At 35.8% G+C, this 72,089-nt stretch overlaps 2 protein-coding genes across 3 annotated transcripts; one reads left to right on the top strand and one right to left on the bottom strand.

The window, feature by feature from the left end:
- The first annotated feature begins 47,081 nt into the window (after window positions 1–47,081).
- Window positions 47,082–53,527, top strand: LOC141707361 (protein disulfide isomerase-like 1-4). Its single transcript, XM_074510486.1, has 12 exons — window positions 47,082–47,786; window positions 48,532–48,661; window positions 49,750–49,915; window positions 50,000–50,118; window positions 50,226–50,306; window positions 51,621–51,707; window positions 51,830–51,904; window positions 52,028–52,096; window positions 52,183–52,263; window positions 52,371–52,505; window positions 53,003–53,059; window positions 53,158–53,527. The coding sequence occupies exons 1-12, from the start codon at window positions 47,224–47,226 to the stop codon at window positions 53,335–53,337; spliced, it is 1,743 nt and encodes a 580-aa protein (XP_074366587.1). The 5' UTR covers window positions 47,082–47,223; the 3' UTR covers window positions 53,338–53,527.
- Window positions 53,528–63,424: 9,897 nt separating this feature from the next.
- On the bottom strand, window positions 63,425–68,985 carry LOC141707360 (uncharacterized). Of its 2 annotated transcripts, none has more exons than XM_074510485.1 (9): window positions 68,788–68,985; window positions 68,577–68,688; window positions 66,305–66,955; window positions 65,718–65,877; window positions 64,786–65,083; window positions 64,555–64,639; window positions 64,380–64,476; window positions 64,113–64,192; window positions 63,425–63,989 (listed from the first exon to the last, which is right to left on the bottom strand). In XM_074510485.1, the coding sequence occupies exons 2-9, from the start codon at window positions 68,661–68,663 to the stop codon at window positions 63,861–63,863; spliced, it is 1,587 nt and encodes a 528-aa protein (XP_074366586.1). In that variant the 5' UTR covers window positions 68,664–68,688; window positions 68,788–68,985; the 3' UTR covers window positions 63,425–63,860. The 2 variants fall into 2 exon arrangements, with proteins under 2 accessions (XP_074366586.1, XP_074366585.1); XM_074510484.1 differs by having other exon boundaries at window positions 68,577–68,685.
- Between the last annotated feature and the right edge of the window lie 3,104 nt (window positions 68,986–72,089).

The following is a 72,089-nucleotide window of genomic DNA, read 5'->3' as shown; positions in this document are numbered from 1 at the left end:
GTGATAAGTGCATTATTGTTATTAGCAAATCTTGCGATATATTGGAGCATGTTGATATGATATATATGCATGCCTATTTCCTAATCTTGATATCTAATTGTTGATTCAATTGCTTATAAGTTGCATAATACATATGCTAGAGATAAGCAGTAATTGTGTATACCCTTAGTATAGGGGACCCGAAGGTGAACATTTTTCTAAACCGGGAGTCGGTGTTCCCGAGTATAATATATGTATATTTTATATATATATAAATAGTTTTCAAAACTATTAATCGAATAAGGTTTATTCGATAACTTTATTTATTTAATAAATATTATCTTGAATATTCATTCGAGGACTTATGACTCCGCTTATTTATTTAATGAATATTATCTTGAATATGCATTCGAGGACTTATGACTCCGCTTATTTTATTTAATGAATATTATTTTAAATATTCATTTGAGGACTTATGACTCCGCTTATTTATTAAATAATATTCTTTATTTTGATTAAAGAATAAGGTTTTGATATTTCAAACTTATTTTCGATTATTCAAATAAAGATCGTACTTTCGTATATAAGTATATCTTTGGTTATTTATTATTCAATTCAAATATGAGCTTTTAAAACTTTCACATCATTTATTTTTATAAAGATCATCCTTTATGGGAATATTATTTAAATAATAATATTCAGATATTCTCCAACATATCGGGACTGATTTATTTTATTAAATCAGCATCACTCCAAACATTCTAAAAAATGTTTTCGAGTCTTCAAAATGATTTTAAAAGTTAGAGCGGATCCCAAAACTCATTTTCAAATTTAAGATCTTCCTTCGAAGGGGACTTGAATACTCGCTCAAAAATCTGAGGGATCCGGCTCTATGATGTATTTTATATTCGCAACAAGGTTGCTGTTTTGATAAAAGAGTTTTTGATTACTTACTCAACACTCGAGAAGTAAAATTCTTGGAACAAGTTAATCCATTAACAGGCATCGCCTGGGAAATATCGGTGAGTTTTCCTTTCCAACTAGATACGACTTCTTGGTGGAGCCGTATCAACAAGTTTCTACTTAGGGAAAGTGGGGATGAGCTTTACGTTTCAGAGTCATGGATTTCATTTGAACTAGGAGTGGCATAAGTGGTCGAGTGGCGCCAGCCCAGCCTTATTATATTGGCCCAAATGGCCTGAACGTTCCGCTAAGACGGTCCATTCCTTAGGAGTCCAGTGTTCGGTTGACAAGTAAATCCGACAGGTTCTCCTCTACATGTAGAAAATAGTGGGGTTGCACTACTGCGACTGATCATCGTAAGTGGTCTTCCTGGCGCGGCAAACTCCCGTAATGAGTTCATCATCCAATTGGATATTTCTGCAACACTACCCAGAGCACTTCGATAGAAAGGCTACGGCTGGGCGATTTTTAAGTGTTGGCAGGGTCGAGTTTTCAAAATGATGTTTTCATCAAATGAAGTATCTCGTAACTTCATTTCATTTTGATGATATTTCAAAGATTAATTCTATACAAGTTTTGTCGTGTAGCTTCATCTATGGGATGAACTAATTATAACTTGAATGGTGGTAGTTCAAGTAGTATTCAGAAAAGATATAAGTATATTGAAGTATCTTGTAACTTCATCTTTTCAACTTATATCTGGTTAATGATTATCTTATGCATGACAAAGATTTTCACAAAAACATTGAGGCAAGGTTAGATATATGAGATCACCTTGCAACGATATTTTTATACAGTTATAAACTGGAACTCTGTGTATATTATACATGGAAGAGGATTTAAAAATTCTGAAAAGTATATATATATACTAAATATTTTGCGACTTGGTCGCATTAAGAGATCAAACTTGGTTCATTTCTTCTTGACCAAGACTTTCATGAGTACTATGAGGATGCTCATATATTGTTAATTATTATACATATTATTTCGGTGGGCTTGTTGCTCACCCTTACTTTCTTCTTTCATCACACAACATCAGATAGACAAGATGAACAGGACCAAGCTCCCAATTCGCGAGCGGATAGGAAACGTTCTGCAGTTTCCTATAGGCGTTGATGTCGCTGTAGCTGAGGTAGGAACTACCAATAGGCTAGGCTTTCAACTGTTGATGTACCAGACTTATGTATCTTTAAGAATTGTAATAATGGCAAAGAAATGTAAATTTATTCAGAAACCCTTTTAAGGTGTAATGGCATATAATTGTGGAATAAAATGACTCGTGTTATTTTTGGATATTCATCTTTGAGACTATAACTTGTGGTGTGTGTGTTTATTGTGGGGTAACAGTACGGAATAGTTGATTATTTATTAAGATTGGGTGTTATTAAGGGAAATGGAACTCGTGACAACCCGGATCCCCGACCCCGGATTTGGGGGTGTTACAGAAATGGTATTAGAGCTAAGCGTTATAAACCTCAGAGATGATATGATGTTAAAATAATAAGTTCACTAAGATAATAAGAACTCTTGCCAAGTTCATAGTCGGACTACCTAACGTAGTACTGACAGTTAAAACCCTTATGGGAACCCTTATAAATATCATGATAGAAGCGTAGTTCGTTATCGTATATGGTAGCAGGACTCTGAACCCTGAGGTTGAGGAACAACAACGCGATGATGTTTTATTACATATTGGGGATCGGATTGTGGATCCGATAGAGCGTCCTAACGAAGGACCGGATGATGTTCATATTGAGGATGTAGCGGTTGAGGATGTTGTCCTAGAAGGGATTGTTGCTGAGGAGGATCCCGTGGGGGATCCTGACAAGAATGAATATGGGACCACTGAGGAATTGATAACCATGGTTAGAAAAACTACCAGAGGTAGGATTGGTCGGTCACTATCGGAGGTTCGTTCGAGTTCGTAAAGATAGTAGCCCCTTTAACGCGGCTTACTCGTAAGACTGAGAAGTTCAAATGGACAGAGAAATGCGAGAACAGCTTTTAAGAACTCAAGTAAAGATTGGTGACGACCCCTATGATGGCATTTCCGGATGAAAAAGGAGATTTTGTGATGTGTAGTGACGCTTCGCATAAGGAATTAGGGTGCTTCTTATACAGCACAACAAGGTAATCGCGTACGCGTCAAGACAATTAAGGGAATATAAAATTCGATATCCCCACCCATGAGCTTGGGCTCGTGGCAATAGTTTTTCCCTAAAGATTGGAGGCACTACTTGTATGGAGAGAAGTTCAAGATTTACACAAACCATAGGAGCTCTAGTACATTTTTACGTAGAAAGAGCTCAACATACGCCAGAGGAGGCGGTTAGAGCTAATCAAGAATTATGATTGGGAGATTCTTTATCATTCGGGAAAAGCCAATGTGGTGGCTGATGCCCTTAGTAAAAAGGAGAGACTCAAGACGATAATGTCTTTGGGAGAATTGATAAGAGACTTTGAGAAAATGGAAATAGAAGTGAAGGTAACCGGAGCTGGTACTGAAAAGTTGGTTGAGATTGTAATGCAGCCCAAATTATTGAAAAAGATCATATTGTGCCAAGAAGAAGTGATAAATGAAGGTAGAGAGCCAATGAATAGAGAAGAGATTAATACCGATAAAGATGATAAGGGACTAATGAGGTATTCCTACAGAATTTGGGCTTCAAATGTTCAAGAGCTTAAGGACGAGATCTTAGATGAAAGCCATAGTTCGAGGAATAAAATTTAGGGCAAACCCTGAATGTGATAGTCAGGGAGGTCGCCATCAAGAAAGAAAGAACCCATAATATAATGAAATGAAAAACAAGGATTTTAACGTATAAGATAACCCTGATTATGGGAGAAGGATGAAACATTTCATACTGAGAAAACAGAAGTCGAGCAAGATAAGGAGACCTGAGACGGTACTCCTATACGGAAATTCATAGACCTGTCTAAACAGAACTTATACTTTTATTCCCAACCACCACCTTAAGGAAATAATGCGGTAGGAAATCCTTTCATGACCTTTAAGTCGCTAAGCTCTCAGAGTTCCAAGGAACAGGTTGACCCAGTCGAGGCAAGAGCTTGGCTAAATGAAATATAGGAATCATTTGAGATTCTAAATGATTTACGAATCACAAAAGACTGTTTTTGTCACTTACCCTCTTAAGAGAGAGTCCACCCGCTGGTGAAAGGCCAAGAAAGGCACGGAGCCAGAGGTTATGATAAACTGATTAAAGTTCAGTCAATTATTTTCGAGAAAGTAATTCCCAAGGCTATGGAGATAGTGTAAAAGCTTTAGAGCCAGAACAAAGGCGAACGAGTATGATAAATTATGAATCTAAGTTGTAAAAGTTGTCAAGATTCGTTCTGAGGACACGAATCCCAGAATGACGTGATGTTTAAAGTAAATGATTAGTGGGTTCATGAAATGATTGTAAGAGAAAGGAAAATAAAAAGAAACTGAAGTGGAAAGGAATATAAAGGCAATAGAGTTTGAGGAATGATAAGGGAGTTGGGTATGAGGAAACCCTAAAGACTCATAGTAATAGAAATAGAAAGGTATGTAATCATCAGGATGAGGGTGATTCACCATGAGTTAAAGTTGATGGTTGAAGGCATAAGAGATATATATATTGTACCCCCTTTAAGTTGGGAGGATTCGAGGAAACCTTGAGATAGTTCGAAGGATAAACCATTTGACACGGATAGATTGAGGAGACAAGAAAGTAAGAAATTAGGAAAATTAGATGAAGGAAGTGACCTTCAAAAATGTGAAGTGTAAGACCGGGGGCATGATACCCAGAAAGGGAGACGCCGGGTATGAAAGATATCCCAACATTGAAATGTCATCTCAATGTTAAGATAAACAACAAAAGTAAATAAGGATTTATTAAGAAGAAGTTCACGTTGAACACAACCAATATCTTCCAGAACATCCCTTTTGTCATTACCAAATTAGGAACGAAAAGCGGGTAACCATTGTTATCTTTTGAAGGCCATATGGGTTGACCTTAATTTGAATAAGGATACTATTGTGAAATTGGTATAGACTATCGAGGTGGTAATGATTGAATAAGATAATCTATCAAGGACCTATGACTTGATTTATCCATGGAAGGATGCAAGTACCTTTTTGAAGGTGGAATTAAGGATAGAACCTCAATAACTTGAGATGAATCCTAGGGGAATGCATAAAGGTTGGCATTTCGCCCTTAATAAGGATAGTATGAGTTTTGACAGTATGAATTGGAAAGTATTAAGGTAACAACAGCCTTTAAGGATCAGTGGAGAAATTTTTCAGAAGTATATAGACAATGGTTCTATTATTAGTAAATGGTATTTTGATATGCCCTGTATCTAGGGAATACAGGAGGAACGATTCGAGGATAACCTTAGAGGTTTTACAAGGAGAAAGGTAATATTCAAAGTTCTCAAGAATAGAAATTTTGATGAAGGAAAGATGACGTAATTATAATAATGCCAGGTGGGGCACGTGTTGAACCATAAGAAAGTATAGATCGACCCAATGAGGGTTGAGATTGGTGAAAATAAGAAGGACCCAAGATAAGAGACGTCCTAAGTATGATCGAGAGTCAGTCATGGCAATGTTCACATCTAAAGACTAAGGCAATGACTTATGGAAAAATGGTGATTTTTTTGTCTCACCAGGACTTAAGAAAAGCATTTTCACATAAGCAGTGATTGAAATGAGGTAGAAAATTTAGTTGGAGGTGGTTAAAATGACAATGATTGTAAGGAAATTTTACTATTAGGAAAGGCCAAAGAGGTGGCCGACACTCTAAGTGTAAGAGAGCAATTATAGGCGCTCGTGCCAGAGGAATACAATGATGATGGTTAAAGCCGTGAAGGTTGTATTATGGTGTAAAAGATTGACATCCCTTCTGATGATTATGCGATACTCAACCGTAATAGTAGTTTGGTAAAGATTTAATTCATATAATTGTCGTGAGCGGGCTATCTATCTTAGAAGGTCCTATCTTGAGAATAAGCCAGGACCATGTTTCAAAAAGGACTAAATAAACCTTTAAGTTAAGTCTTTTATTGAAGGCATATGATTAAGAATGGTATTAACCTGCTATCATTGCTTTGATTGAAACTCTTCTGCAATTTTATCTGCTTCATGTCATGAATGTATGTTAGGATCTGGAGTGTTCTTCATGAATCATGAATGGTGATTATGTTAACTCCTTAAAAGATTTTGATACGGCAGATATGGACTCTGTATCATTAGATATTAAGATTCCGAGGAAAACGAATGACTACAGTAGGTCAGCGATGGACCATAGTAATGCAGCAATGATTCTGCGAGTAATGAGCCGATTACAGCCATAAGAGTTGTATTAGAATGGATGTTGAGATTGAATACCACTAATCGGGTCGTGGTGATGTATAAGTTATCATTGATAGACTAATTAAGTCGATTATCTACCTATGATATATTTATTCCTTCTTATCGATAAAGAGTAGTATTACTATACGAAGAAGGTTACGGAATAGCAATGGATTCTAGTAACTATGATGTCTAGAATGAAATCCGAGATTCAATTTTTGCTGTCAAGAGAGTTTCAAAGGTGATTGAGTATAAGCTCGAGGAAGAGCATGGGTCCATAGAATGATGGACGGAATAGCAAAAATATTTAAGCATGTGAAATGCGATGCAATAATACTGGATATTAATATAGATATATATGTTTTGTTTTCTTATGACAAACCTCTATAGTTCAGAGGTAGATTCCAAGCCAGATCTTTTGTGGCAGTATTTTTTTTTATATATACAATTCTCTTCAATTCGTTCTTTTCTTTTCATTTTGTATAAGCTGAGAAGAACAACCCTTCCAGAAGGGGAGGTATTGCCGAATGACTATCTATCTGTGTGATAGAAGCCTAGTAGGATACCATCTATTGTTTAATTGTTTGTCAAGTACTAAAGGCTGGCCACCTTCTGTACTAACTATGCAATAGAACAAGTGTTCATGATCATAGTGATCTCTCAACAAATTCCTTTACTTCTATATGATTGATCAAACTTTGGAAAATAGAAACAGCTGAAAAAGGAGTAGTAAAGTTATGGTGGTATTCGGAATGGAAACACGTTCGTGATACAAAGGTTGACGTGGTTATTAAAAGGTTATAAAACTCTAGCGAATAAAGGTATATCTAGAATAATATTCTGTACGGAAGATAGTAACGCTTACGAACCAGAAAAGAAGGAGTATTGAGAAGCAAAAGCTATAATGCTAGAAGCTATGATGAGAGTATGTGCAATAGACTTGAAAGAATTTGGAATGATCACTTAACGCGGATTGAGTTTTCTTACGACAATAGATCATATGTCATTATCGAGATGTTGCCTTATGAGATCCTTGAGGGAAGACAATGTCGATCTCCCTTATGTTATGATGAAGTTGCAGAGCGTAAGATGCTCGGACCAGCAGTGGTCCAAAGGACCAGGGATATAATAGATCTAATCAGAAGACGGCTGGTAGTAGCCCAAGATGGACATGAGAAGTATGTTGAATTGACACGAAAGGACAAGGAATAGGAAGTAGGGGACCTAGTGCTGTTATAGGTATTCCCTTGGAAAAGATGGATGTGGTTCGGAAAGAAAGGAAAGCTAAGCCCATGAAGTGTTGGACCCTTGGAGATATTAAGACGTATTGGGAAGTTAGCATATGAGCTAGACCTACCCCCGAACCTGTAGCAAGTTCATAACGTGTTCCACGTATCAATGTTAAGGAAGTATAATTTGGATGCCAGAAAAATAGGGGCACATAAGCGCATAGGCATGTAACCAGACGTAACATATATGGAGCAACCAGAAAGGGTTATAGATCGAAAAGGAACAAGTGCTTAGGAGAAGGGTTATCAAACTAGGCAGAGTTTGGTGGTAGAACCACAATGTGGGAAAATTTACTTGAGACTTAGAAAGTGCAATGCTAAGAGAGCATCCCTATTCATTTTCTATCTAATTCCAGGACGGAATCCTTTTAAGGAGGGGAGACTGTAATAACCCCAATTTTTGGAAAATTTTGAAACACGGATGAATAGTAACTTTTGTTGATGATGATGATTAAGGAAAATTATCAGACCACACTATATAGGAGTACTGTTATGGAAATTCTAAGATCGTATTAGTACTCCATAAAGTAAATAAGTGTATGTAAAGATCGTCAGAATCCAAATCCGAACACTTTGATTTTTTCCCGAAAATCCACCAGATACCGAAAGAATTGAATATAAGGTGACAGGATAAAAAGGATTTAAATTCAAGGATTTTAAGAGGGGATCATAAAAAGTAATATAAAATATTGAGAAAGGTTTAGGGGAACCCAAGTAATAAGATCCCGGATATGATCCCTCAAACGACGAACGAGAACGAAAGTTAAGCGAACCGTAAAACAAATAAGCGACCAAGAGACAAGTTTGTACAAGAGGCCAAGGATTGTGATATCATCAAACCACAAGGAAGAGACATGTGGCAATTGGATGACATAAGAATGATGACCTAAGCATGACAAAAAGAAGTGTGTTATTGGTTGATTGTGAGCCATTCATTTTTTACCATGATAAATCCTCAAAATTAGCCAAGCCATAAAGAAAGAAACAAAACAAAAAAATCATAACACAAACTTGACTTTTCATTTTAAAGAAGCAAGCTCTCGGCCAAAATCAGAGCAGCAACTTCAAACTACCATATCTCCTTCAATACTCACTCAAATAGTATGTTCTATAGCTCTTTGGAAAGATATTGAGATTTTCTACAACTCTTGTTCACAAGTCTCGTCCAAATAAGCATGGTAAGACCCTCATTTTTACATTTCTTTAAATCGGACTTTTAGAAACTTCAAAACCTAACTTTGTGTTCTTGATTTCTTTGGAAAGATCAAGCTTGTAGCAGGTTAGATTAAGGCTCCCTAAGGCTTCCTAGCAACTTAACACCTACCAAGGAAGGTATCAACTTCAAACCCTAGCTTTGATTTTACGATTCCATTAAGTTTTATTGAAGCATTGTTAGTATTAAGGCTAAATCTTTGATTATAAGTAGTTTTGGTGGATTTGTATTGGTTTTGAATATTGGGTCTTTGATTGGTTGGATAAATTGGTAAAACTTGGAGTTGGGGACTGAGTTTATAGTATGATGGTTGAATATTGTTGTATTGGTGGTTGTGAGTGAATTGATGATAATTTAGAGTGTTAATTAAATTGGAAATCGCGTAAACATAAACGTCATAATGCCCGATTTTCCTTAACTGTTCTGTTCTTAACTTTAGGACCCGTGAACTCACTGAAAGATTCTAACCTTTGACATTTTAGATATTTCATGTTACGAGCTTCGTTTTGATATGTGATTCGCTTGAATCCGATGTACGGTTTAGAAGAAACGAATGTTTTAAGTAACGGTATTTCGCGAACGAACCATTACCCCTCGCCTTACTTTAAAACCTTGGTTAAGGCCCTTAAATGACTAATTGGAGTATGAAACAATTATGTAAATTGGGTTAGGAAGTTGGTAGGGGACTCGCGAAAGAATCGCCTTAAAACCCTTAATGGTTAATTTATTAAAAATGGTGGAGCCGAGGGTACTCGAGCGACTTAAGTGAATCGTTAAGCGCAAAAGCGAACATTAGGGTCTAATTGGTTAAAGTATAGATTCATAAGCGACTCTGGTTTAATTCCAACTTATATGTTGTTTATAGGTTACCAGACTCGTCACAAGCCTTTTATCACCCCCAGTCGCTCAGGCAAGTTTTCTACCCGTTATACTGTTGTTGTGATGTATATATGTATATGCATTATCTTGTGATAAGTGCATTATTTTTTTTGATTACTTACCCAACACTCGAAAAGTAAAATTCTTGGAAAAAGTTAATCCATTAACAGGCATCGCCTGGGAAATATCGGTGAGTTTTCCTTTCCAACTAGATACGACTTCTTGGTGGAGCCGTATCAACAAGTTTCTACTTGGGGAAAGTGGGGACGAGCTTTACGTTTCAGAGTCATGGATTTCATCTGAACTAGGAGTAGCGTAGTGGTCGAGTGGCGCCGGTCCAGCCTTATTATATTGGCCCAATGTCCTGGAAGTTCCGCTAAGACGGTCCATTCCTTAGGAGTCCAGTGTTCGGTTGACAAGTAAATCCGACAGGTTCTCCTCTACATGTAGAAAATGGTGGGGTTGCACTACTGCGACTGATCATCGTAAGTGGTCTTCCTGGCACGGCAAACTCCCGTAATGAGTTCATCATCCAATTGGATATTTCTGCAACACTACCTAGAGCACTTCGATAGAAAGGCTACGGCTGGGCGATTGTTAAGTGTTGGCAGGGTCGAATTTTCAAAATGATGTTTTCATCAAATGAAGTATCTCGTAACTTCATTTCATTTTGATGATATTTCAAAGATTAATTCTATACAAGTTTTGTCGTGTAGCTTCATCTATGGGATGAACTAATTATAACTTGAATGGTGGTAGTTCAAGTAGTATTCGGAAAAGATATAAGTATATTGGAGTATCTTGTAACTTCATCTTTTCAACTTATATCTGGTTAATGATTATCTTATGCATGACAAAGATTTTCACAAAAACGTTGAGACAAGGTTAGATATATGAGATCACCTTGCAACGATATTTTTATACAGTTATAAACTGGAACTCTGTGTATATTATACATGGAAGAGGATTTAAAAATTCTGAAAAGTATATATATATATATACTAAATATTTTACGACTTGGTCACATTAAGATATCAAACTTAGTTCATTTCTTCTTGACCAAGACTTTCATGAGTACTATGAGGATGCTCATATATTGTTAATTATTATACATATTATTTCGGTGGGCTTGTTGCTCACCCTTGCTTTCTTCTTTCATCACACAACATCAGATAGACAAGATGAACAGGACCAAGCCCCCAATTTTCGAGCGGATAGGAAACGTTCCGCAGTTTCCTATAGGTGTTGATGTCGCTGTAGTTGAGGTAGGAACTACCAATAGGCTAGGCTTTCAACTTTTTATGTACCAGACTAATGTATCTTTATGAATTGTAATAATGGCAAAGAAATGTAAATTTATTCAGAAACCCTTTTAAGGTGTAATGGCATATAATTGTGGAATAAAATGACTCATGTTATTTTTGGATATTCATCTCTGAGACTATAACTTGTGGTGTGTGTGTTTATTGTGGGGTCACAGTACGGAGTAGTTGATTGTTTATTAAGATTGGGTGTTATTAAGGGAAATGGAACTCGTGACAACCCGGATACCCGACCCCGGATTTGGGGGTGTTACATTAGTCCTCTTGGGCTTGGAAGATGAAGGCTTCATAGTAGGTCCTGAGGATGAAGGTTGGGCTGTCTGTGAAGTTGAGAGATATGATTTGAGATATGTTCTGACTGTAGGTTGAGTAGTATGAGTGGTATGTTCTGATGGTTGTTGTGGTGTTTGGGATGTGGTGGTAGGTTGGACATCAGAATAAACAGATCTATAGGTTTCAGGATCAACATTTACCAAGAGCTGTTTTACAGACTGAGGAATCTGTAAAGGTCTAACCACCCTTTTCTTAAGATCAGCATTTACCAAGTCATTAAAGGCTCGTTTTGCAATTTTAAAAGGTGGATTTAAGGTACTGGCAGGTTGGGGTTCATCAGCACAATAGAAACTATATATAAGCTGACAGAATCTAGCAAAGTAAACTACATTCCTATCCTCTGTCATCCTATCCCCAATAAAACCTATCACAGAAATTGCAAAATCGAAATGAGTTTGGTTAATGATAGCATACCCGATATGCTGACTCATTATAGGGATGGCATCAAAGTTGGAACACTTATTCCTAAAAGCTTTAGTGATGCAGTCGAAGAAGAAGCTCCATTCCTTTCTGATATGAGCCCGTTTCAACTGCCCAAGCTTAGCCAAACTCTGCTCATACCCCAAATTGGCCATTAACTCTTGAAGAGCTGATTCCTCCGGGGTTGAAAAAGTACATCCTTCTGGTAAATGTAGGGCCTTGCGAATTGTACCAGGAGTTACCACATGTGTAGAATCATCCACTTCGAAAACAATACTGGGAGTACCATGTGTACCACCATTATCAAAGTGCCCAGTCCGCCAAAATGTCAGAACTTGTTGGCTTGAAAAGGTTGAAGGTTGGGTCAATGCATACCCAATTTCACTGTGTGCAAGAAGATCTTGCATAAAATGCAACTCAGACGGAGCTTCAGCATGATCAAGAATTGCAGCATAGTTATTTGGAACAAATTTGGCCCCATCAATGATCAAATCCTTAGGTGCCATGAGAATAATTGAGATTTAAGAGTGCCTGTGAGGTGTTTGATAAAATGTCTGTATGAAAAACCAACGTCAGGAGATGAAAGAGAGTAAAAGCAAATAGAGAGATAAAGTGTAAAAGTGAATAAAAGATTAGAAAATCCTCTCTCTGTCTTACTTATACTTTGAAAAAAAAATATAATCGTTGGACACCTGTCAGACATGCAGTAATAATGAATAGTTAATGGGCACGGGAAAACAGTAATCATTTCTTACCCACTTGCAGTTTTTCAAGGAAAAACCGTTCCACTTACCCAATAATTCCATTAATCGAGGTAAATCAGTTTTAATTCAAAATTTAAACTGTTCCCACTTATTCAATTATTTTTCACTGCAACACCAATATTCTGGAAAAAAAATTCGAGTGAGAATGACCAAAATAAATCAAGTAAACAAGTACTGATATTGTAAGATCAGAACTTAATTTAAATCAAAATAGATACGGTCATCAGAATATGAATATTTCTCAGGATTTATCAATGCATTACAAAACATCTTAGAGACAATAACTTGCAAAAAAAAATATTTCATTAATATATTAAGAGAATACATTCATGAAATTTAAATTACATCAGAACTTTACAAGATTGTCCTAAGCTGTTAAACCTAACATCAACAGCCTTTGTCCTAGCTCAAGAAGCAGGGCAAGGCTGACGATGAAGAAAAACAGGAAGAAGAAAATAAATTATTTCTTCTTCCTACTCTCAACGAACAGAATAGCGAGTTTGATGATTCGCTCTTGCTGGCGGAGAGCTTCCAGCCTTTCCTCCTCCAATCGCTCCAGATGGCGATGGTAGTCCATATAGAAGAACAGGAGGTGGGTGAGTACCTCCTGGGGAACTGAGTCCCATATCTCATCAGGAATGGCAGTGACGTGCCATTCCTGCTGCCAGGCTTCACAGCTTAACTCCATGTTGAAGGTCTCATAGTTTAAAAACATATTGTAGTTAACCATGATGTTGTGTATATGAGGGAAAAGAGAGTAAGTGTTTGAGGAAAGAATTGATGTATAGGCTGATGTGAAGTGTTCATTTATATAGGCACGAGAATGTCAGGAGACACAGGGAAATTTAATGCTGACAGGTAGAATTAATTCTACCTCGTCTCCCTAGACTGGGAAGACGAAAAACAGTCATTGGAAGTGTAAGTCAGGGTTTAATGCACATAAGTAACAAGTAAAAAAAAACTGTGCATTACGTGTACCACTATCCCTAAGGATATTGACTGTTAATATTCTACCCAAACATATTCTGATTTAAAATGAGACTGTTTTTAGATTTTATCCACAAAGAAGTCAAGTAAAGGATCAGAGTTTAATATCAGAACTTAGACTTGTATCAGAACTTAACAGTTATCAGAACATGATTTCTTAACTCGAAAAATGAATGCCTATTTTTGTAATTCTTCACACAAATTCTGATGTAGATTTTTCAGAACTTAGTCATCAGAACATTCAACAGAACTTGTCCTCAGAATTTGTGCATTCTGACACATAAACTGTTCATCTAAAATAACATAGATCACCACAGTAATTTTCATCATTTATATGGAGTGTTTAGTGTGTGCATTAAGCTAAATATCAGACAAAGAGTAAAGTCTGATTCACTTCAGTACATCTTAGAAATAAGGCATAACTAAAACTTTACTAAAAACCTGTCATTATTCTGAGGCCCACTTTTGAATGAGTGCATGCTTGAGTCCACCTCAACTGTTTTTGTGCTAATTTTGTGCATCTTTTTAAATTCTATTTTACAGTGGCTTCTCAGTGTAAGTGAGTCACGACTGCTTATCAGAATTTATGCTATTATCAGAGTATTTCTCCAGTAATCATAGAGTGTGAAAAGTCACCAAGAAAATATTTTGCTTTTCTGATGCATATTTACTTAATACCAGCAATGCACTTGGGTCGTCCCTTCCACATTTTTACTCTAGATCTCAAAGGAGTGCCTGATTTTAATCCTTGATTCTTTTTCTTTTGATAAGTGAGATTTACCAGCACTTAGTACATTCAACAGATTTACTAGCATCAGAACTTAACAGATGAGAAGCATTATTATAGTTTGTGACTTAGTAGTAAGATAGACAAAGTAAACTCAACTAAGCTCAATATCAGAATTTGCTTGTGTTAATAGATTTCCACAGAAATAATTACTTATAACATGGGATCTTTAGTATATTAAAGATTACTAGGTCAGCATCTAGCACATGTATCCTCATAGGATTGAATAGTTACATAAACAGACATATCATTATCAGAGTTTAGAGAGTCACATCAGACAACAGTCAGTACTTAAGCAATTTTCATTTAAGCACAAAATACACAAGGAGAGTAATTTTTGTAAATACTGATCATAAAGTCTGATGCATCAGAACAAAACTAAGCAGATTTAGAGAAAGAACCTGAAACCATTCCAAGTTCATTTACCAATCTTGTAAAATTAGCTTCACACTGTGGTTTTGTGAAGATATCTTCTAGTTGTTGATCTGTTGGAACAAAGTGCAATTCCACTGTACCTTCATCCACATGTTCCCTTATGAAGTGGTACCTAATGCTGATGTGCTTTGTCATTGAGTGTTGAACTGGATTACCTGTCATAGCAATAGCACTTTGATTATCACAGAAAATAGGGATTTTGAAATATGTTAATCCATAATCCAGTAACTGATTCTTCATCCAAAGAATCTGTGCACAACAGCTTCCTGCAGCAATGTACTCTGCTTCTGCAGTTGATGTGGAAATTGACTTTTGTTTCTTGCTAAACCAAGAAACCAATCTGCCTCCAAGAAATTGGAAGCTTCCACTTGTGCTTTTCCTGTCAATTTTGTAACCTGCAAAATCTGCATCTGAGTAACCTATTAGTTTAAAATCTGATTCTCTGGGATACCACAATCCCAGATCATCTGTTCCTTTAAGATACTTGAATATTCTTTTCACAGCTGTTAAGTGAGGTTCTCTTGGATCTGCTTGAAATCTTGCACAAAGACAGGTATCATACATGATATCAGGTCTACTAGCTGTTAGCTAGAGTAGAGAGCCAATCATACCTCTATAATCAGTAATATCTACTGATTTACCAGTATCCTTGTCCAGTTTTGTTGCAGTGGCCATGGGAGTGGATGCACTTGACAATCTTGCATTCCAAATTTCTTCAGCAAGTTTCTGGTGTACTTAGTTTGACAAATAAAAGTGCCTTCTTCATTCTGCTTGACTTGAAGGACCAGAAAATAGCTAAGTTCCCCCATCATACTCATTTGATATCTTGACTGCATCAGTTTGGAAAACTTCTTGCAAAGTCTGTCATTTGTAGAACCAAAAATGATATCATCAACATAAATCTGGACCAGAAGTAAGTCCTTTCCATGGTTGAGGTAGAACAGTGTTTTGTCTATAGTTCCTCTATTAAATCCACTTTCCAGAAGAAACTGAGCTAAAGTCTCATACCATGCTCTTGGAGCTTGCTTAAGTCCTTAAAGTGCTTTATCAAGCCTGTAGACATAATCTGGATATTTGGAATCTACAAAGCTTGGAGGTTGTTCAACATTTACTTCTTCCTCCAATTCTCCATTGAGAAAAGCACTTTTCATATCCATTTGAAAGACAGTAAACTTTTTGTGAGCAGCATAAGCCAAAAATATCCTTATGGCTTCTAATCTAGCAACTGGTGCAAATGTTTCATCATAATCAATTCCCTCTTGTTGAGAATATCCTTTTGCAACCAGCCTTGCCTTATTCCTTGTAATTATGCCATCACTATCAGTTTTGTTTCTGAATACCCATTTTGTACCAACAACAGATCTGTTCTTTGGTCTTGGTACTAGGGTCCAGACTTTATTTCTTTCAAATTCATTTAACTCTTCCTGCATTGCTTGCACCCAATCGGCATCTTGAAGAGCTTCTTCCACTTTCTTTAGCTCAGACTGAGAAAGAAAAGAATTGTAAAGATATTCATTTGAAGTACCTGTTCTAGTTCTGACACCTGCATCAGGATTTCCAATTATCAAATCAGGTGTATGTGATTTAGTCCACTTCCTTGCAGATGGAAGGTTTTCTCTAGAACTGGATGCTCCCCCATGATCCATGTTGTCTTCATTTTCATTTTCTAATCCTCCCCCTGAAACTATGCTCTCTGAGTTGGATTCTTCAGAATTTAGATTTTCAGACCTATCAGAACTTGGCTTATCAAAACTTGACGAATCAGAACTTGAAGAGCCAGATGTATGTTCTGATGCTTCTTGAGATGTGGAAATATCTTGAGTATGCCCCCCCTGCATTGGTGCATCTTCCTTTGGCGTAGTCACCACAGTTTCAATAACATCAGAGTTTAATCCATCAGAGTTTGCAGTATCAAGACTTAGATTGTCAGGATTATCAGTATCAGAATTGGAGTCTTCATTTTCAAATCTCAGCTGATCATGATCAATAAAATCTTCAAGTCCAGTAATCTTCTTGTCATCAAAAGAGACATTGATAGATTCCATGACCACTCTTGTTCTCAAGTTATAGACTCTGAAGGCTTTTGTGGAAAGTGGATATCCAACAAAAATTCCTTCATCAGCTTTTAAATCAAATTTAGATAGCTGTTCAGGATGAGTCTTAAGAATAAAACACTTGCATCCAAATACATGAAAATACTTCAGATTTGGCTTCCTTTTCTTCACCATCTCATATGGTGTCTTTCCTTGCTTGTTAATGAGTGTTGCATTTTAAGTAAAACAAGCAGTCTGCACAGCTTCAGCCCAGAAATAGGTTGGAAGCTTTGCTTCATCAAGTATTGTACGTGCAGCTTCAATGAGAGTTCTATTCTTCCTTTCAACAACTCCGTTTTGCTGTGGAGTTCCAGGAGCAGAAAATTCCTGCTTGATTCCATGGTTTTTGCAGAACTCTTCCATTATCAAATTCTTGAACTCAGTACCATTATCACTTCTTATTATATTTACTGAGTCTTTGACCAATTTATCCAGTTGCCTGACATGATCAATCAAGATAGATGCAGTTTCACTTTTTGTGTGCAAGAAACACCCATGTGTATCCGGTGAACTCATCCACTATGACTAAAGCATATTTCTTCTTTGCAATAGACATGACATTTACTGGACCAAATAGATCAACATGTAATAGGTGATAAGGCTCAAGAATTGATGATTCAGTCTTGCTCTTGAATGAAGATTTCCTTTGTTTGGCCTTCTGACAAGAATCACAAAGGCTATCAGGAGCAAATACTGACTTTGGCAGTCCTCTCACAAGATCTTTCTTGACTAGTTCATTTATATTGTTGAAATTTAAATGAGAGAGTTTCTTGTGCCAATTCCAGCTTTCTTCAATTGATGATCTACTCATCAGACAGATTGCAGAACCATCAGTACTTGTTGAAAGCTTAGCTTCATAAATGTTACCTCGCCTGTATGCTTTCAGAACAACTTTGCCTGTAGATTTACTTACAACTTCATAATGTTCTTCAAAGAAATCAACATGATAACCTCTGTCACAGATTTGACTTATACTCAGCAGATTGTGTTAAGTCCTAAGACCAGAGCTACTTCTTTAATGATGACATTCCCAAGATTGATATTGTCATATCCCAATGTTTTTCCAATGTTACCATCTCCATAAGAAACACTTGGGCCAGCTTTCTCCATAAAGTCTGATAGCAGGGCTTTATTTCCAGTCATATGTCCTGAACATCCACTGTCCAGAACTAGGATGTTTTTTCTGTTGCCCTACAATCACAAAGACCACTAATGATTAGTTTTAAGGACCCAGACTTGCTTGGATCCTTTAGCCTTATTAAGTTTGTTAACATTTACAGCGGATTTAGCATCAGAGTTTATGTTAACATTTTTCTTATCAGAATTTACACTATCCGACTTTGAATCAGAACTTACACTAGAAGGAACAATGGAAACTTTCTTTAAAGAAGGTTTTATTTGATAATAATCATAGTACAAACTATGATATTCCTTACAAGTATATATGGAATGCCATAAACTACCACAATGAAAACAAGGATTTTGTGGCTTATATCTAACAGACTGACTCTTAACTCCTGACTTTGAAGGTAAGGAGTTTATGTTCTTATTCTTCCTGTAAAAAGAAGCCAGATGGTTAGAACTTCCACAGTTATGACACATTTTCCTAGGAGCTTCAGGAACAGGCTTATAATCATTGTTTTTATTCACACCTTCATTTCCATTCCTATTTTTCCTAGGTGATTTTACCTTGTTTGCATTCTTAACATCTTTCAGCTTATGCTTAAGCTGCTTCTTAGTCATTAAGTCTATGTTTACTACAGCTGTCTTTTCCTGTTTTAGTTTGTCAGAAGTTGATTCCTTTTTAACTTCTGATTTCTCATTATCAGACTTTACAGCTACAAACTTGACAGGTTTTAACTTTGGCTTTTGTTTAACAACTACAGGCTTAATACCTTCAGTTCCTTTATCATTCTTATCCTCTCCATAACCTAAGCCCTCTTTCAAGTTTTCACTACTTAACAAATTCTGAGTTATTCTGCCAGAGTTAGTCCAAGTCCTGATAACCTCTCTTTCCTTTTCTAACTCAGTTTTTAGAGATTCATTCATTTTTAGCACTTCATCCCTAACATAAAAAGCATCATCTCTATCTTTCTGAGTTTGATGGAACATAACTAACTCCTTTTCTAAGAAATCATTTCTTTTCTTAAAAACAAGATTTTCAGAAGTTAATCTTTCACATGTTAAAGTTTGATCTCTATAACTAACAAACATGGTTTTAAGATATCTTCTCAACTCATTTATATCATCAGTATGAAAGGCATAAGTAGTTTGAGGTACCTTTGATTCAGCAGCTTCAGAACTGCTTTCAGCACTTGCCTTATCAGCATTTGCCATCAAGGCATAATTCTCCTCACTTTCTGAATCTGAGGTGTCTGTCCAGCTTTTCTTCTTTGTGACAAGAGCCTTGCCTTTGTCACTCTTCACTTTCTTGCAATCAGGAGATATGTGGCCTTTCTCACCACAGTTGTAGCATTTGACATTTGTATAATCTCCTCTGTCAAACTTTCCTCCTCTGCTCTCAGATCTTCTGAAATTCTTCTTATCAGAACTTGTGCCTTTCCTGGAAAACTTTTTTCCCTTCCTGAACTTCCAGTATGCAATCTTTGTGATCCCTTTCACCATAAGAGCACACAGCTTCATCATCTCCTCATCAGCATCCGTCTCAGGCAAGCTTTCAGATTTTGAGTCATCATCACTTTCAGAACTTGATGACTCAGTATCAGACTTTATGAAAAGAGCTTAACCCTTGTCTTTCCTTGAGGTAGCTGCCTTGGGGGATTCTTCTTCAGCCTTAAGAACAATTGTCCTTGACTTTCCACCTTTTCTCTTGCTTCTTTGTTCCATCTCAAGTTCATGAGTCTTGAGCATTCCATAAATTTCATCAAGAGTTGTTTCATCAAGATTGTAGTTGTCTCTTATTGTTGTTGCCTTCAAATCCCAGCATTCAGGAAGAGCTAACAGGAATTTTAAGGTTTGAATCTTCAAGATCATACTCCTTATCAACCAGTGACAGATCATTCAAGAGTTTGACAAATCTATCATACAAATCAGTCAATGACTCATTAGCCTTTGAGTCAAAGTGTTCATACTCTTGAGTGAGTATTGTCTTCCTGTTCTTCTTAATTGTATCAGTTCCCTGACACCTTGTTTCCAGAGCATCCCATATCTCCTTTGCAGTCTTGCAGTTTATTACCCTGTTTGACATTACATTATCAATGGCACTATGCAGTAAGTGTCGTACCTTAGCATCCTTAGCAATTGATGCTATATCTTCAGCAGTGTAATCACTCTTCTCCTTTGGTACAGTCTTTGCTGCTTCACCTGCAACTGCAACCGCGAGCTTGGTTGGTTTGTGAGGCCCTTCCTTGATTCTATCAAGATATTCTGGATCTGTTGCTTCCAGAAACATGGTCATCCTCACCTTCCATATGGGATATTCAGATGGTCTCAATATGGGAACTCTGATGGTCTCATATCGGCTTTGAATTTGTGTCTTTGGAGGTTCTTCAGTTTTGGTGGGCTTAGTTGGAGTTTCTGTATCAGACATGATTGTGTTTGGATCTTAAACTGTTTGTGTGTTAACAGACATGCTCTGATACCACTTGTTAGGTCACACACACACACTGTAGAGGGGGTGAATACAGTGTATAGTACAATCAAATCGAACTTTAATAACTCAAGTAACTGGAAAACAAACTTTATTGAAACAATAAACTCTGTTACAGTATGGAACTGTTACCTCTCAGTGATGAACAAATATCGTAAGAGCTGCTAGGGTTACAATGAATAATCTTCTCGAATATGATAACACTTATAGTGTAAACCCTATGTCTGTGTTTATATACTACACAGTTACAAGATAATCGCTAATTGATATGGAATATAATTATGCTTCCTAAAATATATCAATCAGATATCTTTTCTTCCAAGTATTCTATTTTTCATAGAATTCCTTCTTCATGCATATCTCTTCTTATGTTTGTCTCGATCTTCTTTCCTTTAATCAGCTGTTGTCCTTATCTGAACGTCCTTCAGTACTTAAGTTCTGATATCCATCTTCTGATGATTATCTTCTGATAATATAAGTACTGATATCCTTAAGTTCTGACTTCCAGTAAGTACTGATTTATCCTATTTAAGTAAGATCTGAAAACTAAACATAAATCATATTAGCCATGACATTATCAAATATATCTAACATGATATTTTCGAGCGAAATGCTTCAGCAATACTTTAGATCTTAACGAGAATAAAACTCGTAAAACAGTGTTTACGGAAATATTGTAAACAACATCAACATTAAACAATGATTATGGAATGAATCATAAACTTTATTCAAAACCGAACTCTTGATATTAATACTCATGTTGTTGTCATATCAAATTAGATATCAATATGAACTTTGATGCTCACAACATCCCATACTGAAGTCAACATTAATCATCTATAATAATACCACCTTTTTGATATTTAACAACAACCTAAATATCCACATCAAGCAGAAACTGAATTAAAACGGCATCTCACCTTTTATTCAAAACAGAAAAAGAAATAAAAATAGTTTGCTAAATCATTTATTCTATGAATATCAAAAAATGATATGATAATTTAGATTGGGATCATTCTCCGACGGATGTACTATCACATGCTGATCAGCCCGTATGATAGCACTGAGTCATGATTTGTAGAAACATGACCCCAAAAACACGAGTACTCAAACAAAAGGCAATATACCTGCCTGTGGCAAAAATTATGTCATAATATTCCATATGACACTTAGAAATATCCCACCTCTGGACCGTCCGCCCGGTCACTTATGCAATTATAATCCAATCTTAAAATCTTTTATTGAGAAGGGGTCATAATAGTCGACACTCGAAATAATTTTGTCCCCCATTTACTTGGGTAGGAATATTTGCAACCAAATCGCTTTCTCAAAATCCAAAACATTTATAAATCCAGTAATTTGATAAGTAAAATCACTTAACTATTATGAACATAGAATAGCAGGAGAATACTTGCATAAATATAATCATTTAATTCAGCGATATGTAAAACATTTATCTATTACAAACTAAATAGGAAAAACAATACTTGCATGATAAGATTCAAAATAAATATCACTTGAATAATAAGAGATGATAGGGATACTTGCCTTTGGTTTTTAGCAGTTAGTCACACTCGCAAAGACGCAATTATCTCAGTCTAGCATCCCAAGGCATCACCGTCTTTTACTTTGCTAAATCTCTAATGTGCTGCTCATGTAGTGCTCCTACTCAATATTCCATATTAATCAACTCTAGTTTTCATCCATTCCATCTGGTCCTGATCGTCTTAAAAGACTCGTATCTATAATTAAAATATACAACTTTAATCGTCTAAACGATAATTACTCGACGAACTGCGCATCAAAACCTATCGTCTACCCATACGATAGCCCACACATAAATAAAACAGTCAAACACAAGAATTCTGACTCACATACGAACGTAATTCACATAACACGTAAGCATATAATCCACGTATCACATTATTCGTATCACATAATTCATATCACATATGACTCGGTTCGTCAAAAGGTTTGACTCGGTACATTTAAAACTTAAATCAGGTCAAAAATATGACTTTTAGTAAATAAATGACTCAGAACTGACTTGCAAAATAAGCGACCTTTTGAAAGAAAAGAGTTTGGGTCTCGAAAGTATTTTTAATGAAAGCGAAATATTTTTCAGAGTCTAGAGACGCTCATTTCGTATTAACGGACGAATGTTTTATTTATTACGAATAAAATAAGAATTAAATGGAAATAAATCAATTAATATTAATATTAATTGATTTTTAAATACCAAAATATAATTTTTAAAGGTTTAAAAACAATTTTTAGGAATTATTTGAATTAATTATAAATAATTTATATTTATTTAACTATTTATAAATAAAATTAATTGATTAAATGAATTAATCAATTAATTAAACTCATAAATAATTAACTAAAATAAATTATAAATAATTAAATCAAATTATATTTTGAAAGTAATAAAAGAAAAAAAATTAGGAATTTAAAATAATGAAGAAAATAATTTTTGGTATTTAAAATAATAAGTAAATGATTTTCGAAAATAAGATAAATACTTTTTAAAATTAAAAGAAAAGGTTTTTAGGAAATAAAATTGAATTTTGATTTATTTTTGAAAATGGAAAATCAAAATCAGGTCATTGAATTTGGAATTAGGGGTTTAGGGATTAAAACCGGGTCGGGCAAGGAAATAAAACGGGTCAACAAGAACGAATCTGGGTCGGGTTGAACACCACCGGATTCTGGAAAAATACCCAGTCCCCGGCGGTGGTTTGACCGGCTCCGGCGGCACTTTTCCGGCCAAAACCGAACGGTTTTTGAGCCGTTTCTAGCACCTAACCTTTTCCAAAACACTCCAGCTACACGTACCACACCACAGCCACCTCCAACAGGCCGTGGAATCAAAAATCCGGTCACACTTCCATTAAAACCGGCGAACGGTTCGACCATTCCGATGACAACCCGACAGCCTCCAATCGATAACCAAATTCAATGAAATACACACGGAATTAAAGCTTATTCACACCCCAATCTTTTCACAACATCATAATCATCGTACAAATCGAAAAATCAATCCAATAATCGAATTAAAATAGCTAAAAAAGCGAAGTAAAACTAAAACCTTATTCGACTAATCTCGAACTCAAAGAAATCAAATAAACATACTTCAAAGGTCTGTGAGAACAAGGGCAAGGGGCTGGTAGCTGAAACTGAAGATCATTTGAGCCAAGATGGTATGGATGATATTGATGAACATCTTACATTTCTTTCCAGAAGATTTGTCAAGCTCAAGTTCAAGAAGAACTTTGGAGTAGCTAAGCCAAGTAGAAACATGGTGGATAAATCAAAATTCAAATGTTTCAAATGTGGCTTAGCATGGCATTTTTCCAGTGAGTGTAGAAAGTCAGATTCGAGCAAAAAGAAGTTTGAGCCTGTGGATTATAAACAGAAGTATTTTGAGTTGCTCAAGCAAAAGGAAAGGGCTTTCATTACACAAGAAAATGACTGGGCAGTAGATGGACTGGATGAGGATAAAGATGTCAGCTATGTCAATCTAGCCCTAATGGCCAAGTCTGATGAAACAGAAACAAGCTCTTCAAGTAGTCAGGTAATCACCACTAACCTAGCACATTTATCTAAAGCTGAGTGTAATAATGCAATTAATGACATGTCTACAGAATTATATCATTTGCGTGTTACACTTAAGTCTCTCACTAAGGAAAATGCTAAAATCAAAGAAAATAATCTATTTTTAAGTGAGAGGAATAACGTGCTAGAGTCTCAGTTTATTGAATTTGAGAAATTGAGAATATAATGTAAGATTGCTAAGGAGGAATTAACTGAGTCCTTGAAGAAATAAGAGATTTTGAAGAAGCAACTTGAACGAGAACATGAGGTGATTAAGGCATGGAAATCATCTAGAGATGTTCATGCTCAAATCACCAAAGTTCAAGGTATTGAGTCCTTTTGTGATGCAGCCTGGAAAAAGAGTAAGGAGAAGTTGGAATCCAATTTGGTGGAAGGATTGCTAACAGATGTAGACTCGACGGATGATGAGAGTCATCCGTCGGATAATCAAAAGGATTATCTGTCGTGTGACACAAATCCTCATCCGTTGGCTGTGAGCAAACCTGTGAGCAAAGCCAAACTTGCCAAGTTAAATGAAAAGTATGGATCAGTTTCCAAAAAAATTGTTCTAGGAGAATCAAGTCAAGTGAAGAAGGAGAAGAAAGTGAATGTTGGTCATCTGTATATCAAGCAATTGAATGATAAATTATAATAGATTGAGGTTAAAACAGAAACTAAAAAGAAAAACAATAGAAATGGGAAAGTAGGGATTAACAAACATAACAACTACACGCCTGATAAATATGCTCCAAGAAAAATCTATGTTAAGTGTGGTAGTGTTAATCATTTGTCTGTTAATTGCAAACTTGTTATGCCTACTCCTATATCTGTACCATCTTCTTTTTCCAACATGAATGGCATGCCTTATATGCCTTTGAATGCTATGCTTGCTCAGAATATGAATGCACAATTTGCTAATATGCCATTTGCACCTAATCCTTATTATGCTGCATTTAGTATGCCTCAAATGCCATTTAGCATGCCTTACTGGAATAACTTGTTTGCAAATAGCATGCCTTTTCTTGATAATCAAAATGTGCATGATAATTCTATTTTAATGACTGGTTTCAAAGGTCCAACTCAGATGACTAAGGATGAATCAGATATCCCCAAGTCAAATGAGATCAAACCTAAGAAACAAAAGAAGAAAGCTAACAAGGCAGGACCCAAGAAAACTTGGGTACCAAAATCAATTTGATTTGGTTTTGATGTGTGCAGGGAAACAGAAAGAATCTGTGGTACTTGGATAGTGGTTGTTCAAGACACATGACTGGAGATTCTACCCTGCTCACAGAGTTTAAGGAGAGAGTTGGCCCAAGTATTACTTTTGGAGATGACAGCAAGGGTTATACTGTGGGATATGGCTTGATTTCTAAAGACAATGTCATCATTGAGGAGGTTGCCTTAGTGGATGGTCTCAAGCACAATTTGTTGAGTATCAGCCAGCTTTGTGATAAAGGCAATTCAGTAACCTTCAATTCAGAAGCCTATGTTGTGACTAACAAAGGAAAAAACAAAGTGGTTCTCACTGGAGTGAGAAAAGGAAATATGTACCTAGCTGACTTCAACTCATCAAATGCAGAATCTGTCACTTGTCTTCTCGGTAAAGCAAGTCAAGATGAAAGTTGGTTGTGGCACAAGAAGCTGTCCCATCTAAACTTCAAGACCATGAATGAGCTTGTCAAGAAAGAACTGGTTAGAGGTATTCCTCAAGTGGAGTTTTCTAAGGATGGACTGTGTGATGCCTGCCAGAAAGGAAAGCAGATTAAAGCATCATTCAGGAAGAAGCTTGATTCAACAATTGAAGAACCTCTGTAATTGCTACACATGGATTTGTTTGGACCAGTCAATGTGTTGTCCATCTCAAGGAAAAGATTTTGCCTAGTAATTATAGATGATTTCTCAAAGTTCTCTTGGACATACTTCCTAAAGTCTAAAGATGAGGCTAGTGAAATCATCATCAATCACATACTGCATGCTACACTCAGAATATTTCTTTGGTTAATCAAGCAAAGTGTATGACACCCTACCAATTGTTCAAGAATAAGAAGCCAACTCTAAATTTTCTTCATGTCTTTGGCTGTAAATGTTATATCTTGAGAAATCAAACTGATCAAAATGGAAAGTTTGATGCTAAAGCAGATGAAGGAATTTTTGTTGGATATGTTGTTGGTAAAAACATTGTTATGGAATCAATACATATTGTGTTTGATGATAAGAAGATTCAAGGACTGCAAGATGGAGATTACCATGAGAGCCTCAAATTTGATAATGTGGAAATGATTAGTGATGAGAGTGATGATGAAAGTAATCAAGAAACAGTATCAAAGGATAATGCAGAAAAATCTACTACCAATCAAGCACAAAATTCAACATCTGTCGAGTTGCAAAATGCTTTATCCGTCGGGAGATAATCTGCTTTATCCGTCGGGAGACAATCAGCTTCATCCATCGGAACTCAAAATGCACCATCTGTCGGGTCATCAAAAGAAGCTAAAAGTCAGAATAGATCACTTACAGAAAGTTCCCCTTTCTCAAATCAAAGATCCATAAACTCAGGGGGAGTTTCTAGTAATCAAAACTCAGTCACACATCAAGACAACAATGAGGCCTCTTCGTCTAGAGCTAATCTACCTCAACAAAGAAAATGGACAAAAGATCATCCCTTTGAGCTCATCATTGGTGATGTGTCTTCTAGAGTTCAAACAAGGAGAGAAACTCAAGAAGAATGTCTATATAACAGCTTCCTATCTAAGGAAGAACCAAAGAAGGTAGAAAAAGCTTTGTTGGATCCTGATTGGATTTTAGCTATACAGGAGGAGCTAAACCAATTTGAAAGGAATAAAGTATGAAAGTTGGCCTGGTACCCAAGCCTAAAGGAAAGAATCCAATTGACACCAAATGAGTATTTAGAAACAAGATGGATGAAAATGGCATAGTGGTCAGGAACAAAGCTAGATTGGTTGCTAAGGGCTATTGTCAATAAGAAGGAATAGATTTTGATGAAACTTTTGCTCCTGTTGCTAGACTTGAAGCCATCAGAATTTTCTTAGCCTATGCAGCCTATGCCAATTTCAAGGTCTATCAAATGAATGTCAAAAGTGCTTTTTTAAATGGAGATTTGGAGGAGGAAGTCTATGTCAGTTAGCCTCCTGGTTTTGAAGATCCAAATTTCCCAAATCATGTCTACTATCTTTTGAAAGCACTCTATGGACTGAAGCAAGCACCTAGAACCTGGTATGACACTTTATCAAAGTTCCTTTCGGAAAATCACTTCACAAGAGGTACTGTGGATAAAACTTAATTCTTTAGAAATGTTAATGGCTCTAGTATACTTGTTCAAATTTATGTAGATGATATTATATTTGGCTCTACAGATGAAAAACTTTGCAAAAAGTTTGCCAAATTGATGCAAAGTAAGTATGAAATGAGCATGATGGGAGAACTAACTTACTTTCTTGGTTTACAAGTTAAGCAAGTTAGTGATGGAATATTCATTAGTCATATTAAATACATTCATGATCTTTTAAAGAAGTTTGATCTAATGGATTGCACATCTGCAAAAACTCTCATGGGCCACTGCAACTAAGCTTGAATTAAACACTACTGAAAAGTCTGTGGATATTTCAAGTTATAGGGGCATGGTTGGATCACTTCTGTACTTAACAGCTAGTAGGCCAGATATAACGTTTGCTACTTGTCTTTATGCTAGATTTCAGGCTGATCCTAGAGAATCTCACCTAGTGGCTATTAAGAGAATTATCAGATATCTCAAGGGAACACCAAAACTTGGCATTTGGTACCCTAGAGATTCTGGTTTTGATCTGACTGGTTATTCATATGCAGATTATGCAGGTTGTAAAATAGGCAGGAAAAGTACAACTGGAACCTGTCAATTTCTAGGAAACAAGCTCGTGTCCTGGTTCAGTAAAAAGCAAAATTCGGTATCTACTTCTACAGCTGAAGCTGAATATATTGTTGCTGGCAGTTGCTGTGCACAAATTTTATGGATGAAAAATCAATTGTTGGACTATGGTCTACAAGTGGATAGGATTCCTATTTTCTTTGATAACACAAGTGCAATTGCCATCACTGAAAATCCAGTACAACATTCAAGAACAAAGCACATAGACATCAAGTACCACTTCATAAGGGAACATGTGATGAATGGTACTATAGAACTGAATTTTGTTCCAAGTGAAAAGCAGCTTGCAGATATTTTTACCAAGCCACTTGATGAATCCACCTTTTCAAGGTTGGTAAGTAAGTTAGGTATGCTTAATTATTCTTGAATTATTTCAGATATTTTACAAGTTTCTATGCAGCCAGAAATTTAATTGATTTTTCTGTTTTGGATGAAATTTTGGCTAATCCAAAATTAACATCCCGACGGATGACCATTATCCATCGAGTTTGATCATTCGTCGAAATACAATTTGTCAATAAAATCAATTATTTTTCTGGAATATTTTATAACTCGACAGATAACAGATTTATCCTCATTCGTCGAATTGTCTCAATCCTAGCCGTTAATTCTCTGAACATTATCCATCGAGTATACTTACAGTTTGTAAGCATGACATGACGAATACGTGACAGAATTTTTACAGTTTATTTATTTTTAAACGGCTATTTTGGGCAATTTTTATTGGTTACTTTATTTCACTTTATTATTTTTGACAGTTAATTTTTGAGATAGTATAAAAGCAAATTCACTTTTATTCATTTCTTTTATCATTCTCAAGATTCAATTGCTCTAATTTCTTTCTTCTTAAAAGCAGACTCTCTCTCTGCAAATTCCAAATCTCTAACAATGGCACCTGTAGCAAAAATTATGTCTCAAACCGGTTATATCTATGAGAAAAACAACTTCTCAGCTTTGGTGAACAAGGAGATTCAACAGTCTGGTGACTATCACAAAATGATGGATTTTGTGAAGAACTGCAAACTCAACTATGCCATGCTGGAATCACCCACCATTTACTGTGAGGTTGTTGAAGAGATATGGACAACTACAGTGTACAACTCGACAGACAAGACCATCTCATTCACTCTGAAAGGTAAGCAGTTTTGCATAAATAGTGATATTGTTAAAGCATGCTTCAAGATTCCTGTTAATATTGTAATTGCTCCACACACAGACACTGACATTGTTAATATGCTTAATTCTATGGGTTATGCACTCACTACTTCTAAATTAAGTGAAATTAGGAGGTTGGGTCTTAGGAAAGAATGGAGTTATCTGTGTGATGTAGTAACTAAGGTGTTTTCTGGTAAAGTTAGTAACTTTGACTCTATAAACATTTCTATGCTTAACATGCTTTACATGCTAGTTACTGATAAGTACTTTAATTTCAGTGATTTAGTTTTGTTTGAGTTAGACTTTAAGTTAGGAGAGATCAATAAGAGAGGTAAAAGTGTCTATTATGCTAGATTCTTTATGATGCTTGCTAACCATCTTATTGAAGATATTGTGATTGAGAACCCAACCAACAAGTTAAATTGTTGGGTTCAAGAAAAAAGGATCATTAAAAATTTAAACAGAGCAAACCATCACAAGGAGGTTCCCTTATATTACTTTCCAGTAATAGTGGACCTCAGGTAAATGAGGTAATTTCTTCTGTCTCCACTCTTCCAACCTCACAAATTTCTTTGCTTTCTAGTGTAGCTATTACAATTGTGTCAATGACCCAATAGTTGCCTACCAAGCTACCAAACCAACAAAAGTTCCTAAATCCAAAGCTAAGAAAGCCCCCCTCTGATTTCTTTCAAAAGAAATCAGTTGTAAAATCCACTAAACCTAAAGAGGGGAGTGTGAAGGTGGGAAAGAAAGGTGAGGGACAGGGTGAAAATCAAAGAAGCCCTAAGGATAAGCTTGAAGAGGTGAGTGTTTCCCAGCCTAGCCACACTGTAGTTTCTCAATAAACTGCAGTGCTTAAAAAGGATTTAAGCTCATTACTAGTTGCATCCTCCCAAAAGGACGTGACTATTGAACGAAGCTCTCAGCCAAGAGCACAAGCCAAGAGGGGTAGGGACACTAGCTCACCACAAACTTATGCTAGAAAGAAAAGATAAAAAACCCTTGGGATGCACAGGGCTCACACACTGTACAAACTGGTACAAAAGACCCACTCACTGCACCTTCTCAAAGTCAGGTTGATGTGGCTCCAATAAATGTGGAGTCACGGCCAAAATCTCTCATAATTGAAGCACCTGATACACAAAATTCTCCCACACACTCACTGGATGTTGACATGATCAATACATCACTTCCAAATTCTCCATCTTTAACTCTCTTGGAGAATCCAAAAATCCAAGTAAGTGAGCATCATCTTTTGGATGATTTGTTGGCTCATTTACCTTTCCTTTCTGAGACTGTTGAGACATCTGTGCCAAAATTTTCATCAATCTGCACAGAGTGTACAATAGTCTCCACTCCAAACTCAATTATTTCTTCTATCCGATGGATATTTATCATCCGTCGAGTAGTGATTGTATCCCGACGGATAAGCTTAACAGCAGTCATCCGTCGGATAGTCAAACTGCTAACCCGATGGATATTCCTCATTCATCGGGTGTCTCTGCACAGCTTCAAAATTCATCAATTCTTACAAGTGCAGAGGACTTAGTAGTGCAATCACTCTTAGGACTGGGGGAAGGGAGTGAATTGAGTGAGAGTCTGGGTTGCTCCCAGGAAAAAGGAGAGAAAAAGAGTGATCAAATGCAGTACATGAGGGATAAGGCTGGATATCATTGCTAGTGAGTCAATGAATGCCAATGATGCAGACATTGAGAGACTCTCTCAGCATCCTCAAGCTGTTATAAGTTCCATCTCTTTGGATGCTGATGCATTTACTCATCCTGTTCCAGCATATCAAATTTTGGTTGGACAGGGCAATGAAGATGCAGAAAGGATACCGAACTTGGTGCACACCACCCAGTCAATGCAGAGAGCTAAGGATGCCATCACAGCTATGCCACCTAGAGCTGGTGATGATATTGACTATGAGACTGGGGAATCTGCTGATTTCTTTGGTGATACAAGTGAAGAGGGTTCACTGGACATAGGGGAGAAGTAGGCCCTAGTTCCAGATATGGTATGCCATCTTGGGCATTTTCAAAGCAGTGTGATGAACACTATTTCAAGACTACCCTGATTCAACTTATAAGTCAGACACACTCTGCTCTTCAATCCACAACAAATGCCAGCACCAAGAAGCTCCTACAAGCACACCTTGCTTCTCTTCAATTATAACAAATCCAAGGTTTTCAACACACTCAGGTTGTCACCTCTATCAAAGGTGAAATTGATCAAACGAAAAGGGACATTTCTGAAAGGTTAGATTCTAAACTTCTAGAAGCTACAATGCTTGACATTAAAAGATAACTCAAAAATAATTCTAATCTTGCCACAAAGATAGATTCCTTGGAGAAAAGAATGACAGCAATGGAAGCCTCTCTAACAGCTATACATCTACATCAGAAACAACAAATAGACTTGCTTAAAAGGCTAGTGGTAGCACAAACCCCTTCTTCTACTCAACTTGCTGATAACAAAAAGGGGGAGAAAGAAACCTCTTCTAAGGGGGGAGAAAGCAAGCTCAATTGTCTTATTCAATCAAGGGGATCAAGAAGTGAGGGGGAGCAAAAAGTGTTAAACATACAAGTCAACAAAGTGATTGTGCAACAATTGCTTTCACAAAGCCACCAGTGTTGGATAGCATTGATCTAATCCAAAGAGCAGCTGAAAAGCTTGAATTGAAATCAAATTCTAATATGATTGATGTTACAGCTTTAGAGAAGGAAATAAAAGAAAAACGAAGAAAGATAGATGCAGATATCCAACAAAAGTTTGGGCCAATTCAGAAACCAGATAGAGTCTTCAGTCATCATTCCCAAATCATGAAAGTCTCTGTGAATGACATAAGTATGAACTATCTGAAAAGGGTCAAACTTCCTGCATCAAATCTCCAAAGAAAGATCTCATTATAAAGGCCAAATGGAACTATCCTAAGTTTTCAAACAAGAATCCTATGGATACAGTATTTGAAACACCTAGGCCAGATGAGAAGAAGCTGCTGGCTAGGTCTATTGCATTCTACAAGGATCCAACTGATTCAGCATTGAAAAGAAGAATTGCTAAAATTTACAGAAATGGTAAGGAGATTTGTGTGGTGGTTGGACACCCACTATTTGTGGAAGCTAAGAAGGAAGAGAAAGAAGAATCAGGCTAGAAAAGAAGCAAGTTGTTTTGGATGCTAAGAAGCAAAAGCAAAAGAAAGAACAAGCTGCTATCTTGGCCAAGCTTCAAGCTGTAAAAACCACAACAGAACTTCCTGTACAACCAACTGTAATTACTGAACCTAAGGACTTGAAAACGCAAGAAGAATCATAGCAGAAAAGAAGATTTAGATATAAACTCCATTCCAAGAGGAAAGTGAACTTTAATGATAAGGAATTGGAAGACCAATTTCCCAAAAAGCCTACAATTACAACTCAGACATCAAAACCCTCAGTGGTATTTGAAGAATTTAAAGTGGTTGATCCAACAAGAAATATTCATGGTGAACCAATTGTTCCTAAGGATGAGCCAGTAGACTGGGATAGTTTACCAATTCCTGAGCTAAATTTACCCATCTTTAAGACAAAGAAGACAAAGACTATAGCTAGCAAGAAAGTGAAGCCTGTATCTCTCAGATCCAAAGCTCTAACCAAATCCCAACCCACAGTCAACAAGAGAGATCTCATGTATATTTGTGATATCAAGGAATTTTCAGACTTGAATCTCTACTTGAATGAACTGGAAGAAGTAAGAGGAATTGATGCTTACAGACATCTTCCTGAAAGACTGGTATTTGGATACAAGGGAGGGAAAGAGATGACATGACCTCTTCACATGATTCTCCAAGAAAGCCAATATGTTCTGATTAAAGTCTACTCATCCTTCAAAAAGAACTTTGGATACAATATGATTGCAAGAAGAATAGTTCTAAAGAGGATTGAGGAACTAAGGAGTACTAGAGCCAAAGATGCACTTCCAAAAACTCTATCTATTCCCTTTACAGGAAAAAAAGTGCATCTAAGGCCTTATTGGCTGATGAAATTCATGGATGTCAAAGGTGTTAGAAGATTCTTCATATTGGAGGACCAATTGAGTATCTCTAGCAATGAGACTCTTTTGGAAATGCAGGAAATGTTAAATCTCTCAGAAGCTGATGAACTTGAATTCCACAGAAAACTTTAGAATCAAATTGAAGAAAACAACAGAAGGCTTGGGAAGAAATCCAGACAATCAAGGAAATAGATCTATCTGCTCATACTAGAGGAGCATCTTGATAACAATTGTGAGCAATTTCTTTGTGTATTTTGCATTGTTCAACTTTCAGCAAATTGTAGCACTTATCAGTTTTATCTACTATTTTTCAATTTGTATTTTAAGGATGTTTTGTTATCATCATGTTTCTCTTAATTTATGGCTACAATTCCAGTAGTCATAAATTGGGGGAGATTGTTATGACTATGTTGTGTACTTGATGATAAGCTAAACAAAACACCTTAGTAGATTTAACTTAGTGAATTTTGTAGCACCCGAAGGATGATCAATTATAGTCCCGACGGATGATTCAATATAGTCCCGACGGATGACTAATTGATATCCACCGGGTGAGTAGCTTATGTAACTAAGTACTGTAGCACATTTCTGCAAACAACTTTGTATAGATTCTGTAGTAGCTTATGAATCATGTAGTGCTAGTAGATGTGCAGAATAGGTTGATTAAATGTAAATATAAGATGTCTTGTAATTCTGCACAAATGAAATGGAGTCAAGTGATAAAAGGCTACCCGACGAATGATCAACAAAGCTACGCGACAGATGATCAACAAGGCTACCCGACATATAACAAGCATGTACCCGATGGATGATCAATTCAAATATATGTTGATAGTGACAACACAGTCACATGCATCGAGTGTGTTAGATATATTTGATAATGTCATGGCTAATATGATTTATGTTTAGTTTTCAGATCTTACTTAAACAGGATAAATCAGTACTTACTGGAAGTCAGAACTTAAGGATATCAGTACTTATATTATCAGAAGATAATCATCAGAAGATGGATATCAGAACTTAAGTACTGAAGGACGTTCAGATAAGGACAGCAGCTGATTAAAGGAAAGAAGATCGAGACAAACATAAGAAGAGATATGCATGAAGAAGGAATTCTATGAAGAATAGAATACTTGGAAGAAAAGATATCTGATTGATATATTTTAGGAAGCAAAATTATATTCCATATCAATTAGCGATTATCTTGTAACTGTGTAGTATAAAAACACAGACATAGGGTTTACACTATAAGTGTTATCATATTCGAGAAGATATTCATTGTAACCCTAGCAGCTCTCGTGATATTTGTTCATCACTGAGAGGTAACAGTTCCATATTGTAACAGAGTTTATTGTTTCAATAAAGTTTGTTTTCTGTTACTTGAGTTATTAAAGTTTGATTTGATTGTACTATACACTGTATTCACCCCCTCTACAGTGTGTGTGTGTGACCTAACAAGTGGTATCAGAGCCTGTCTGTTAACACACAAACAGTTTAAGATCCAAACACAATCATGTCTGATACAGAAACTCCAACTAAGCCCACCAAAATTGAAGAACCTCCAAAGACACAAATTCAAAGTCGGTATGAGACCATCAGAGTTCCCATATTGAGACCATCTGAATATGCCATATGAAAGGTGAGGATGAACATGTTTCTGGAAGCTACAGATCCAGAATATCTTGATAGAATCAAGGAAGGACTTCACAAACCAACCAAGCTCGCTGTTGTAGTTGCAGGTGAAGCAGCAAAGACTGTACCAAAGGAGAAGAGTGATTACACTGCTGAAGATATCGCATCAATTGCTAAGGATGCTAAGGTACGACACTTACCGCATAGTGCCATTGATAATGTAATGTCAAACAGGGTAATAAACTGCAAGACTGTAAAGGAGATATGGGATGCTCTGGAAATAAGGTGTCAGGGAACTGATACAATTAAGAAGAACAGGAAGACAATACTCACTCAAGAGTATGAACACTTTGACTCAAAGGCTAATGAGTCATTGACTAATTTGTATGATGGATTTGTCAAACTCTTGAATGATCTGTCACTGGTTGATAAAGAGTATGATATTGAAGATTCAAACCTTAAATTCATGTTAGCTCTTCCTGAATGCTGGGATTTGAAGGCGACAACAATAAGAGACAACTACAATCTTGATGAAACAACTCTTGATGAAATTTATGGAATGCTCAAGACTCATGAACTTGAGATGGAACAAAGAAGCAAGAGGAAAGGTGGAAAGTCAAGGACAGTTGCTCTTAAGGCTGAAGAAGAATCTCCCAAGGCAGCTACCTCAAGGAAAGACAAGGGTAAAGCTCTCTTCATAAAGTCTGACACTGAGTCATCAAATTCTGAAAGTGATGATGACTCAGAATCTGAAAGCTTGCCTGAGACGGATACTGATGAGGAGATGATGAAGCTGTGTGCTCTTATGGTGAAAGGGATCACAAAGATTGCATATAGGAAGTTCAGGAAGGGAAAGAAGTTTTCCAGGAAAGGCACAAGTTCTGATAAGAAGAATTTCAGAAGATCTGAGAGCAGAGGAGGAAAGTCTGACAGAGGAGATTATACAAATGTCAAATGCTACAACTGTGGTGAGAAAGGCCGCATATCTCCTGATTGCAAGAAAGTGAAGAGTGACAAAGGCAAGGCTCTTGTCACAAAGAAGAAAAGCTGGACAGACACCTCAGATTCAGAAAGTGAGGAGAATTATGCCTTGATGGCAAATGCTGATAAGGCAAGTGCTGAAAGCAGTTCTGAAGCTGCTGAATCAAAGGTACCTCAAACTACTTATGCCTTTCATACTGATGATATAACTGAGTTGAGAAGATATCTAAAAACCATGTTTGTTAGTTATAGAGATCAAACTTTAACATGTGAAAGATTAACTTCTGAAAATCTTGTTTTTAAGAAAAGAAATGATTTCTTAGAAAAGGAGTTAGTTATGTTCCATCAAACTCAGAAAGATAGAGATGATGCTTTGTATGTTAGGGATGAAGTGCTAAAAATGAATGAATCTCTAAAAACTGAGTTAGAAAAGGAAAAAGAGGTTATCAGGACTTGGACTAACTCTGGCAGAACAACTCAGAATTTGTTAAGTAGTGAAAACTGGAAAGAGGGCTTAGGTTATGGAGAGGATAAGAATGATAAAGGAACTGAAGGTATTAAGCATGTAGTTGTTAAACAAAAGCCAAAGTTAAAACCTGTTAAGTTTGTAGCTGTAAAGTCTGATAATGAGAAATCAGAAGTTAAAAAGGAATTAACTTCTGACAAACTAAAACAGGAAAAGATAGCTGATGTAAACATAGGCTTAATGACTAAGAAGCAGCTTAAGCATAAGCTGAAAGATGTTAAGAATGCAAACAAGGTAAAATCACCTAGGAAAAATAGAAATGGAAAGGAAGGTGTGAATAAAAGCAATGATTATAAGCCTGTTCCTGAAGCTCCTAGGAAAACGTGTCATAACTGTGGAAGTTCTAACCATCTGGCTTCTTTTTGCAGGAAGAATAAGAACATAAACTCCTTACCTTCAAAGTCAGGAGTTAAGAGTCAGTCTTTTAGATATTAGCCAAAAAATCCTTGTTTTCATTGTGGTAGTTTATGGCATTCCATTTATACTTGTAAGGATTATCATAGTTTGTACTATGATTATTATCAAATAAAACCTTATTTAAAGAAAGTTTCCATTGTTCCTTATAGTATAAGTTCTGATTCAAAGTCTGATAGTGTAAATTCTGATAAGAAAAATGTTAACATAAACTCTGATGCTAAATCCGCTGCAAATGTTAACAAACTTAATAAGGCCAAAGGATCCAAGCAAGTCTGGGTCCTTAAAACTAATCACTAGTGGTCTTTGTGATTGCAGGGCAACAGGAAAAGCATCCTAGTTCTGGACAGTGGATGTTCAGGACATATGACTGGAAATAAAGCCCTGCTATCAGACTTTGTGGAGAAAGTTGGCCCAAGTGTTTCTTATGGAGATGGCAATATTGGAAAAATATTGGGATATGGCAATATCAATCTTGGGAATGTCATCATTAAAGAAGTAGCTCTGGTCTCAGGACTTAAACACAATCTGCTAAGTATAAGTCAAATCTGTGACAGAGGTTATCATGTTGATTTCTTTGAAGAACACTGTGAAGTTGTAAGTAAATCTACATGCAAAGTTGTTCTGAAGGATACAGGCGTGGTAACATTTATGAAGCTATGCTTTCAACAAGTACTGATGGTTCTGCAATCTGTCTGATGAGTAGAGCATCAATTGAAGAAAGCTGGAACTGGCACAAGAAACTCTCTCATTTAAATTTCAACAATATAAATGAACTAGTCAAGAAAGATCTTGTGAGAGGACTACCAAAGTCAGTATTTGCTCCTGATGGCCTTTGTGATTCTTGTCAGAAGGCTAAACAAAGAAAATCCTCATTCAAGAGCAAGACTGGATCATTAATTCTTAAGCCTTATCACCTACTACATGTTGATCTATTTGGTCCAGTAAATGTCATGTCTATTACAAAGAAGAAATATGCTTTGGTCATAGTGGATGAGTTCACCAGATACACATTGGTGTATTTCTTGCACACAAAAAGTGAAACTGCATCTATCTTGATTGATCATGTCAGGCAACTGGATAAATTGGTCAAAGATTCAGTGAAGATAATAAGGAGTGATAATGGTACTGAGTTCAAGAATTTGATAATGGAAGAGTTCTGTAAAAACCATGGAATCAAGCAGGAATTTTCTGCTCCTGGAACTCCACAGCAAAATGGAGTTGTTGAAAGGAAGAATAGAACTCTCATTAAAGTTGCACGTATAATGCTTGATGAAGCAAAGCTTCCAACCTATTTCTGGGCTGAAGCTGTGCAGACTGCTTGTTTTACTCAAAATGCGACACTCATTAACAAGCAAGGAAAGACACCATATGAGATGGTTAGGAAAAAGAAGCCAAATCTGAAGTATTTTCATGTATTTGGATGCAAGTGTTTTGTTCTTAAGACTCATCCTGAACAGCTATCTAAATTTGATTTAAAAGCTGATGAAGGAATTTTTGTTGGATATCCACTTTCCACAAAAGCCTTCAGAGTCTATAACTTGAGAACAAGAGTGGTCATGGAATCTATCAATGTCTCTTTTGATGACAAGAAGATTACTGGACTTGAAGATTTTATTGATCATGATCAGCTGAGATTTGAAAATGAAGACTCAAATTCTGATACTGATAATCCTGACAATCTAAGTCTTGATACTGCAAACTCTGATGGATTAAACTTTGATGTTATTGAAACTGTGGTGACTATGCCAAAGGAAGATGCACCAATGCAGGGGGAGCATACTAAAGATCTTACCACATCTCAAGAAGCATCAGAATATACATCTAGCTCTTCAAGTTCTGATAAGCCAAGTTCTGATAGGTCTGAAAATCTAAATTCTGAAGAATCCAACTCAGAGAGCATAGTTTCAGGGGGAGGATCAGAAAATGAAGACAACATGGATCATGGGGGAGCATCCAGTTCTAGAAAAAACCTTCCATCTGCAAGGAAGTGGACTAATTCACATACACCTGATTTGATAATTGGAAATCCTGATGCGGGTGTCAGTACTAGAACAGGTACTTCAAATGAATGTCTTTACAATTATTTTCTTTCTCAGACTGAGCCAAAGAAAGTGGAAGATTGGGTGCAAGCAATGCAGGAAGAGTTAAATGAATTTGAAAGAAATAAAGTCTGGACCCTAGTACCAAGACCAAAGAACAGATCTGTTGTTGGTACAAAATGGGTATTCAGAAACAAAACTGATAGTGATGGCATAATTACAAGGAATAAGGCAAGGCTGGTTGCAAAAGGATATTCTCAACAGGAGGAAATTGATTATGATGAAACATTTGCACCAGCTGCTAGATTAGAAGCCATAAGGATATTTTTGGCTTATGTTGCTCACAAAAAGTTTACTGTCTTTCAAATGGATGTGAAAAGTGCTTTTCTCAATGGAGAATTGGAGGAAGAAGTAAATGTTGAACAACCTCTGGGCTTTGTAGATTCCAAATATCCAGATTATGTCTACAGGCTTGATAAAGCACTATATGGACTTAAGCAAGCTCCTAGAGCATGGTATGAGACTTTAGCTCAGTTTTTTCTGGAAAGTGGATTTAACAGAGGAACTATAGACAAAACACTGTTCTACCTCAACCATGGAAAGGACTTACTTCTGGTCCAGATATATGTTGATGATATCATTTTTGGCTCTACAAATGACAGACTTTGCAAGAAGTTTGCCAAACTGATGTAGTCAAGGTATCAGATGAGTATGATGGGGGAACTTAGCTATTTTCTGGGCCTTCAAGTCAAGCAGAATGAAGAAGGCACTTTTATTTGTCAAACTAAGTACACCAGAAACTTGCTGAAGAAATTTGGAATGCAAGATTGTTCAAGTGCATCCACTTCCATGGCCACTGCAACAAAACTGGACAAGAATATTGGTAAATCAGTAGATATTACTGATTACAGAGGTATGATTGGCTCTCTACTCTATCTAACTGCTAGTAGACCTGATATCATATATGCTATCTGTCTTTGTGCAAGATTTCAAGCAGATCCAAGAGAACCTCATTTAACAGCTGTGAAAAGAATATTCAAGTATCTTAAAGGAACAGCTGATTTGGGATTGTGTTATCCCATAGAATCAGATTTTTAAACTAATAGGTTACTCAGATGCAGATTTTGCAGGTTGCAAAATTGACAGGAAAAGCACAAGTGGAAGCAACCAATTTCTTGGAGGCAGATTGATTTCTTGGTTTAGCAAGAAACAAAAGTCAATTTCCACATCAACTGCAGAAGCAGAGTACATTGCTGCAGGAAGCTGTTGTGCACAGATTCTTTGGATGAAGAATCGGTTACTGGATTATGGGTTAACATATTTCAAAATCCCTATTTACTGTGATAATCAAAGTGCTATTGCTATGACAGGTAATCCAGTTCAACACTCAATGACAAAGCACATCAGCATTAGGTACCACTTCATAAGGGAACATGTGGATGAAGGTACAGTGGAATTGCACTTTGTTCCAACAGATCAACAACTAGCAGATATCTTCACAAAACCACTGTGTGAAGCCACTTTTACAAGATTGGTAAATGAACTTGGAATGGTTTCAGGTTCTTTCTCTAAATCTGCTTAGTTTTGTTATGATGCATCAGACTTTATGATCACTATTTACATAAATTACTCTCTTTGTGTATTCTGTGCTTAATTGAAAATTGCTTAAGTACTGAATATTGTCTGATGTGACTTTCTAAACTCTGATAATGATATGTCTATTTATGTAACTATTCAATCCTATGAGGATACATGTGCTAGATGCTGACCTAGTAATTTTTCTTCATCGTCAGCCTTACCCTGCTTCTTGAGCTAGGACAAAGGCTGTTGATGTTAGGTTTAGAAGCTTAGGACAATCTTGTAAAGCTCTGATGTAATTTAAATTTCATGAATGTATTCTCTTAATATATTAATGGAATTTCTACTTTTTGCAAGTTTTTGTCTCTGAGATGTTTGTAATTTAAATGTACTGATAAATCCTGATAAATATTCATATTCTGATGACCATTTCATTTTTTACTTAAATTAAGTTCTGATCTTCAAATATTGGTACTTGTTTACTTAATTTATTTTGGTCATTCTCACTTGAATTTTTTTTCAGAATATTGGTGTTGCAGTGAAAAATAATTGAATAAGTGGGAACAGTTTAACTTTTGAATTAAAACTGATTTACCTTGATTAATGGAATTACTGGGTAAGTGGAACGGTTTTTCCTTGAAAAACTGCAAGTGGGTAAGTAATGATTACTGTTTTCCCGTGCCCATTAACTATTCATTATTACTGCATGTCTGACAGGTGTCCAACAGTTATATTTTTTTCAAGTATAAGTAAGACAGAGAGAAGATTTTCCAATCTTTTATCTACTTTTACACTTAATCTCTCTTTCTTTGCTTTTACTCTCTTTCATCTCCTGACGTTGGTTTTTCATACAGACATTTTATCAAACACCTAACAGGCATTCTTAAATCTCAATTATTTTCATGGCACCTAAGGATTTGATCATTGATGGAGCCAAATTTGTTCCAAATAACTATGCTACAATTCTTGATCATGCTGAAGCTCCGTCTGAGTTGCATTTTGTGCAAGATCTTCTTGCACACAGTGAAATTGGGTATGCATTGACCCAGCCTTCAACCTTTTCAAGCCAACAAGTTCTGACGTTTTGGCGGACTGGGCACTTTGATAATGGTGGTACAAATGGTACTCCCAGTATTGTTTTCGAAGTGGATGATTCTACACATGTGGTAACTCCTGGTACAATTCGCAAGGCCCTATATTTACCAGAAGGATGCACTTTTTCAACCCCGGAGGAATCAGCTCTTCAAGAGTTAATTGCCAGTTTGGGGTATGAGCAAAGTTTGGCTAAGCTTGGGCAGTTGAAACGGGCTCATATCAGAAAGGAATGGAGCTTCTTCTTCGACTGCATCACTAAAGCTTTTGGGAATAAGTGTTCCAACTTTGATGCCATTCCTATAATGAGTCAGCACATCGGGTATGCTATCATTAACCAAACTCATTTCGATTTTGCAAATGTTGTGATAAGTTTTATTGGGGATAGGATGACAGAGGATAGGAATGTAGTTTACTTTGCTAGATTCTGTCAGCTTATATATAGTTTCTGTTGTGCTGATGAACCCCAACCTGCCAGTACCTTAACTCCACCTTTCAAAATTACAAAATGAGCCTTTAATGACCTGGTAAATGCTGACACTAAGAAAAAGGTGGTTAAACCTTTACAGATTCCTCAGTCTGTAAAACAGATTTTGGTAAATACTGATCCTGAAACCTATAGATCTATTTATTCTGATATCCAACCAACCACCACCTCCTAACAACCACAAAAACCATCAGAACATACCACTCATACTACTCAACCATCCCTCAGAACATATCTCAAATAATATCTCTCCACTTCACAGACAGCTCAACCCTCATCATCAACACCTATTGTGAACCCTTCATCTTCCAAGCCTAAGAGGACAAAGACTGTTCCTCAAACACCTCAGAAGAGAAGGAGGATTATTTTGAGAGATGAGTCTGATAGTGAGGAACAGGTTTCTACATCAGACCCTGTTGTAAAAGAAGCTGAGAAAGTTCCTTCTCAAAAGGATTCTGGAATTGGGGGATCTAAGCTTCTCAAAAGGCTTAGAAGAATGACTTCTACTGAACCTCCCAAGGAATCCCCATCTTCAAAGAGATACAAGAAACAGAGAGCAAAAAGGCCAGTTTCAGATGATGAGGAAGCAGCAGCTAAGGAAGGAGATCAGGAATCTCTGATCTCACAAGAACCAGAATCTGCTAAAACCACTGCTTCTCCATTAACTCCAACTCAGGAAACTGCTACTGATAAGGCTAACACACCATCTGTGTCTCCTGTTCACAAGACTGTATCTCCTGTTAATCCAGGCACAAGTGCTGAAATTGATATCCAGAACTTGGTTGTGCCTGAAGTGCTTTACTTAGAAGCTCCAACATCAACTAATCCATCAATAACACCTGTTACTGATGCTGCTCAAACTCCAGAATTATCTACTACACCTTCTCTGCATCTAGATGATGATGATCAGAATAAAGGTGAGCATCAGGATATGGCTGTTGATCAGAACTTGGATCCAGATCAACACTTAGAGGATGATGCTGAAGCCTCAATTGCTTCTCATACTGTTGTTTTATCAGAAGATGCTGATTATGAAAGTTCTGATGCTGTAAATGCTGGAGATACTGGTGATGTTGCTCCAAATACAGATGCTGATGAAGCAGGTCCTTTAGGACATGCACCTCAACAAACTAATCTTAAATCTGAACTCGTTAAGAAGTTTGTTACCAGAGAAGCACCAGTGCCTTGGAGTGAAACTCCTGCAGGACATGAGTGGACTGAGGAATGGAACTCAGTTACCTGTGCTCCATCTGCACAGCATCTTGCTGAGCACTTGACTAAAGCTAATGAGATGTTAATTACTGATGATTTCAAAACACAGCTTAGAGTCACTGCATTGAGTACTAAACATCTACAAGGTCTCCATTCAACTACTCATGCAGAGATACATAAGATTCAGGAAGAATTAATGAAGCAAGAAAAAATTCAGAAGATTGATAAGAAAAAATTCTTCCAACCTACCTTTGACAGAGTTGCTTATATTGAGAAGACTCAAGAGAAACAACAAGCTCAAATTGATGATATTCTGAAAAATCAAGCTTCTTAGCAATCTCAACTTAATGAAATCCAAGCCTTAGTGGAATTGCTTGTCTCTCTTCTCTTACCTGCTGATGCCAAAAAGGGGGAGAAAGTAATTAAGTCCAAATGCAAAACTGATAAGACACTGAAGGGGAAGGATGATGAAAAAGATGACCATGGAAACTCTGGAATGGGTAGAGGTCATAGTCAAGGTAGAGGTCTCTCATCAAGAAAAGATGAAATCACAAGTCACAGGACAAGTTCTGATACTGGAAAAAGAATCACTTCTGCTACTGGTAAAAGGATAAGTTCTGATGAACTTTTAGATCTTGATGAAGAAATGTCAAGACAGTTATTTCTTCAAGAAAATCCAGGAATGGACTTGGAGAGTTTAATGGAAGAAGAAGCCAGACTTAAATCAGAAAAAGTAAAGTCTAAATCTGAAGCTTCTGGTAAAAAGAAACTTCCAAAACTCAAAGGCATTGTGATAAAAGAAAGAACAAATACTGAAGCAACCATGGCTAAATCACAACCGCAGATAGATCCAAGGTCTAAGGGCAAAGAAAAAGTTGGTGAACCTATCAAGGTTTATGTGCATCCTGTGAATGAAGAAATTACTGATGAAGATGATGATCTTGCTCTGACTTCAAGAAAAGTTTTTAAGACAACCTTTGACATGGCTCAAGTTGTTCAAAGTCAAGAGATAGTAAGTTCTGATATTTCAAAGAAGCAAGTAACCTCTGACATAGCTCAAGTTAACTTGATATCAAAAGATAAATCAAAGACACTCCTACCAGGATTCACTAAAGCAAAACAGACTCAATCTTTGAAGACCGCTGCAAGTGGTTTTGAAGCAAGAGTGGTTACTGAAAAGGAAGCAAGAGATAAAACTGGATTGGGAAGTGCTGATGAAAGAAGAATACAAAACACTACCAATGATCCAACTTCCTTGAGTGAACCAGGTATTGGAGCAACTCCTGAGAGATTGAATCAACTGGAATCTGTACAAATGGTTTACCATACCTACTTGAAAGAACACATCTTGTTGTACTTCATGACAGATTGTAGGGTTTATCATATAAGGGAAAATGTCATTCCACTGAAGTATTTTGAAGAACTGGAGCATGTATTATTCTTACTTCAAGTGAATGACAGAATTACTGAAAGTGCTGCAAACTATTTGAAGAATCAGATTCAGAGACAGAAATAGGCTTTATTCTGTTAAGTCTGACAGCACATATCTTCCAAAGTACAGAGATCACAAGGGTGATATAGTTGAAATGAAGCCCAACACTGCTAAGATTATAACTACCTTTCTGGGTTACAGGGCTGTGGAATTCAATCTTGAGTCTGATAAGGCATATTTGATCAGAATGGATCAGGATATAAGAAAAGCTAGAATTAATGATCTCAGGGCTGCAATCTTTCAAATTGGTGAAGATACTGCAGAACTTAAAGATGCTAAAAGGAGGATGATTGATGAACTCAGATATGCTGAGAGATGTTTGTTGAAGAACTATCTCAGAACAACTCCTGATATCAGAGAGATCAGAAGATGAAGCCAAGTCAAGATCTACAACTGCTTAAATTCTGATATGAATACAGACTGAAATTGTTATCAGAAGTTAAAGACTGGTAAAGCTTTAAGGACTGTAAGTTGTAGTTATCTAGTCTAATTCTCATGCATTTGTACTTAATGTTTTTGACATCATCAAATATCTGTTAAACTTGTATATTATGCTAATTTAAAAGTTGGGGGAGATTGTTAGATATATTTGATAATGTCATGGCTAATATGATTTATGTTTAGTTTTCAGATCTTACTTAAACAAGATAAATCAGTACTTACTGGAAGTCATAACTTAAGAATATCAGTACTTATATTATCAGAAGATAATCATCAGAAGATGGATATCATAACTTAAGTACTGAAGGACGTTCAGATAAGGACAACAGCTGATTAAAGGAAAGAAGATCGAGACAAACATAAGAAGAGATATGCATGAAGAAGGAATTCTATGAAGAATAGAATACTTGGAAGAAAAGATATCTGATTGATATATTTTAGGAAGCAAAATTATATTCCATATCAATTAGCGATTATCTTGTAACTGTGTAGTATATAAACACAGACATAGGGTTTACACTATAAGTGTTATCATATTCGAGAAGATATTCATTGTAACCCTAGCAGCTCTCGTGATATTTGTTCATCACTGAGAAGTAACAGTTCCATATTGTAACAGAGTTTATTGTTTCAATAAAGTTTATTTTCTGTTACTTGAGTTATTAAAGTTTGATTTGATTGTACTATACATTGTATTCACTCCCTCTACAGTGTGTGTGTGACCTAACAGAGTGTTTGCAAAAGGAATGTGGCAGCCTGTTTAGCAGGGTTTTGAGAACAAAGAAGCATTACCATTTTCATGTTATTATGAAGATATTCAAAGATGCTGGAATAGAGTAGTGAAGCAGCATGGAGTTAGACTTGATATGTTTTGTTTTATTATCTTGTCTTATTCTATGTAAACTTGGTGATATATAAACCAAGTGTAGCAAGTAGAACAATAACAACAACAAAAAAACGAAGCAAACACATTTTTAGCAGAGAAATATTTGTAAGCTGTATTCTGTAGAATTTCTCTGTAGTTTGTTTGTTCACTTGTAAAGCAGCTGTGAGCTATTCAAGCTCCACCAGAAAGTTTTAAAGACCTGAGTTTTTATTACTTTATGTTTGATTAACTTAACTCTGTATTCCGCACTTTGCAAATCAAACAGTTAGATATAAATTGAGTTATAACCATTTTTCATAAATCTAAAAAAGAAGCCAAAATTACATTCAACCCCCCTTCTGTAATTCTTGTTGTATTGTTAGGGAATAACATAAATCATGACATAAATATTAGAACATAACAATAATGTAAGGCTAAGACTCTAGTTTAGTAAGGGAGTACTTACTTTTTCTATTTTCTAAGGACACTAGGACAAATCACTGTTTCTCTTAAAGCCAACTTATCTCTCCTCACTTGGATTTTTTTCATCACAGACTTGTGCAACTCTCTAAACATGGTTATTATAGGCAAGTCCTTAAACAAACCATATGTCATACACATTCATTGTTCAAAAAAACCCTAAACCCCCAATTTTATGATCTATTAACTGAATATCCATGCACAGAAGGAGAATAGAAATTACCGGTATATTCTAGACAGTGGTAGGGTTTGAAGACATCTTCATCTTTGTTTGGCCTTAGTCTCCACGTCATTTTGCTCCGATTGAAGTTTCAGTAACGATTAGATTTAGGGTTTTTCCAGAGCGGGTTGGGAGGAATTGGAATAGTTCTTTGGAAGGGAAATAATATGATCGATGTGACAATAAAACAAGAGTTGTGTGTGTAAAAAATATGATTTTACCAATTTAGCCCTCTGCCTAATTTAAAAAATGAGAATATGTAACGTTCGTTAGATGCAACTGACGAGTTACAATCACGTGTTAAAAAATTAAAGGAAAATATGTGAATGCCTATTATTAAAACTCAATCAATTTTGTGAAAAAATATTATAACTGATATCATTTTTGTGTAATTAAGTCTTTTTTATTGACAATTTTTTGGAAAATAAGCCACCGGTGTTCTATTACATGACCTGCTAATTAGGCGCAATACAAAGCGTTGAAATCATGAACGCGCGCAATTAGTGCGTCACCTTTACACACGACGCCGTCTTACACTGACCTTCTTCTCCCCTTTCCTAAAACATAAACAATCCCACTTTTAAACCCTACTTTACTGAGCTCAGATCTCAACTCGCTCTCTCTCTAACTCACCTCACCAATGGCGACTCGACTCGTTCTCCTCTCCTTTCTCTCTCTCCTCGTCTTCTCTCTCCTAATCTCTACATCTCTCTCCGGCGACGTCACCGACGACGACGAAGACCTCACATTCCTCGACGACGACGCCGGCGACACCACTGCCGCCGCTGAACACAACGACTCTCACTTCTCAGATGCAGAACACTCCGACGGCGAGTTCGACGACGACTTCAACTACGACGACTTCGACGCGCCGGCCGGACCGGAGTTTGACGAGTTCGGATCGGGCGCCGAGTTTGACGAATCGGACGTTGTTGTATTGACTGGAGGCAATTTTAGTGAGTTTATTGAGAAGAATAGGTATGTGCTGGTGGAGTTTTATGCGCCGTGGTGTGGTCATTGTCAGGCGTTGGCGCCGGAGTATGCGGCAGCAGCGACGGAGCTGAAAGATGAGAAAGTAGTGCTTGCGAAAGTCGAAGCGACGGAGGAGAGTGAATTGGCGGAGAAGTATGAAGTTCAAGGATTTCCGACTATTTATTTCTTTGTTGATGGCGTTCATAAGGTGTATCCTGGTCAAAGAACCAAGTATGCTCGTTATCCTTCTCCATATTTACTGTATAATGTACGGTATGAATTAATGGTCTCGGAACTTGAGAATTTAACTAATCGAGATAGAAAGAATATACATTATATCTAGTGTAATAGGGACAGACAAAATGTACATAATTAACTGATCGGATACTGTATATGTCTGTGCATTTAGTAATGTGCCCGGGTATTTGATTTAATGCTCAGAGATTTGTGGACTTTTCTTATTTGAATCATTTTAGGTATGGGAAGTCAGATTAATGCTTATGGTTAGCATGCTAAATCAATGATCTGTACACGACTATCTCACTCATTTATGTCTATTACTTGTGTTTCACTGTTAGGCTAGTTCTTGATCTAACGTACTGTTTGTGTTGATAAATTTGCGGTGCTGCTTTTGTCCTATTCGCGAAGAGTCATGTTGAGATTCCTTGAAGTCAACTATGTAAACAATGAATTTGAAATTTATTTTACGAACGTGATTACGGCCAACCGTGCAGTAAATAATCACTAATTAATAGGTTTAGTTTTCCTAATTTATCCGAATTATCTGTTTTACTTTTGAAGTTTTTCTACAGTCAGTTTAGTCAAGATGGCTGTATTAAGCAAATGAAATACTGTTGTGAAATGAGATATCCGAAGACAGGAAAAGTTGGTGCCATTTAGCTCCATCAGTCTTTTACCTTTTCTGTATCTGTGTACTGACTCCTTGGTAAGCTAATAAGCTCTATTTACAATGCAGAGATGGTATCATCACTTGGATCAAGAAGAAGATTGGGCCTGGTATCTACAACATAACCACGACAGAGGATGCTGAGCGCATATTAACATCTGAGGATAAAGTTGTTCTGGGCTATCTTAACTCGTTGGTGGTATATAATCATTGCCTTCAATATTTTCCATTGTGGTTATCTATTTATTTGATGCTGCCAACGATATTACATTGTGTTCAGAACAGTATACTTGTGTAAGTGCAAAATGTAATTCAACAGTGTGTTGCTATCTAGTATTAGAAGACTAGAACTGTGTCTAAAGTGCACTGTTGTCATCTTTTTTCAAGTGGATATAGGATATATGATTTTATATGCACGTACCGCTTATCTGGTTATGGATGTGTATTGTGCTGCTGCTGTCATAGTGTTTTGAACTAGACCGAGGCAAGTATCCAAACGTTATATGCCAATGCTTGTAAGTTTTAGTGATCTTATTTGCTGCTAGGGTTCCCATATAGTATTGACGACCAGAAGCAAGTAGAAACATTTGTATTTCTTACATGTTTTTATGTACATTGGCATTGGATTAGTTCATTCAACCCCTGGACACATGTTTATGTCTGAGAAAAAGGAGGCCATGAGACATAAATATATTGTTATCTCTTGCTCTTAAGTTAGTTTACTGATCTATATATTTAACTCTAGGATTATTTTTTGTTTAAACGAGTGGGAGAAGTGTAAAAACTTGAGTAACCCCTAAATCCAGTTTTGATACTTATGGACTTAAATACAGGTTAATGATGAAAGTGACGTTATCTTTGGGTAATAGGTTTTTTGTGGCCTTGGCAAGAGACTTGTCTGTGCATAAAGTTTTAACTTCTTAACTTAGCAAATAAATCTTTAGGCTAGGGAACTTAGTTTTTTAATAAATATAAATGTATACGGAATCAGGGATGAGATATCTTGATAAATATGTGATGAGGTTCACCAGTAAGACAGGCATATGTCAGTTTTTGAAGGAGTATTGGATTTTTAACCTCAATTAATCTTATATATAACATGATTGTACACAGTGTCCTTAATGAACCAAAGTCCAAAGATAATACCAAAGTATTATTTTTCTGAAACAAATTTTCAATTATCGCCAATCACAAATTCTTATAGAATTATAATTAATATTATACTTTTCGATATCCGGATCAAATACAACATTTATGTATTCTTCCTTAATTAATTTGGTACTGCAGGGTCCTGATAGTGAGGAGCTTGCAGCTGCTTCAGTACTTGAAGATGATGTCAACTTCTATCAAACTGTGAATCCCAGTGTAGCTAAGCTTTTCAACCTTGAGGATAATGTTAAGCTCCCCACTTTAGTCTTGCTGAAGAAAGAGGCTGAGAAAGTGAGCTATTATGGTTAGTTCTACATGTACATGTGCCCCTCTAAAAGATTTTTTTTGGAAAGGAATATTCCTCTCATTCCAGATTTTGTATCTGCAGATGGTCCTTTTGTCAAGTCAGAAATAGCTGAATTTGTGTTCGCAAACAAGCTTCCTCTTGTCACCACTTTTACTAGAGAAGCTGCTTCTTTAATTTTTGAAAGCACCATTAAGAAACAAGTATTTTCACCTTACCATTGCCCTATCAAGTTTATTTGAGCTCTGCTTATACTGTGATTTAATATTTTATGGGATAAGGTTTTGACATGCCCATTAAATATTGTCAGCTTCTGCTTTTCGCCACAGCAAATGATACAGAGAAGGTTTCCCCAATATTTCAAGAGGCGGCAAAACATTTTAAGGGAAAGGTGAGTAAATTTCTTCTCCAATAGGATCTGATTCACTCCCTTGGTTTCAATCTTTTACATTACTTGGTTGAAATTAGTTGAATGTTCCTCTAGTTTGCTACTTTCTGCCCCTCTATGTTGTTAAAGTTTCTTTAGTTTCTTTATGGTGTTCTCTAAGTTACATTCGGCTTTCAAGAAATATATGTGGACCTTATTTATTTTTCTTTATTGTGGAGTACTATTAAAATTGACTTGATGATTAAAGAGGTCTTTCGGTCACTTGTATCTCTGTCCGAGTAGCCACTTTTTGCTATCGAAGTGGTGGGAGGTTTTGGTACGACGTGATACGGACACCTAATTTGGCCGTTTAGATTGGAAACATGGAAAAGAATGGAGCAATGGAGAAGGAAGAAGGAAAAGGACAAGTCCTTTTGACCTCGATCATCATTGTAGCATGTTGAATCAGAGAAAATTTGAGGACGGTTGTTGTAGGAAAGCGGTGGAGAGTAGAAAGAACCCTAGGTTACATCGGCTGCTTTTAAAATTCTATAAGCCCAGATTCCATTATCTGTATTTGGGCTGTTCTTTTATAACGTTTATGTAAAAATACAATTTAGTTGACAGCCAAAAAATAATTATTAATATACACTTCTGAAGCAATTCCATTTACACGTTAAATGAACAAGTTTATTAAAGAATTATCTCAATCAAACACTATGTATTATTCTTACTATAATAATCATTTGAAGTGTTTTATTTTTGTGAAGAAAATTTTCCCCGTGTTTGCCAAGTCCTCAAGTTTTTGCGTCCTGCATTCGGATATGTGTCATGTCCGACACTCCGAGAAATTAAGCATTGAAAGCGGTGGAGAGTAGAAAGAACCCTAGGTTACATCGGCTGCTTTTAAAATTCTATAAGCCCAGATTCCATTATCTGTATTTGGGCTGTTCTTTTATAACGTTTATGTAAAAATACAATTTAGTTGACGGCCAAAAAATAATTATTAATATACACTTCTGAAGCAATTCCATTTACACGTTAAATGAACAAGTTTATTAAAGAATTATCTCAAACAAACACTATTTTTATTCTTACTATAATAATCATTTGAAGTGTTTTATTTTTGTGAAGAAAATTTTCCCCGTGTTTGCCAAGTCCTCAAGTTTTTGAGTCCTGCATTCGGATATGTGTCATGTCCGACACTCCGAGAAATTAAGTGTTGCTTGCTATGCTTTAGATGTTAAGTGTTTGTATATGTCTTGTATGCTGATAAGTTACAGTAAGAGCTCCTAATTATGTACGCTAATATTAATTTTTATTGATAATTATATCTAGCTTATCTTTGTATACGTGCAAATGGACAATGAAGATGTTGGAAAGCCTGTCTCGGATTATTTTGGTATCACCGGAGATGCTCCTCAGGTATGATTTATGTTTGGTTTTCATCAATGTTTATTAGTACCTTTTTACAATTCAGAAGACATTTCTTTCTCTTGATATTAAAAATAAGATTAATATTCAGCTATTTTACCAATCTTATGCAGATTCTTGGATACACAGGAAATGATGATGCTAGAAAGTTCTTTCTATCTGGAGAAGTAACTGTAGAAAATATTAAGGTACATTTTTAGCTTCAATCTGCTTTAACAGGGCTGCCCTTTTACATCTTTTAATTTGTCTAACTAGTTCTCAAAAGAGGATGTAGTTGAATATCACTAATGTTCTATTTCTCTCTACTTCAGGCTTTTGGGGAAGACTTTCTGGAAGACAGGCTTAAACCATTTTATAAGTCAGAACCGATTCCTGAGACTGTGAGTTGTGTTTATTATTGTCCAGTAAAATATTTTGCTAAAATATAATGTTATTCAACTTTTTTCCCACATTTTAATCAACACAGAATGATGGTGACGTGAAAATAGTAGTTGGCAACAATTTTGATGAGATTGTGTTGGATGAGTCAAAAGATGTCCTACTTGAGGTATCGTATGAAATTAATAAATAAAATAATGCCTCTTGGTATTTATTCCCGTTATTCAGCTGTTTGTGATATTTATTCCCTCTTCGTTGAACTTTTGACTGGTACAGATCTATGCACCATGGTGTGGACACTGCCAATCTCTTGAACCAACATACAACAAGCTTGCAAAACACTTGCGCAGTGTTGAGTCTCTGGTGATTGCTAAGATGGACGGTACCACAAATGAGCACCCTAGGGCAAAGGTAATGATAGAATCCTTGTACTGACTGATAAATTGATTTATTTTGCTACCTCTCTCTGTCCATAGACCCTCGAACCTGTTCGTCTAGCCTCATAAGTAAATTATTACTCACAATAAGTTAAATACAAAAATTTCGTTTTGAAATTAAGTTCTGGCATTTTGCTGTTACTGTTCACATATTTAATTGCATATTAACTATAAAATTTTCTACATTGATATAGCTTATAGGTCAGGAAATAACTTCTATTAAGTTATGAAAACAACTTTGAATTGCATGTATCTTTTGTTATTTTAATGGGTTCTACCGTTAGTACGAAGGCCATTCTAGTATCTTACGGCCAACTCTTGGCTATCTCATATGTATTACCAAACAACATTTTGGATGGTATTAATTTGGACTAATTTCCATAAAGAAGTAGCATATTTGGCTATGTTCATGTGCTGTTGTACACTAGTATCAATATCTTATGTGTGGGGTTCCCTTTGTTTTCTTTGCAGTCTGATGGATTCCCAACACTGCTCTTCTACCCAGCAGGAAACAAAAGCTTTGATCCAGTACGTAAATCTTATTTTTCTACTCATCACCACAATCATATTTGTATGTAATTGAAGTAATAAAGTATACTTATTTTTTGGGGGGTGTGTTGTATCAGATTACTGTAGATGTTGATCGAACAGTGGTAGCATTTTACAAATTCCTTAAGAAACATGCATCTGTCCCATTCAAGCTCCAGAAACCAGCTACAAGTCCAACATCCCCGGATTCTGAGCCTGAGTCCAAGGAAAGTACGGAGGCTGACTCCAAGACCAAGAATTTGAAGGATGAATTATGAGTACTGTAACATCTTATATTTTTGTAACCTTGAATACCTTAAATCAGATAGAACAGATGGACAAAAGTATATAGTTGAGTAAAAGAATCCAAATTTTAATTATATCTTGCTTGTAACTCGGGTTAACTTTTGAATTGTCTAAATATCCAAAAACCATGTACAACTTAATAACAACTTTTGATTTATCTGAGGGCTATTTTTTTGCGTCTTGCATGTCAATAGTATTGTGAGTTAATATGAGTTGATCAAACCAAGTATATCTTACTCTCAGGAGTAAGGCCTAGGATTAAGGAGACTCCTCTCAGTAAAGTTTCAGTTTAGGTGAAAACTCTAGGCTTCTAAGGGTGTGTTTGGTGTTGCTATTATAGAGAGCAATAACAACAGTTAAAAAATTGTTTGGTAAAATTTAAAAATTGTTTTTCAAAAAAGTGTTTTTAGCTTAAAATCGCTGTTAGAGAAAGTAAGTCTCCATGTTTTCAGAAAAAGTGCTTTTCGGTTTTTAAGTGAAGCATATGCTTGATTTTACCATCAAAATTTATCAAATATATTGTTATTGTAATTTTTTTTTGCATCAAAATATACACATATTAACAAAAATTATCCAACAGTTATCTGATTTTTACAATAACACTTTTTTCAGCAGCATTTTTTTAATAGTACAACAATTTTAAGGACAATCTCAACCAAAGGCTAAGGGGGCGTTTGGATAGTTAGTTGAAATCATATACGGAAATGAGAATGAGAGATAATGTAATGGGGATTAATGGAAAAGAGAATGACATGGTATCTCAAGGGGTAAGTGAGTAATGATTTACCCATTTAATGAGAATGAATTTCCTATACCCAATAACCAAATTGTTAATCCAAATACTAATATATGAGATTAAGGTTCTGATTCTCATTAACCGGACTCACCCCTGAATCTGATAGTTGAAAATTGTAGTGCAAATGAAGTCTATTTGACTTTCTCCACAACAAGGAAACTGTAAGATTAGATCCTCTAAATGAAACTGTGTTCGTTGACTTCTCGGGATCTGGATCCGCTATTTGTCGAAACTTTTATATATTCTTTTGCCTAATCATAATTTGTCAAAAGTTATTGATAAAGATTCAAGATCCTGAATGATAAAGATTCAAGATCTTGTTATCAATCTTTACAATCGAATTAACAACTTAATCGGCTATGATCAAGCTCTAATGGAGCTAAATGAACAAAACGATTAAGAAGAAGAATTGACAGAGATATGAAAGAAAGAAAGAAAGAAAGAAAGAGAGAGAGATGAGAGATTAAGGTTTTAACATTTTCATTAATAATGAATTCTACAGCAACAAGCCAAGCTTTATACATTGAAAAAGTGGATAACAGACTCTAACAGAATTTCCCGCCTAAACTGAATGACATGATTTTACTAAAATACCCCCGTTACAATAGCCTTGCTATAACATCTCCCTGATTCTTGAAGACCTGTCCTTAAGTCATCAGTAATAAGGAAAATCTGGAAATTGATCAACAAAAGTAGTAGCCCCCTCCCAAGTAGCTTCAGTCACTTGGCAAGCCTTCCCATTGGACCAAGAATTGTACTTCAACAACAATATGAACCTTCTGAACCCTTCTATCCAAAATAGTTTGAGGCACTCTAAGTTTATCTGCAGATTCTCTGAATGTAGGTAATGTAACAGTTAAAGGAAGGTCACCATGAAAAGTTTTGAGTTGTGAAACATGAAAGACATCATGTATACCAACAGAAGAAGGAAATTTCAATTTGTAAGCCACTTTGTCAATTTTAGCAATGACCTGAAATGGACCATAAAACTTTGCAGAAAGCTTATGATTAGCTCCATATTGCACAGACTGTTGTTTATAAGGTTGAAAGTTTTAACCAAACCCAATCATATACAGAAAAATTCCTGTCTGATCTATGCTTATCAGCTTGACTTTTCATCCTTTGTTGAGCCTTAGTCAAGTGACCTTTAAGATCAATCAAAACCTGTTCTCTCCTTTGCAAACTTCTATCAACCTCATCATTCAAAACTTTTCCAGGTAGATAAGGCAAATGCAATGGAGGGGGCTGGCCATATACTACCTCATAGGGTGTCATCTTGATAGCAGTATGAAAGTGAGTATTGTACCACCATTCTGATAATGGTAGCCAATAACTCCAATCCTTTTCATTAGTGCTACACATGCACCTTAAGTAATTTTTAAGACACATGTTAACAACTTCTGTTTGGCCATCAGTGGCAGGATGGTAATCAGATGAGAGTAAAAATTCAGTAACATGAATAGAGAAGAGACCTTGCCAAAATGTGCTGAGAAAACACTATCTCTGTCACTTACTATAGACCTAGGCCATCCATGGAGTTTAAAAACATTGTCTAAATAGACTCGAGACACTCCAACTGCAGTATAAGGATGCGCCAATAACATAAAATGAGCTTATTTGCTCAATCTGTCCACTACTACAAATATGACAGATTTACCTTGAGATTTAGGCAATCCAGTGATGAAATCCATAGAAATGTCTGTCCAGACCTCATTTGGAATTGGTAAAGGCTGAAGTAAGCCAGGATAAGCAGCTAAATCAGCCTTGTTCCTTTGACAGACCTGACAATGTTGAATGAATTGAGTCACATGTACAAACACACCCTTCCAGTAAAACAAGTGTTTAAGTCTTTTCAAAGTCAAATCCCTCCCTGAATGACCTCCTTCAGCAGATGATTGATGCCAACTAATAAGGTTGTCTGAATATGTCCTGAAGTACCAACCACAATCTTATTGTTTTTTCTTAACAAGCCATCCAAAAAAGAGAAATGTTCTATAATCTCATTTCTCTGAAAACACTGTAAAATGTCTTCAAGCCACTGATCTCCCTTATAGATGTCCTTGATTAAATCTTCTACATTGGAAGCTACTACAGATATAGCCAAACATAGGATTTCAGCTCCTTTTGCCCTTTACAATGCATCTGCAATTATATTCTCTTTACCATGTTTGTATTGAATTTCATAATCAAAGCCAATCAACTTTGATAACCAGAATTGTTGGAAAGGAGTTGAAACTTTTTGCTGTAATAACCACTTAAGGCTTTTTTGATCATTTTAATGATAAAATGACCACCAGACAAATATTGCTCCCGTTTTTGAACTGAAAACACTATAGCCAATAATTCTATCTCATAAACTGACAGTTTTTGCCATTTAGGCCCCAATGACCAACTGATAAATGCCAAAGGATGATTTCTTTGCATTAAAACAGCTTCAATTCCCCTCTTAGATGCATCTGTCTCTATGACATAGGTTTCTTCAAATTTAGGAACAACCAACACTAGAGCTGAAGTAAGAGCCTTCTTTAATCTTTCAAAAGCATCTTGACTTCTGCAGTCCATTAAAATGCTCCAATCTTAAGCAAATCAGTTAAATTCTTGCTAATTAAAGCATAATCCCTTAAAAATTTCCTATAATAGCCAACCAATCCTAAAAATCCTCTCAACTCTTTCACAGTGGTTGGAATTTGCCAGCTATTAACAGCAGATAACTTCTGAGGATCAGTTTCTATACCATTCTCTGAAATGAAATGACCTAGATATTCAATCTTTTTGACAACAAAGAAACATTTACTAGGCTTGATATGCATGTCATTTTTATGTTGAAAATTTATACTTAAGTTGCTGCAACAACCATGCTGGAATTCATATATTATCTATAATTTCTTAGTTATTATGAATGTTTAAATAAATAACTTAGTAGCAGTTGTAGGATTGTAACTATCTAGTAGTTATGGTTGATTTTAGGAGGAAGTTATAGGCAGTTCCTTATCTTTAGATTAGCAGTTAGCATAGTTATTGTATAAAAGTTCAGTTCTGCAGATTTATAATTATGAAGTCTATTCATAGAAATGTGTTTCTCTTCTCTCCTACATTAACTAGTTTCTTATTTTCTACATAAAACTCCATCAAAATGGTATCAGAGCCCTCTTCTTGAGGGACCTGTGATTGAAAATTTTAGTTTTATTTTTTTTCTTCTTCCATGGATTCAGAAACCCCATTTACTTCATTAGCACCACCGGTTTTCAATGGTGAAGGTTACCATGTTTGGGCAGCAAGAATGGAGGCTCATCTAGAAGCCAATGATTTATGGGAAGCAGTGGAGGAGGACTACGAAGTTCCTCAATTAACAGATAATCCAACCGTGGCGCAGATCAGGTTGCATAAAGATAGGAAATCCAGAAAATCGAAGGCAAGAGCAACGTTATTTTCTGCAGTCTCCGCTGAGATCTTTGTCAGAATTATGACTATGAAATCGGCTTTTGAGATATGGAATTTTCTAAAAAAAGAGTACGAGGGAGATGAGAAAATGAAGGGAATGAAAATCCTAAATCTAATCAGAGAGTTTGAACTCCAGAAGATGAAAGATTCTGAGACCGTGAAAGAGTATTGTGACAAACTACTTGGTATCGCGAACAAAGTAAGATTACTTGGTACCGAATTTTCAGATTCGAGATTAGTCCAAAAAATTCTTGTCACTCTTCCAGAAAGATTTGAAGCTACTATTTCTTCGTTGGAAAATACAAAGGACCTGTCAAAAATTAGTCTGGCAGAATTGATGTATGCTTTGCAGGCTCAAGAACAACGCAGGCTTATGAGATCTGAAGGGTTTGTTGAAGGTGCGTTACCGGCCAGTGTTCAATCAAACCAAGGAAGACAATGGACAAGAAATGATAAGAACAAGAATGGAATTGCATTTTTTGATTTTTCCAACACAAGTAAGGGACCAAAATATGATTTCCCTCCTTGTAAACATTGTGGCAGAAAGGGTCATCCACCTTTTAAATGTTGGCGAAATCCTGACCAACAATGTGAAAATTGTAAGAGAAAGGGACACCATCAAAGAATTTGCAGGAGTAACACAATGTCACAAGTGGATATAAAGCAAAAGAACGTTGCTCAAGTTGCTGATGTGGCTGATGAGGAAGAAGAGGAACAACTTTTTGTAGCATCTTGCTTTGCAACTAGTCATTCAAGTGGCAAGTGGTTAATTGACAGTGGTTGTACCAATCATATGACGTTTAATCGTGAGCTTTTTAAGGATTTGGATACTTCAGTGACTTCAAAAGTGAAGATTGGAAATGGAGAATATATTGCAGTCGAAGGAAAAGGCACAGTGGCACTTGAAAGCACTTCAGGTACAAAATATATTAAAGATGTGCTATTTGTGCCTAACATCAGTCAGAATTTGTTAAGTGTTGTTCAATTGACTCAAAAAGGTTTCAAAATTATTTTTGAAACAAATCAATGTGTAATTAGAGATGCAAAGAATAACGATGTCTTCAAAGTGAAAATGAAAGCGAAGAGTTTTGCACTTGATCCTTTAGAGGAGGAGCAGGCAGCATTTCCTGCAACACAAGTCAATACAGAAATTTGGCATAAACGACTTGGCCATTTTAATCATAAAGCTGTGGTAAATCTGCAAAGGAACGAATTAGCTCAAGGTTTGCCTTGTCTTGCATCTGAAATTTCTAATTGTAGAGCTTGTCAGCAAGGAAAACAAGTTAGACTTCCTTTCAAGCAATCAACTTGGAGAGCCATTGAAAAGCTGCAGTTGGTACACACTGATGTTGCTGGACCTCGCAGAACTCTATCACTAAATGGGAGTAGGTATTATCTGATTTTCATTGATGATTATACCAGAATGTGCTGGATATATTTTCTTAAATTCAAGTCAGAAGTGGCTGGTGTGTTCTGGAAATTCAAGCAATGGATTGAAAAACAAAGTGGGAAAAACATCCAAGTATTAAGATCTGATAATGGAAAAGAATATACATCGGACCAGTTTAATTTTTTCTGTGAGGAGACAGGAATCGATCATCAACTCACAGCTCCGTATACTCCGCAACAAAATGGAGTCAGCGAGAGAAAGAATCGTACCATAACAGAAATGTCAAGATGTTTGTTGTTTGAAAAGAACTTGCCAAGGGAATATTGGGCAGAAGCTACACACACTGCAGTTTATCTCCTCAACAGGCTTCCTACAAAAGCTGTTTCCGGAAAAACTCCATATGAAATCTGGTATGGTTACAAACCTTCTTTAGAAAATTTAAAAGTATTTGGATGTTTATGCTTTGTGTATATTCCTCAAATAAAAAGGGACAAGCTTGATAAAAAGGCCGAGGCAGGAGTATTTATTGGCTATAGCACACATTCTAAATCTGCTTATAGAATCTTCCAACCAAATACCAAGAAGATTTTGATAAGCAGAGATGTTCATTTCATGGAAAATGATGAATGGGACTGGAAGGATAAACAAGCAGTTCAGTTTCCAAACCAAGTTTCAAAATTACAGCTTAATGAAGATGAATTGGTTGATGACATTCCTGTTCGAGGTATGAGATCTCTTTCTGATATTTATCAAAAATGCAATGTTGCAATACTTGAACCTGCAAGTTTTTGGGAAGCTAAGAAGAATCTTGAATGGATTAATGCTATGCATGAAGAGATCAAGATGATCAAAAAAAATGAAACTTGGACCTTGGTGAAAAGACCAACTAACCGGAAAGTGATTGGAGTGAAATGGGTATTCCGAACAAAGTTAAATCCAGATGGCTCGATCAATAAACATAAAGCTAGACTCGTTGTTAAAGGGTATGCTCAAATATTTGGAGTTGATTTTTCTGACACTTTCGCTCCTGTTGCGAGATTAGATACCATAAGGCTGTTACTTGCTATGGCTGCACAAAAGGGCTGGAAAATCTATCATCTTGATGTTAAATCAGCATTCTTGAATGGCGTTCTAGAGGAGGAGATATATGTCGAGCAGCCCGAGGGATTTGTTGTAAAAGGAAAAGAAGATTATGTGTACTTGCTTAAGAAAGCCTTGTATGGCCTTAAACAGGCCCCTCGAAGTTGGAACAGCAGAATCGATGAATACTTGATGAAACTCGGTTTTAAGAGAAGTTTAAATGAAGCTACTCTTTATGTTAAAGGTGATGAAATTGATTTTGTCGTTGTTTCATTGTATGTGGATGATTTATTGATTACAGGAAGCAACGAAGAACTTGTAAACATGTTCAAAGAGGATATAAAACACACCTTTGAGATGACAGATTTGGGAGAGATGGCTTATTTTTTGGGAATGGAAATAAAGCAGAAAAAAGGAGAAGTGTTTATTTCTCAGCGAAAGTATGCTAAGGAAATTCTCAACAAATTCAGAATGGATGATTGCAAGAGTGTGGATACTCCAATGTCCCAAAAAGAGAAGTTGATGAAAGAAGATGAAGCCGAGAAAATTGATGAAAGTTTTTACAGAAGTCTAATTGGTTGTTTGATGTATCTAACGTCTACGAGACCTGATATATTGCATGCTGTAAGTCTCTTATCTAGATTTACAAATTGTGCAACTGAAACACATCTTAAAACTGCTAAACGAGTCCTTCGATATGTGAGAGGGACGCTGGATTATGGAATCAAATTTCGAGCAGATCAAGACTGCATTTTGCAGGTCTATTCGGATAGTGATTGGGCAGGTTCACTTGATGACATGAAAAGTACCACTGGTTATTGTTCAAAGTTGGGTTCAAATGTGTTCTCATGGTGTTGCAAGAAGCAGAATACTGTAGCACAGTCAACAGCAGAAGCCGAATTCATTGCTGCTGGTGCTGCTGTAAATGAGGCTTTGTGGTTACGAAAAGTGTTACTGGATTTAAATATGAAACAAGAAGGAAGGACAGAAGTGTTTGTTGATAATCAAGCAGCAATTGCTATCTCTCACAATCCTGTTTTTCATGATAAAACTAAGCACTTCAACATTAAGTTATTCTTTCTTAGAGAAGTGCAGAAAGAAGGGTTAGTTGATTTAAAATATTGCAAGTCTGATCTTCAGCTAGCTGACATATTTACAAAGGCTCTGCCAAGAAGTAAGTTTGAGTTTCTTAGAAAGAAACTTGGAGTTTGCAGCAACCAAAGTAAGGAGGAGTGTTGAAAATTTATACTTAAGTTGCTGCAACAACCATGCTGGAATTCATATATTATCTATAATTTCTTAGTTATTATGAATGTTTAAATAAATAACTTAGTAGCAGTTGTAGGATTGTAACTATCTAGTAGTTATGGTTGATTTTAGGAGGAAGTTATAGGCAGTTCCTTATCTTTAGATTAGCAGTTAGCATAGTTATTGTATAAAAGTTCAGTTCTGCAGATTTATAATTATGAAGTCTATTCATAGAAATGTGTTTCTCTTCTCTCCTACATTAACTAGTTTCTTATTTTCTACATAAAACTCCATCAATTTTTACTCATCAGTTGCAATACTGCTTCCAAGTGTAACAAATGCTCTTAAGTATTCTTACTATATACCAACACATCATCAAAGAATACTAAAACACATTTCCTTAATAATGGCCTGAAAATAGCATTCATCCAATTTTGAAATGAAGCAGGAGCATTGATTAAGCCAAAAGGCATGACCGAAAATTCATAGTGTCCAATGTGTGTTTTGAATGCAGTTTTAAACACATCATCAGGATGCAGCCTTAATTGATGATACCCTGACCTAAAATCCAGTTTACTGAAAATTTTAGCACCTGACAGTTCATCAATAAGCTCATCAATTACAGAATTAAGGAACTTATCCTTGATAGTTTTCCTTTTAAGTTCCCTATAATCTATGCATAACCTCCAAGTACCATCCTTTTTCCTTACCAAAACCACTAGAGAAGTAAAAGGTGAAGAGCTATCCTGAATTATACCTTTTTCCAGCATTTCTTGAATAAGCTGTTCAATAATATCCCTTTGTTTCAAAAGATACCTGTATGGCCTGATATTCACTTGGTGGTAGATCCTTAGGTTCATCAAATACAGATGCATATGTCTGTTTTAAGTTCTGAAACTCCTTGCAATCTTCCACGGAGGTAGCTACTGGTGACTCCAACTCTGATTGTACTTCAGTATTGCATAGAAGTACTGAAGATAGTGATCTAACTTGGATTAGACAACAGTGAGCAGCATTCTGCATAAGTTTGATAGAAGGCTGCCCTTCAATTACCTTAACATTCCTCTGAGGAATACCTTTTAAACATATTTGTTCATCATCAAGGATAAAGTCCATTTTCAGTTTCTTAAAGTCCCAATAGACTGATCCCAATATTGAAAGCCACTGAATTCCTAAGACCATATCAGAACTTTCCAAAAGAATTAACATCACTTCTGTTGTAAACTGCTTACCATTCATAATCCAGCAAAATACTTAATAGACATTCTTGCAAACAATGTGATTACCATCTGCTACAGTAATTGCCTGTGTTGTGACCTCTTCCACCTTACAGCTCAATTGCTTAGCAAAGTTAATGTCCAAGAAATTGTGTGTACTACCAGAATCCACCAAAATGTGTACGGGTTTTCCCACAGATATGCCTTTCAATCTCATAGTCTGAAAATTCAAGATCAAGATCAATGATAAAGATTCAAGATCTTGAATGATAAAGATTTAAGATCTTGTTATCAATCTTTACAATCAAATTAACAACTTAATCGGCTATAATCAAGCTCTAATGGAGCTAAATGAACAAAACGATTAAGAAGAATTGACAGAGATATGAAAGAAATAAAGAAAGAGAGAAAGAGAGAGAGATGAGAGATTAAGATTTTAACATTTTCATTCATAATGAATTCTACAGCAACAATCCAAGCTTTATACATTGAAAAAGTGAATAACAAACTCTAAGAGAATTTCCCGCCTAAACTGAATGACATGATTTTACTAAAGTACTCCTGGTACAATAGCCTTGCTATAACAGTTATATACTTTTACGCCTTGATGATTATAAATATCTAATTAATAAAAAAGCAAGCGCATCAGAAATTCACAATATACAGGAAGTACCCAGTTGCAAGAAGAACCATCTAGCTCTGTAATTTGTACAAGTACACAAGCACAACTTACAACCCAAATTAGCTTATTTTGACATGCAAGTTCAGTGAACTGAACATGTTTAGATTTACATGTAAGTAGAAATGAACATTGTCAATCACACTCAAGCTGTCAAGCATATGGAAAGCATCGAGTCAGTACTGAAATTTAATATTTTACAAAGGAATACTAAGAAACAAGAACACAAATCGATTCAAATCAAACATACTTGTGGATCAACCGATTGTAAAATATACAAACATTACCCAAACTTCAAAAAATAGAGAATAATTTCCCCGACTCTAGAAAAATAATCATTATCATAGACGTACCCAGCATCTTAATTAACTCTTCACTTACTAGACAGATGCTATTAACAATACAAAGTCGCAGGAAATTTACAAGCCTATATATCTCACACTCCATAGTAGAACACTTGATCTTCTTCTTTTTTTTTTTACTTTTTCTTTCTGATAATAGAATGTATACTTAACTCCAGCTGCAACATCACTGATTCATTCTTTAGAAGAAAAACCAAATGAGACTTGTATCTTTGTTTTACCGTCCTTACAGTTTCTAGAAAATCTATTTCTGTTTTCTTGTTTCAAAAGAATATTGTGGCCCTAACTTGATGAGACATGCAACCTTGTTCTCCATTTAAGGAGCTCGAAAAGAATAATGCTACCTCCCATTGCAACACCAAATCCGGCAAATGTTGCTAGAATAATCAACAGAATCGGTTCCTTGTGTACCTGTATATCAACAAGTAAAAGAGGAAAGAATTACACCGTTGCTCTCTAAGATTCATATAAGTTTACATGGCTATCTCCTCGTGGAAATTCACAATATGCATTTAGGAGCAGATTAATTTTTACCATGAAAAAGAAAAGGTGTGCAAATATAATCACGAGTGCAAATTGAATTGATGCGTAAAGCCAAACAAACCTTCCCTTGACTGCGCAAAATTAAGAGGTCTTAGGTTAGTACACGGAGCACAAAAGTTGGATTACATTAAAAGAATTTTAGAATAAACAAAAGTTGGATTACATTAAAAGAATTTTAGAATAAACATGCATCGATAACATATACGTATAATATAAATGTAAAATAGTACTTTTTTTTATATTATTATTGAGGCGTACCCATGGTTGAAGAGGTCATGGCAGCAAGGAAACCAAGTATACAAGAAAATGGAATAGATAGAGCTACTGAACCCATTTTCATGTCAGTGGTTTCTATCTGTAAATACAAAGATGACATATTAGAGAAAAGCTGTGGCATATGTGATTATCAAGTTGTATTTGTAACAGCTCATACCAGAAGTTCCTCAAGAAAACAGAAGTACAGTAGCACGCTGACAATGACAAGAATTGGTACCTCTTCCCAAACCCTGTAAAATTCACTGCAAAGTGAAGAATATTTAGTTGTTAATGCATCACATATAAATTTTGCTGGGATGTAATCATGTAAATAATCTATCATAATTCATCGTAACGTGCATCATTTGACTTAGTTATCTGGAAACAATATAAATTTATAACCATTTACCTGAATCCATTAACTTCCATATAGGGGGTTCTAATTGCTGGAGTAATTCGATTTTGGATACTTTGAACCCGTAAGAGCTTGACAGGCAGATTTTTAACTTCATGTTTGCATACTTCACAGGTTTTGCAACCTTTTATGCTAAACCACTTTATAGCGCATTCCTGGTGAGCCAAAGCAAGTTCACCTTTGCACTTGCATTCCAACTTGAGGGTCTCTCCACCTTCACATACTTCAACCAGGCAAATTCTACAAACAGCCTCTTCTTCCGGTATATCTTCACCATCAGTCTCATTATTTTCTGAACAATAGCGTAATTATTAATAATAATGATCTCAAGAAATGCGAGTTTCATGCCAAACAACATGATCGTGGATTACATTTATCCAATTTTTAAATTAAACCAGAGTGTGCAATAGTAATCTGGTGGGAGAAAAGACAGAACTTTGTTTAAATAAAACTTTCCTCTGTTACTCTAGAAAGTCCCATTTACCACTCCAATTTATTGATTCATTTACAATTATTATCATAAGTACCTCCAGAGAAAGGAGTTTTTGGTAAACTGTATCTATATATGTGACTATGTCCTGACAATTAAACTACAGTTTGGTAGTAGATGTCGAGGAAATCAAGTCATTCCGTAAACTATCAACTGAAATAGGCTCTCTTTTTTTGAAATAAAAAACTAGTTATGGAGTAGTAATAGTTATTAGTATGGACTTGGAGAACTGGTCTGATATCTGACTCACAAGGTAAGGGAAGTGTTAAGTGCCCCTTGCCCTTGAGGAGGTGAAAATGAACTTCTATTAGCTGGTAAAGTCAATAAAGGCTGATCTCCTATCTGCAGTCAATATATTAAACAAAGACCGGAGAAATTTATAACTCAAGAATTTGCAAACATGACGTGATGTAAGACATTAGAGACAGCAGCCTACCATCATCTCCTGCTGTGGCTGTAGTTGATGTATGATTTATGTCTCTTGTATGAGGTGATGGAAGTACACGGATAAACGAATCCATTTTCCTTGTGCTTGCATCTTTGTTTAAAGAAGGAACTGAAAGTGACCGAGCTATGTGACCGTGAGCTCCTTTGGTCTATACACAAGAATGAAACAAGTTATTTGGCTAAAAAAAGAATGAGACAAGTTAAAGTTACTATAGCATGTAAGTGGACCTAATCATGAACCAAAATCCTGAAGAAGACAACAACAGCTGATGACTAATCAACAGATATGGAATAGGAACCCTGTTCATGATTTTTGAGTTCACTAATAAACCTACTCACTTGTGCTTCCTACCATGTAAATGATAATTTGGGAGGGGGACTGATGTAAAGACAAGTAACCAAACACTTTCCTTTTATATTTCTTGCAACAGTTGCTTTTTGCATGATAAAGTACGGAGTAGAAACCAAATTACTCAACAAGAACATAAATATGCCAAGATGATGACTTGAACCTAGTAAAATTAATAATTAAAGAATAAGCAAACTAAGAGCAAATCTAATTTGTTGATCACTTACATTTTGTGAACCAATAAAGTTTGATCCATATATGGTTTCTGAGTTTGCACGAGATATTGGATTTGCAGGTAGTAAGTTTCCCCCGTTTGTGGTTTCTGAATTTGCATGAGCAAGTAAAGCTACCGGTACTAAGTTTCCTCCACTTATGGATTCTGAGTTTGCACGAAGAACTGAACTTACAGGCAGTAAGTCTCCTCCAGAAATGGTTTCTGAATTTGCACAAGCAATTGGAGGAATAGGTAGAGACGATGTCCTATTCATCCTTGGAGTAAATATCTTTGAAAGTGACCAAGATCTTAAAATAGAAGGTTTATCAGATGGTTCACCATGAGCTAGATTGGAAGGTTTCTCCATATCTGAACTAGAAACTTTGTACTTGACGCTCCGCTTTGGAAGAATATGTTTGGTGGATGATTTAGCTTTGGGCAAGGATGGACCAGGAGATGTATTCATTTTTGTATTAGAAGGACTAGGCTTTGTTAGAATATTAACTTTCTTAAGGGTGGGAGTAGGAGAGGGTGGCATTTTTATCTGAACAAAATCCTGAGAGGAAATTTCCTGATTTCTTGCTCCCATCTCAGACACAAGATTTGGCTTCCTTAATTGCTTATTGTGTGGTACTTCTTGACTCGATCCAGATGATGAGTTGAGCTATATTAGAATGAAACAGAAAAAACATTATTCATATTAAAAGCATATGAAACAGACAGATAATTAGCATTTCATAGCAGAAAGTTCAGTTGCAGCATAACAAGGTATATAATTAAGTGTTCAGGATAGTTCTAACATAAATTAAAATGTCAGGTCATTTTGCGTTTTAACACCAACTCTTAAACAATAATATGAAGGACCATGTTATTAGATTTTCATAAAAATGTTATTCCTGGTCTTTAATCAAATGACAGGCATCAACTTTATGCAAGCATATTTTTTGCTTCAGCTAGGATGAAGTCTGCATATAGAACACTAAATTGTAGCAATCCCCCAAATTTACAGAGGATAAATATGCAGGAACTTTGTTTATAGACATGTCATTCTATATATATATTTTTAATCTCATTAGTTAGTTATTTTTTCTACATGAGCAAATTTCCCTGCACAAATATTGTTCATCAGCGTCCCAATAAATTAAAGTTCAATTATTAATCGCAAGATATAGTTGCATTACTGTCAAGGTTTTTTATCAGTTGAAAAACATACAAACTGAAGATAAAACGATCCGTAATGAATGTGCACAAAATCCTTTGTCAGTTCAACAGGTTTCTTGAGGTCTCTGCAAGCTTTTTGGCAATTCTTAGGGATCCTAAAGATGAATAATTAACTTAATCTATTCAAAGCAACAAGCTATGGTTTAGCAAAAAAAACCAAGCTATGAAGTAAAGATTTGTTTTTTTTTCAGGTTCATTTTCTTTTCTCTTCTCTTCTCTTCAAACAACTGCATATAATTTCACTTCCCAGAAAGTGCTCAATTAATTTTTACCATTCGCACTTCATATCTATGACAAAAGGGAAAATTAACTTACGCAGCTGTGTCTTCTGCCACTGCACAAGGGTTTTAATATCATGTAAAAACATTAATCACCAAAATCGGTGAAGGCTTTCTCTAGTGCTTCAAATACACTTCACAAAAAAGATTGCAAATACTCTGTTGTTTGACAACAAGCTAATCTTAAAAACTAATCCCATATCATCCTACCTAATGCCAGACCCTTCATTAAAGTTGCAATCAACTTTATATGGGCAGCAAAGATTAAAGAAACTCGGTGCGATCACATCTAATAAGTACTCCTTTCAGCAAAAGGAATCATATTTGTGATGGTTGACACACATAACAAGTGACACAAGGATTACCAGAAAAACTCCACTAAACTAAGACTATTTCATATAGCGCATGTCAGTACTTTGTGGAGTTGAATCTGGAGTCTGGAAATATCTTAAAGTTTCAAAGTGGAACTCCTACAAACAACTCTATCCCCTCCAGAGCAGAAGGAAATTTCAACTCTTCTTTGTATAATACTCATATTGAACCGAGATGTAAGTCAAATTAGAGATGAGCAACAAGCTGCACCGCTAAATTCTTTATGGATCGAAAAACCAATCCTCTTATAGACCACTTCTATAGACCTGAGAGCCATATGTTCTTAACATTAAGCAAGTAAGTATTCTTGCCCTGATCTTACAAATATGCCTTTAATATACATAAATAAAAACCGAAAAACAATATGAATACCAAAAAAAAAGAGAAAAACCAAATATGAAGAAAATTTTGTACCGCGTGAAGTGGGATGAAAATCTCCCTCTGGCATGCATTTTCATCATCCAGTTGATCACCTAAAGTCTTATTCTCCTGAGTTTTCATCTTCTCATGCAGCAAAACCCTTCTGCTATATCCAATAATTCACAAACAACAAATGATGTCTAACAAGTGAGAGTGAATATTATAAAAAGAATACCAACAATGATCAAAGTTATGGTATGGGTACCTTGTTGAAAGAAGCTAGCTGCTGCAACTACCAGAAAGAAGGAAAGGGGGAAAATAGTTGGCATTAATATCAATATTTATAGTAGGTGAAAGCTGCATTAGTACTACTGGACTTTGTCACTCCCATATGTCATGCCTAAATTGCACTAATATGGGTCTCCTTCATTAATTAGTAGGGGTCCTAATTTCATGAGAAAGTGCCATTGCATTTAGCTGGTAGCTACCGCATGTTTTAAAATTTTATTTAAATTTTTTTTTCTTTCACTTTTTTCTCTTTCAATATTATTTGTTCCAAGATTTGTTACAGGAAAAAAGGGTTGAGTGGCAAAATTATTGAAACAAATAGCAGCAAAAAATACCAGATTTGTGTTGGTTGATCACTATTTTCGGTTTTTAAAGCATGAGGATGCGTGTAATCCACTAGCATGGTTGTACTTGTACACTTGTTAAAATCTCTGTGATTCAGATTTCAGGGTGCATTCTTTAATCTATACCAAACTAAATTAAACACAGTGTTTTCACGTATGTTCAATAGTGTACTATCTGAAAGTTCCTTTTGAAATTTTTGAATGTTAGTGCTTAATAACATGCAATAAGCAATTAGTCAATTTTACCAAAAAAAAAATCAAATTAAAACAATTTAAATAGGACAGAGGAACTATTTTCAAACATCCGGATTGTCACTTGCCAGATTTTTTAGTCTATCATTATCGACCTCGTCTGTTTTATAACATGGGAAATTAAGAATTCGAAACTTGTCAAATACAAGATAAGTTTGGAAGTATAGTAATTCAATTAAAGAAACACAATTTTCATGTACGTGTACATTTCTCAGACTCAAACAAACTTATATAGAGATCAATTTCACTTATTCAAGAACAAATGTTCATTTCATCTTCCTATTTATTTTCCCTCAGCTAGCAGACACTCTCTTTTGTCCCTCTTTCCTACATACTGTAATATTTTCCAACTCAAATTTTGTTCACAAATTTACTTTCATTCCGTCCCTTGAAGCATAAGTGAGTTTTAGAAGGTATCATGACATTTAACTAACATGAGGTAAATATATATATGTATATATATATATATATGTATATATTTTAAATTTAGGCTTCTCTCCTTTTTAGCTTTGATCCAGCAGAAGGACACAAGTTGAGACTACAGACTGTAGTTTATTACAACTTACAAGTCAGAAAGAAGGCGAGTGCATGGTGTCCAATATTGTTGAGAAATGACAATTATATATATATATATATATATATATATGTATGTATCGATGATAACCGACTGACAGTTACGATTCTCATATATAAAATACTTCTTCCCCATACGGCAACAATAACGTTCCACCGTCCATGTATGGTGTCTACATATATCAGGGCTACATGATCATTTCAACATCCTTATCACATTCTTTTGGACGCAACTTCAACGCCCCCCCCCCCCCAATCTTGCGTTATGAATCATACTTTCTGTACTATTCTATTCGTATGTATTTAATACTACCAAGATTTTGTGTTTGTGTTTCCATAAAACTTATCCTAAAGTTTGTTGTATCAATGCTCTCCCTTGCTCCAAAGTTTTATAAGCGGATCACTTAAATCTATTTTTAAGATCATAAAAGAATTAATTAACTAAGAGTATCTTTAACCATCCAAAACCATTGCCTAAAAACCTTAAGGGTTCAATAAATTTTACATAATCATTAATTTATATGATTTTAGCCAACTATTTTAACTAATATCATTGAAAATGCTCTAAATGTCTATGATTACTAAAAATCTATTTTTAAGATCATATTAGTGTCGGTACAAAATGATGGAGCGGAATTAACAACTTGAGTTTAGGCTGTGGATTCTTCTAAAAATCCTAAAACCTTAGGATGCATGAATAATATGATTTGAATAAGGTTAATATGTACACGTAGAGAATGAAATCCCAAAATATGTGAAACAAAACAGATTTGATAGAACTCTTCACACACATTTATGTTGGTGATTCAAAGAAGGAGATTAGTTGAGAAAGAAAGAAAGCTAATTCAAATGAAAAGCAATAAATAGGATAGGATAGTGCAGGGGAGAGAGTGAATACCGTAAGAGTAAAGAAAGCCACAAACTTGAACGTCAAGTCATACATGTTATGATATACTCCCTCCGTCCCTAAAAATGTTTCCTCTTTGTGTTGGACACGTTTGCCAATGCACACTTTTGATCGTTAATATCTTTAAATTCGTATTAGTATTAAATATAAAAATTTCACTATATTAAAATACTGATAAATACGAATCCAACGAGATTACTCATGACTATGTTTGATATTATAGATTAGACGTAAATTAGTAGTCAATCGCTTACCGTGAACAGTACCGAAAGTCAATATAGGAACATCATTTTGGGACGGAGGGAGTAGTATTATCTATCAAACTCTTGCCACATAAACCCACAACTCACTTTGTTTGTCAATATCTCCCTTTTAATTGTACTATCTCACTTCACTTCATCAACCTACAGAGCTACGTCTACTTCCACTTAATTAAAAAAAATTGTTTTTATTTTTTCTGGGTGTGTCGGCCTCAACAAAAGCACATCCGAGAAGAGAGTTGAATTGTTTGCTAATCTGTTAATTACATTCAACGTTTGTTTTCCGACTATTTTTTTTTATAATCTTGTGAATGTCGGAGGTACGATGTTTTAAGTTTCGGACAAATTACCAATGTACAAGTATATTTCTAATGTTTACAACAATACATCATCCTTTTTCTTGAAGCAATTTGGATCTGACTATAATAACATAACTAGGTTTCACATCATAAGTACAAGTATCGGTTAATGTTTGGTTTTAATTATTTAACAAATTATTTGTTGGAAGATCGAGTAGATTTTGTATTTTTGGATATAAAGTGACAATATGACTGGATCTCGAATACTAAAATATCCATCTGTAACGGAAAGATAAAGGTCAAATCTCGTATAAAGCAGAGGAATACGTCACTTTGAAACATCTGGGAAATTCTGTTTCACTAAATGTAAAATTAACCTTTCGTAAAATCAGTTGGATTACGTTTACTGTATTTTTAAGTAAATATATTGCCTAATTATATCTTATATATAATAAGCGTAAAAGATTTTTTTATCCAAAATTTTGATCATGTACCGTCAAAATAAGCTCTACTGTTGATCTGATATTTTAAAAATAGATAATCAAGATTATATTTTACTATAATAAGATTTTTTACTTGAAAAGGAGACTAATTAAAAAAAGAAATATACAATCCAGGATAGAATATAATTAAAGATTCAACCA

Source organism: Apium graveolens, chromosome 2 (genome assembly GCF_009905375.1).
Source record: "Apium graveolens cultivar Ventura chromosome 2, ASM990537v1, whole genome shotgun sequence".
NCBI classification, from domain to species: Eukaryota; Viridiplantae; Streptophyta; class Magnoliopsida; order Apiales; family Apiaceae; genus Apium; species Apium graveolens.
This window is presented reverse-complemented; position numbering and strand designations above follow the sequence as displayed.

Coding starts and splice junctions, on each gene's coding strand:
- LOC141707360 (XM_074510485.1), bottom strand. CDS start 68,663: ATGAAAACTCAGGAGAATAAGACTTTAGGTGATCAACTGGATGATGAA. Junction 66,956..68,576: donor TTTTCATCCCACTTCACGCG/GTACAAAATTTT, acceptor ATTCTAATATAG/CTCAACTCATCATCTGGATC. Junction 64,640..64,785: donor ATGGAAGTTAATGGATTCAG/GTAAATGGTTAT, acceptor TTCACTTTGCAG/TGAATTTTACAGGGTTTGGG.
- LOC141707361 (XM_074510486.1), top strand. CDS start 47,224: ATGGCGACTCGACTCGTTCTCCTCTCCTTTCTCTCTCTCCTCGTCTTC. Junction 49,916..49,999: donor TGAGAAAGTGAGCTATTATG/GTTAGTTCTACA, acceptor TTGTATCTGCAG/ATGGTCCTTTTGTCAAGTCA. Junction 51,905..52,027: donor TAACTGTAGAAAATATTAAG/GTACATTTTTAG, acceptor TCTCTACTTCAG/GCTTTTGGGGAAGACTTTCT.